At 37.9% G+C, this 72089-nt stretch overlaps 3 protein-coding genes across 4 annotated transcripts; 2 read left to right on the forward strand and 1 right to left on the reverse strand.

The window, feature by feature from the left end:
• Positions 1 to 31332: 31332 nt before the first annotated feature.
• On the forward strand, positions 31333 to 36677 carry LOC110779186 (calcium-dependent protein kinase 28-like). 2 transcript variants are annotated; one of them, XM_021983721.2, is made up of 12 exons: positions 31333 to 32056; positions 32602 to 32732; positions 32918 to 32959; positions 33070 to 33181; positions 33277 to 33355; positions 33552 to 33721; positions 34114 to 34240; positions 34442 to 34557; positions 34649 to 34756; positions 34866 to 34928; positions 35038 to 35211; positions 36042 to 36677. In XM_021983721.2, the coding sequence occupies exons 1-12, from the start codon at positions 31631 to 31633 to the stop codon at positions 36204 to 36206; spliced, it is 1713 nt and encodes a 570-aa protein (XP_021839413.1). In that variant the 5' UTR covers positions 31333 to 31630; the 3' UTR covers positions 36207 to 36677. The 2 variants fall into 2 exon arrangements, with proteins under 2 accessions (XP_021839413.1, XP_021839414.1); XM_021983722.2 differs by having other exon boundaries at positions 31831 to 32051.
• Positions 36678 to 40207: 3530 nt separating this feature from the next.
• Positions 40208 to 43141, reverse strand: LOC110779188 (transcription factor bHLH121). Its single transcript, XM_021983723.2, has 5 exons — positions 42841 to 43141; positions 41784 to 41905; positions 41258 to 41385; positions 40759 to 41187; positions 40208 to 40640 (listed from the first exon to the last, which is right to left on the reverse strand). Exons 1-5 carry the CDS (start codon positions 42885 to 42887, stop codon positions 40509 to 40511), a joined length of 858 nt encoding a protein of 285 aa, XP_021839415.1. The 5' UTR covers positions 42888 to 43141; the 3' UTR covers positions 40208 to 40508.
• A 2623-nt stretch (positions 43142 to 45764) lies between these two features.
• Positions 45765 to 47298, forward strand: LOC130469785 (uncharacterized). The gene is made up of 2 exons (XM_056839258.1): positions 45765 to 46341; positions 46475 to 47298. Exons 1-2 carry the CDS (start codon positions 45765 to 45767, stop codon positions 47296 to 47298), a joined length of 1401 nt encoding a protein of 466 aa, XP_056695236.1.
• The last annotated feature ends 24791 nt before the right edge of the window (positions 47299 to 72089 follow it).

Consider the following 72089-nt stretch of genomic DNA (forward strand, 5'->3'; position numbering starts at 1 on the left):
AGAAGTTAGTGGAGTATTTTTTTAATTGAATGAGAGAGGGTGTGGGGACAAAAAAAAATTAGTGGTAGAGAGAGACAATGTAATAATTGTGGGGTCATTCCTAATTTAGAAGTGTAACAACTAATCTGGAACGGACGAAAAAGGAAAGTGTAACAACTAATCTGAGACGGAGAGAGTAACTCTATATTCATATTTTCCAAAAAAGACACTTGAATTATTTTTATGTGGAGTAACATTTTTATTTAGCTCCAAATTTCAGGTATTCGATATTGGAATCGATATTTACTTACCGGACAAAAAAAATTAAAAACCGAAACCTATAAGTTGGGTTAACGTTTTTGCTCACCCTAGCAGCAGGAGGTGAGTGCCGATGTTGTTGACTATTTCAGCATTTAAGGATGTACTCTTATACGTAGTATCAAGTACGTATTTATAGGAGACCAAGACCTGTAGGCTCTAGTCAACGTTCTTCTATATGCTTAACTTTCTCTTTCTCTCTCTTTTTTTTTCTCTTTTAGTTGACAAACAGTACTACCAGCCAAAAAAAAAATCTTTTATTTATTTTGATACAAGAAGGATCGATTATTTTTGGCGTTCAATCCCAATTATTATGAAGCATTCAAAGAAATTGATCTGAATATTGAGGTGTGTCGCAATAAGCTTAACCTCACACTCTCACAGTCATACTTATATTGATTAATTTCGTAACAGCGGTAACGCATAATCTTTGAAAAAATTAATTAATTCTTCTAGAAATCTAGATAATCGTCAATGTATACTATTTAATGCAAGAGAGATTTTACGAGAAAACCTTCTACGCCCAACTAGAAAGAAAATCTCGACGCACTGGAAATTTCAACTCAAACTCTTTTTACTATAGGGAAACCACTCTGTTACAAACCTATAAGGAACTTGAACCTTACTTGAGTTCCTCTACAAACTCAAGTTCCCAATAGTTGTTCCTTCAAACAACTACGATATCTCTGACTTCTCTAGAAGTCTCTCTTCACTCTTTGGCTTCACTCAAAGTCTCTCTGTTTCTCTCACACTTCACTCACAGTCTACCCAAATACAACAGGAACTCACTCAACTTCTTACCCCAAACTTGAAACAAGAATTCACTCAAACCCTTGACCAATTTTCCATTACAAGAGTTCACTAAGCCCTTGACCAACTCTCAAAATATATTCTATTGTAACATTATTCCACAAGCAACCGTACGTTATGGAATGACACAAACATTTTAGAATGAAGATATAAGCCTCTACTTATAGCATGCACAAGACTTATCACTAATTCCATTATTTTCTCCACTAACAATAAGTTTCCTAACTTCTAGGTACTTACCCATGATTAGTTAGTTGGGGAGAACTTGGGGAGAAAGCAATCAAAGTCTTGGGCGCTACTTATACCACATTTACAGTAAAACCGTTAGAGAAAAAATAAGAAACAAAAAGAAAATAAATACTTGGAGAAAAAACAATGTTTTATCAAAATATAATAATTGAACAAAATATATAATTATTATTCTATTTAATTAAAGAAGGAATAAAAATAGTGGGAAAACTTTTAACTAGAGAGCAACATATGACAGATGTGATTTTAGGGGCTTCTCTTTTAGTATAGTTATAGATAGATTACTTTATATTCATATAAATCAATTTTCTCTTATTTTCCCATTATCACTTGAAAAACTTGATTTTATTTTACTTTTTAATAAAATTAGTGTGGAATGAGAAATAAATATTTGTGCGTCGTACGAGACCTAACCTAGCTTATATACTAAGTGTTAAACATTGATTTTTTTTACCAATACATAAAAATCAAATATTGTTATTTAAAATGTTGTTGAATTAGTTACATGTATATTTTCATAATATAACTTAATTTTTATATTCCATGATTTTTACAAATACGTACAAAATGAGATATATTTAATAATTACATAATGCATTGGTAAATATATAGGTCTAAATGATGCTAAGAAAAAAAAACGGAGGGAGTAAAAGACTGCATTTATTTCGGGGCAGATCAAGCCGGGTTAGCAGACCAAGTCATTCTTCATCAGGTCTGACTCATATTCATTCATAAATGGTCAAAATGGTTTTTCCAACATTATGGGGAGTACTTTTGAATTAATAATGCGTAGTTACCGTGTAACGCACAATTATTACTACTCCGTAAATATTTTTATATAATACTTTTAATAATTTAATAATTATTTACAGAAAAGTTAATAAAATAAAATATATTTCGTAAATGAGTACATCAACACCAATTAATTTAATTTTCCCTAAATAAATAATTAATAAAAATTAAGTTTTTTTCAGACATTTTGACACACAAATAAGTTTATTTCAGTCAAAATAAGCGTTTTTCAGATAAAATAAGTTGAGATAATATAAGTTCAGACAAAATAAGTCGAACAAAAAAAAGCCTTAAGTTAGTTAAATTTATCTAAACTTATATTCTTTGAAATAAGTGTACTCATATTTATTTTCAATATAAGGTAACAATTTGCCAAAAATAAATTATTTTAGTTCTTTATAAAAAGTTTCTCATATTTACTCTTTTCACAATTTTTTCTTTTCCCCTTTTCACCCTTATTCCAGCTTATTTTTTTATTTAAATTATTAATTTCATTACATTTTTTTTGAAGATCCGACACATTCATTTTTCATAAGACAAAAGAATTTTAGTCATTATTAAATTAATATAATACAAAGAAGTTTAAAATATTGTTAAAAAGTTTTGAAAATTATTCTTTTTTAAGTTAATCAATACGGAGTATTTTTTTTTTCAAATAATAATTTAAATAATGAATATAAGAGATATGAACTACAATTAACTTTCTACAATAAGAATTGATAGCTACGGCAAATTATTTTCGCCATTTTTGTAAGTTTTATTAATAAACATTTTAAATTAAAAAAATAAAAAAAGAACCTAAAGACTCACCAGGAGATGACACGTGTCATTTCTGGTGTGTCTTTTAGTATATAGTTATTGATTGATGATTATTGATTATTGATGATTGAGGCTTAATTATGGCAAAATTTTAAGCCTTAATAGACTTCTATGTAATTATTTCCCAATGTAGATTTTTTTTTCCGTATAAATATCCATATCATATATTTTTAATTAAAAAAATACAGGACGCACCAGGAGATGACGTGCATTGGTTTGCGTGTTTTTTTAAAGGGAGTTTTGCATGTCTTTAAGTATATAATAATTGATGGATTGATTGATAGTTATAGTTATTGATCATGCTAGTTAAAAATGTGCCACAAACATTCTCGCAAAGAAGGAACACGTAATATTTTGGTATTATTTAAAATAAAATAGTGTAATTATTTATTGATTGTTCAGAAATGAAATTGTAGAAAATAATATTACGTAGTACAAGAGATGTATGTTGCTATATTAATATATTTTGAAAAGAATATAATATAAAGATATTTATAACATGCATTACAAATAAAAATATCAATTAGATAAGGAATGATTATCTATATTAAAAATAAAAAAAAGGAATGATGAGATTTTTTTAAATATGGTGAAATCTTTTCGGCAAAAAAAAAATTACTTAGGGGCTTTTAACCAGAGAGCGACATGTGTCAGATAGTGTTTGAGGTTCTCTTTTAGTATAGTTATAGATTTTTGAGATTTTATATTTTTGAAGGAGCGCATAATTAATTAACGATATTTAATCAATCAAGTAAGTGACCTGAATTACAAATTAGTACAGTAGTATCCAGACCTGAAATATTTGGGGAGGTATGCTTTGATGATATTTTGGATCGAGTTTTCCTCTTAAATTAGGATTTAGGAGTACGTAGCCCGAAGTAATAGGGTTAGAACCAAGTTATTAATCAAGCCTTAATTACTGTTAAAATATATTATTGATGGGAAAATATAATGTTGTGTTGTATTGTGTTGTCATTATTTGTGGGCATACGCCTCTATTTATAATACAAACTAGGTCTCCTACTTTCCGTAGGTTTCCTAATTCATATAGACCTCTATCTTATAATACAAACTAGAGCTCCTACTCTCCGTAGGTTTCCTAATTCATATAGACCTCTATCTTATATCATATATCTGAGTTATAACATAACTCTACTACATACGATATTCTATCATATAGGATAACTGCGTTATCCTCAATACCCTCCCGCAATCGGAACGACAGTTTCACGAACGTTGCGATTGGAGAAATAAAAAAAAATATGACATATGCTTGTCCTATCGTGTCAAGAAGTCCTGTCGTTACTGTCGTTTCAAGGAGTCATGTCGTTTCGTACAAGGGAAAAAAAATTTGCCTAATTCATATAGACTTCTATCTTATATCATATAGCCTAGTTATAACATAACTCTACTATATTCAATATTCTATCATATAGGATAACTGCGTAATTCTCAATAATTACATACGTAATAGTACGTAGTGTAGAATTGAAGGGATCGAAAGTGAAAGGAAAGGAAAGGAAATTAAGAAAAGTAAGTGCTACTTCAATATGCATGCTTGTGAAATGTGAACTTGTCATTTAATTATCCTTGCATTATATATTGTCCCGTGTTTCGTAGCCAAGTAATACGATCGAGTACGTTTTATCCTTGCATTATTATATATTGTCCCAAATCAAAGGAGACTTGTTCGACATAGCCTCCAATCATTTTGGACTACCAAATTGCCAACCACGTGGAGTATAAATCTTACCCTAAATATAATGCATTAATGCGTATACCTTAACCTACATGTGTTAAGATTGCCATTACTGCGTAAGAGCCTAGAGGGATCAGACTATCAGAGGTTGAGGCGGCGTTGATAAGAAAGCTATGTGTCACGTGGCACTCACACTAATCTCACTTCAATGTTTCATGTCATACACAATTATTTAAAAATGATAAATATGTATGGTACAAGTCTTGAACCCGTGACCTATAATTAGTAAACCAAACAATTAACCACTAATCCAAATCAAATTATATGTCATCTTTTCATAACAAAATATAATAAATGACAATTTAATAATTATGGAGTATTGAATTTATTTAAAATCTGTATCCATGTATTAACCCGGGGCATCACCCGGACCCAAATACTAGTTTATATAGGTTGAATAGAGTACAGTTTTAAAAAAAAATAAAAAATAGATTGAATAGACTACGATGCAATCGTATAGCGCACATGAATTCAGAAAAAAATAAAAAATAGAAATTTGATATTCCCTCCGTTCTTAAATAAGTGTTCATATCGAGAGAATTCACGATGATTAACGAAAATTAAAAGCGTGTAAGAAAAACAATGATTGTGAGTGTTTTTTTTGAAGATAATATAAAGTAGGTAATTGTTTATTGATAAAGTACAAATAAAAATGGATGTGTGGATGGAAAAGTGGAAAAAGTGTAGAATGTGTAAGAAAAATCAATCATGATTTATATATGAAAAAGTGAGAAAAATGTATGTCCAACACTAGAGAGCGGACACTTATTAGGGAACGCCCTATGTAGAACTATGGAAACTTAGGCCCTGTTCTTTTTAGCTTAATTTCAGTTTCAGGACTTATTTCGCAATTCGGTTCAGTTCAGGAGCATTCAGTTTAATTCAATTCAATTCAATTCAATTCAACTTAATAATAATAATAATAATAAATAATAATAATAATAACAATAATAATAATAATAATAATAATAATAATAATCCTTCCGTTCCATAATGTTCCTCATGTTTACTATTCATATGGTCAAAGTTTTAAAACTTTGACCGTAATTAATAGTATAATTAAGAGTAAAAATATTCACTTGTGGGATATCATTGGACTCATTCAATATAAATTTTCTTAATATCGTTTTTTTTTATAATTTTTACTAATGCAAAATTAAAACTATTAGTGGTCGAAGTAGTGCATTGGAGACCGCGCATAATGGAAAAGTGAGAAACATTATGGAACGGAGGGAGAATATAATAGTAATAATAATAATAATAATAATAATAATAATAATAATAATAATAATAATAATAATAATAAAGACGATGAATGGTAAGGCTTACCGACGTGTGTTGTGTTATCGGTTGGGGGGTCCTTTGTTCTCTGTTACGACGCCATGTTCTGCTAACTATAGGGTATTTGCAGGAGATATATTCGGTGACCATGCGGTGTTATGTGCTGGCATTGTGGGTAATTAACATCGGCATAATGTGGTTCGAGATACCCTTGTTGATGTTTGCTATCGGTCTGGGATTTCGGCACGGAAAGAGATCGATATATATTGGTCTATCTGGGGGAACGATGGAGCTCTCCGACCTGCAGACATGTTGCTCTACTCTTGGGATCGGGGTTGTGATGTGCGTGTTGACTTAACGGGATCTTCTCCTTTGACACAATTTGAGTTGTCTGGCTTTGTCCCGGGACGGGTTGTGTCTGATGCGACTATTCGGAAGCGGGTCAAGTACGAAGCACGTTGCCGGAAAATTGGTTACGTCTTTCTTCCGTTCTCTTTCTCTTCTTTGGGGGAGTTAGATAAGGATGTTGTTGCATTGCTGAAGCGGGTTCAGAAGTTCTCTAGGACTCAGGACATTGGGGCTCGTGCTGCTACTCATATTTTCAGCAAGATAAGCTTTTCTATAGCCAGAGGAGTGGGGCCCATATTGTATCTCGGCTTCCCACTAATTATTTGTAAAATGTTTAACTTTGTTAGCATTTGATTTAATAATAATAATAAGAATAATAATAATGATAATAATAATAATAAATAAATATTATTATTATTATTATTATTATTATATTAGTTATTATTTATATTTATATTTATAATAATATTTATATTGTTATTATATATAACTAATTATTTATTATTTATCATTTATTATTATTTTTAGTAATTAATTACGGATTATTAGTTACTAATTATTAAATATTAATTATTTAACTATTAATTATTTAATTATTTATTATTTAGTTATTAATTATACTTTAGTTATTAATTATTAATTATTTAGTTATTAATTAACATTTTATTATTATTATTTTTTAATTAATTAGAGACTACTAATTATTAATATTTAACTATTTATTACTTATTATTTATTATTAATCATATTATTTATTATTATTATTTATTATTTATTATTTATTATTTATTATTCATTATTCATTATTTATTATTTATTTTAGTACTACGTAGTATTCTGTTAAGTTAAGTTAAGTTAAGTTCAAGACCATTCAGTTAAGTTTAGTTCAGTTCAGTTAAGGAGCATTCAGTTCAGTTCAGCTCTAAAGAATAGGGCCTTATTTAAGAACGTAGGGAGTACTACGTAAAAAAATATTGGGTTCTGTCAAAAACGGATTGGGTCGGATTTTAACCCATTACTTTTCGCGATATTTGAGTTCGCATAAAATCGGATTACGTGACAAATTTTGTTTAAAATCCAGTATATACTGTCGACTCGATTTTGGGTCAGGTTTTGATGTCAGGTTAATTTTTGACGAGTCTAGTTAATGGGATGGGATACATACCCCTTACCATTTTAACAACATGTTTCGAAATGGTGAAATTTAACTTCTATAAGGCTCCGTTTGTTTTGACGGAAAACACTTTTTCGGAAAATGATTTTCCCATTTTCCTTTGTTTGTTTTTGTTAAGGATGAAATACAAACTTGCCAAAGGCAAAAAACAAATTTCTTTAGGGGTGTTTCGGGGTTGAAACGATGGTAGGAGCGTCCTTGATATCTTGAGTTTCGGTCACGTACGGTGCCTGCAAGATGAACTCCGGGCCAAGGGGGGTCCCCGAGGCGGAGCCTCCGACGCTCAAGTCAGTACAATTGATGTATAAAATGAGGTGTTTAGGGGAGAGAGAGAGAGTAGGGTGGCTTCTCTAGGGTTAGAGAATGACTCATTTACCTTGCCCTTTGAGGGGTATATATAGTGCCATTGTCGGGCCTTTGAGGCCTTGTAAGTGATATTGGGCTTGAGTGGGTTTTATTGGCTTTTGGGTTAAAATGGTGGGCCCATTTTAACACCCCAACAAATGCCCCCCCAAACCCAATTCTATTTGAAAAATGGGTTGGGTTTTGATTTTGATCACTTGGCAGTGAAAGTAAATTTCAGCTCGGAATTTTAACCTTGGCTCGGATTGTAACATCGGTTCGAGTTGTAATCTCGGCTCGGTTTTTAACCTCGGCTCGGATTGTAACATCGGTTCGAGTTGTAATCTCGGCTCGGTTTTTAACCTCGGCTCGGATTGTAACATCGGTTCGAGTTGTAATCTCGGCTCGGATTTTACCTTCGGATTTCACCTTCGGATTTTACCTTCGGATTTTACCTTCGGATTTGTTTTTGCCCAAGTTCCTTAAAATCCGTAGATTTTTCTAAGAGACTTGTCTTGCTTTGAGTTTCTTCAAATCCGTAGATTTTGCTAAGAGACTCGGTAGCTTTTGGACCTTTAAGGTTTGTAGATTTGTTTAGAGTCTGCTTTTGAGCTCTTCAGATCTGTGGATCTGTTAAGAGGCTGCTTTTGAGCTCTTTAAAGTGTCTGGACATGTTTAGAGTCTGCTTCTGAGCTCTTTAGATCCGTGGATCTGTTAAGAGTCTACTTTTGAGCTCTTTAAAATGTCTGGACGTGTTTAGAGTCTGCTTCTGAGCTCTTCAGATCCGTGGATCTGTCAAGAGTCTACTTTTGAGCTCTTTAACGTCTACTTCCGTTCTTCCGAGTTCTTGTGGTTCGGAAACCTGGGCAAGAAATCGCAAGTCTCTCTTAGTTATGAGCTTCGGGGATCCGTGGATCTGAGCCGAACTCTTTATAACTGCATTCGAGAGACTTTGTTGCGAACGGAATTTTCTAAGTTATGGTGACCCGAAGATCGCTCCATAACTTGCTTGTTTATCCAAGGGACTTGCTTGGTTTCTGTTCTTCCGATTTCTTGTGGTTCGGAAACCTGGGCAAGAAATCACAAGTCTCTCTTAGTTATGAGCTTCGGGGATCCGTGGATCTGAGCCAAACTCTTTATAACTTGATTTGAGCGACTTTTGTTGCGAACAGAATTTTCCAAGACTTTCTCCAAGTTATGGTGACCCGGAGATCGCTCCATAACTTGCTTGTTTATCCAAGTTTCTTGTGATCCGTAGATCTGCTAAGGGACTTGCTTGGTTTCTGTTCTTCCGATTTCTTGTGGTTCGGAAACCTGGGCAAGAAATCGCTAGTCTGACTCTTAGTTATGACTTTGGCGATCCATGGATCTGAGCCGGAGTTTTATAACTTGATTTGAGCGACTTTTGTTGAGAACAGAATTTTCCAAGACTTGCTCCAAGTTGTGGTGACCCGGAGATCGCTCCATAACTTGCTCGCTCCAAGTTCTTCAAATCCGAGGATCTGGGCAAGAGTTTGCTGAATATCCGAGCGGATGAACCTTGGTTAGGTGAGATGCTCTATCACAAAAAGGGAATTTTAACATTAGCCTTTGTTCATTTTGCTGTTATGAAGTTGACTTGCAAATTCGATAGTGTGATACATCAACGGATAAGTAATATGAGTATATGTAGTTTGCATTGTTTGACATATGTTCATGAAACTTGATTTCGTTTCTAAAAGAAATATTAATTTCTTACTCTCCGATACGTATTCTCATCATGCCCCCTACTCATGAGTTGAGTTTTGGTTGACTTATGAGTAGTATTGGATAAGGTAAGTATAATCTATATATAGTGTACTTATGTTTGTCAAACATGAATTTATAATTCGTTTTGAACATGATGAACAATTTGAGGTGTATGCTCTTGCAAAATGACTTATTGTTAGACAATGTCTGTCAAATTAAGTCTCCAAGAATAGTTTGCATTTTACCAAATTAATCAAGTCAAGTACATTATATGTTGACAAAATATAAAGTACAAAGCTTAAATAAATGAAAGACTTAGCTTTGAAGTCGTATGGTGAACTTCGGCTACTGTCGCTTGAGCTTAGTATTTCTGCCTTTGCTACCTTTGACTTACGTGCTTTAATAAGCCATCAATTATTAGCCACAAGTTGCAGCTTTATCTAGCTTTTGACCAAAACCCATTTATTTTGGATAATATATTTATTGCAATAATGCTCGGGAGCTGCTTGTTTCATGAGTTTCAGCAACAAGCTTCGGCCATGCTCTTCGGTACCCACTTCGGTGGTCAACTTCGGATTGGCTAACCTCGAACGGGCTGTCTCGGCTCCATATCGACCACTCAAGATGATGAGGTGAGATATATGTCAGGGCCTTGTAGTTTCATCAAGATGATGATGAGCTTTGTAATTTTATCAAGTAAAATAACTCCATTTTTCTTGCTTGTTGTATTTTGCCGACAATTTGCACCAATAGGTAGAAGCTTCGCTGCTGTGCTCGGCGCTGAGTGTCGACACTGGGCTTCGACATTAAGCTTCAGCAAGAACCTTTTGTTCGGACATTGAATCTCTTTAGTTTGGACCTTGAATCGAACCTCGGAGGTTCAGACCTTGAGTCGAACTTGGGACCCTTGCAGACTTCGGGAACTGAGCTTCGGGGGAGTTCTTCCTTGCTGAACTCGCAGGTAGCAGCAGAATGTGGTATGCTTCTGACACCTCGGGTGCTCGGGAGACTGACCTCGGTACTAACCTTTGGTATGAGCTCGTGAGTTGCTATGCTCTTCTCGGGAGGCTTTGGCTCGGGCCACGAGAGATCAGTTTGCAGTATGCTCAGCTTTGGGAGTTATTAAGCTTCGAGATTGAGCTCCGGCACTGAGCCTCGGCACTTACTTTGGCACTGACTTTTGCACTGAGTTGGCTTTGAGTTCGGCACAGTTATGCTCGGCACAGTCCACCATGCTCGGCTTTGTCGGCCATTTACCATCACTATCCACCAAGATTAGGCTGCAGTGCTCGGGACAGAGCTCGGCTCGGAGCTTTGGCAATTGGCTGGTGTACTCGGCACTTCCCTCCGGCATTGAGTTTGACAGCAAAATCGATTTTGAGTTTTGGGACTTTGCCTTGCTGCTTGGTCACCCTTGGCGATTAGCTTTAATTATTTATGACTGATTATGTCACCAAATAACTCATCACTAGAGTCCAGAGGATGCTCGGCATTGAACTCGATTCTGAGCCATTGAGCTCGGCTCTACACTTCGGTTTTGAGCTCGGCATTTCATAGAAGTATATGAAGGAAATAATGCCCTTGGTCCAAGTATGCATTCTATGTTAAGTCTAATAAATGCGGTTCAGTATTAATTAACAAGTTAATAATTCAGTGAGATCAAGTGAGCTGAATGCCTAGCTAGAGGCCGCTTCAGTTCAAGTGGAATTAATGATATTAATCCACAGCTTACTCTTGACTGAACCCGTAGGGTCACACAAATAGTACGTAAACGGATCAAGTATTTAATGGCATTAAATACTCCATCTATGAATATTCGGAACCGACGGATCTTGGTTTCAGTGGGAGCTAAGATCGTCACAGGCAAGAAATGAATACTCCGGAAACGATGATATTGCCGGAAACGGAAATATGGATCGTATCGGAAATATGAATATTATCCAAGTCGTAGATGTTGCCGGAAACGGAAACATGGTACGTATCGGAAAATATTATTGGAAATGGAAATATTACCAGAATCGGAAATATTGCCGGAAACGGAAATATTGTCAGAATCGGAAATATTGCCGGAATCGGAAAATAATTCCGGAAACGGAAATATTAAATATTTGTTCGAAACGGAAATTAATTCCGGAATCGGAAATATTAAATATTGTTCGTATCGGAAATAGATTCCGGAAATGGAAATTTAATCGGAAGCGTATCGTACGAATTAGCATCGGACGAGGCTTGCCGGACGAAGGCCCAGCACGAAGCCGGGGCCATCGCCCAGCAAGCATGCGCGCCACAAGCCCAGCCAAGGCAGCGCCCAGGCCTACCGCAAGGCAGGCCCAGCGCGCGCCAAGAGGCCACGGCTGCGTGGGCCGTGCTGCGCGGGCTGCTGCTCGCACGCGCATGGGCAGCCCTTGTGGCTGCCGTGTGTGTGTGAGTTTGTGCTCATGCGTGATTCCTGAATCTACAAGAGTCAGTGTATGATTAAATTTCTATTCCTAATTGGATAAATTAATTAAATAGAATTCATGTAGGATTCTAATTCCAATTAATTCGCATCCTACTAGGATTACGATTCCTTTTCCATAACTCTATAAATAAAGGCCTAGGGGTCATAATTTATACACAAGTTTCAAAGTATTCAAAAGTGAGTTTTTTGAGAGAAAATCAAACACACATCTTGCTCAAAAGTGCCGAAATTTTCTAGTACCTTAAGGGCGATTCTAGTTGGTCAATCTTAAGGCGGATCCGGACGTGCTGTGGACTATCTACGGAGGGACGACACTTGGAGTCCTAAAAGACTTGTTCTTGTTCGGTTCGGGCGCAGCTAGGGAGGGCACGCAACAAAGAGTATGCATCTAAATTATGCTATATGATTATGTGTAAATAATATGTTGTCCTGGGTTAATGGTTGTTTCCGCATGATTTATGTAATGTCATATGTATCATAACCTAACAGTGGTATCACGAGCCCCTTATTATTTTCATAATCTAAATTGCATGAACATGGTTAAATATTACAAATTTGCAAGAATTAAAAGGGGTGATTAATTTTCGTAATTGTTAATTAATTGCAAATTGCGTTTATTTAATTATATGTACGCAGTTTTTTCGGCAGTTTCTTCATTACTCATCCGAATTGAGTGATTTTTGTGACAATTCCGCATGTAAAAGGCATTCTAAAATTTTGACAAAAATAGTATTTTTCTGCCGAACCCAGAATTCTCAAATTCGAAGCCTAACTATGACTTTTCGAAGGTTTTAGTTTTTCGAATGCAAAATTTCGTAAATTTAAGATGTTAAATTAAATATTTGCGATTCCTGTTGATAAATCTTGAATTTTTGATTGACCTACTGCATATGTTTAACAAGTTTGAATGCCTAGTCTTGTTAATTATGCAATCTAATTTGTAATTATGATTAATTTGTTGAAAATTAGAATAATTTAGAATTAATTTGATTTTCATAATTAATTGTAATTTAATTAGAAACCTATGATTAAAAACCACCATAAAAATTGTAAATTTACGATAAATTTTAAATTTTTATGACCTAGACTTGAATCCATATCAATCGGAAATCAATTGGATAATAAATTTTCGATTTTTTCGCCCTAAAATTATGAAATTAATAATATTTATTAATTTGTCATTAATTTTAAATATAAAATTTTAAAATTTTATGCGATTCGTTCAATTAACTTGCACGCACGAAGCAATGGACGCTTCGTGTTACCCTTAAGGGGTGTTGTATAATGCGGGCATGCGACGACGAGCAAGGGAGCTCGTCGCCCGTGCGGCACGAATGCAATGAGCAAGGGCGTAGTGCACGAGCACAAGGCAGCAGCCCTGCCTTGTGTCGTGTGCCACGAGCAATGAACGAATGGGCATGGGCGAAGGGCGAGCCAAGGCAGTCGCGTGTGGGCAGCAAGCGAGCTGCGCCACAACGCGCGCTGCCTCGCACAAGTGCGCGCAGCCTCGCGCGCAGCGAGCGCAAGCTCGCGTGCCACGAGCGCTGCGCCCAGCACTGCTCGCGCGCGCAGCGCGCGATGTCGCTCGCCCAGCGAGCGATGTCGCGCACCAGCGAGCGATGGCTCGCGCCAGCGAGCGATGGCTCGCGCGCGCAGTGCGCGATGTCGCTCGCCCAGCGAGCGATGTCGCGCCCCAGCGAGCGATGGCTCGCGCGCACAGCGAGCGAGCCAGCGCGCCCAGCGAGCGATCTCGCGCGCGCACTGCGAGCGATAGCTCGCGTGCGATGGGGCGCTGTGCGGAGGCTTGCGATGAGACAGCAGCAGCTATGCGACGAGCGCATGGGCTGCGCGCACATGGCCAGCAATGGCTGTGTGCGTACGGCCCATGGGCGTGCAACGCGTAGGGTGTTTGCGTTACGATTAGATCGTTTTGAATGTTTAATTTGAAAATTTCAGTTCACGTAATTTTAATTAATTTTAAAATTAATAATTTGAATTAATTTCTTGGATTTTAATTTTGAATATTATAATTATAATAAATGGAATTTATTCTAATTATTTTACTAAAATTAAAATCATGAATTAATTTAAATGCGACTGAAATTAAATTAAATTTTTGGATTCAATTATAAATTGATATGAGCTTTAAATTTTAATTAAATTTGTATGTTTCCGGTTAGACTAGAAATACATTTTTATGTTTAAAATTAGTAAAGCATATGAATTTATTGGTTTGAGTGGGAGCGCTTTTTAGTCATAAACTCTTGATTAGGTCTACAAATCCTTAAGGTTAAAACAACTCGATTAGAATTAATAAGGACTGAATAATTGGTAGATTATTGGTGCCATTGATTAATTGCTGCAAATGTTTACGTGATGCATAATGTGTTTTACTAACCAGCTATGTGGGCCATTCATGATAATGAATGGGTGAATGGTATATATTGTATATGTACTGTTTTGCAGGTTATGGAGTGACTAGTATGGCCCAAATAGGATAGAAAATATGGTCTGCGTACCATTAATTTGAATGTAATTGGTCTAAAGTACCAAAGTTATTTTTCAATTCAAATATGGTCTGCGAACCATCAAATAGTTGTAATTAGTTATAGCTTATCCTATTTGAAGAAAATGGTGCCTCCCACGGAGATTTTCAAGACGGACTTTGAAGTCAAAGCTTCAAGATGAAGTCGGGCCATACTAGATCACAAATATCTTATGCATGTTTTAAGTTATTTATTGCTTTAAATATGTCTTAAAATGCATGAGATCAAAAGCTTGATTATGTTGCATGATTAAGGATTTTAGTTCACTTAAAATCTAACCAACATAGTAAGAGCCTTAAGTTCCAAACTTAAAAATTGAGTTAAAAGGTGCCATGCCAAAATATACACTTGCTTGGATATCCTTTACATCAATCTAGTAATAGTTTTCGCTCAGCGAGGTGTTACTTATTGGTCCTAAAGGGGCAAGGTACACAAATAATTGTGAGTACATGTTAGTTTTGGTGAAACTCAACGATATAAGTAAGGAGTCCTTTTATGTCGTGGCAAATTCGATAGGTTTACCTAATAAGTTCTTAGACGTACCTATCAACCAAGAATAGTTTCTAGACTATTAGCAAAAGGCTTTTGCTTACCTAAGATGTTCTAGGATTAAGTCGACAAACTGTGCTTAGTTCTTCAATGATTTTAGGATCTTGGAATCATTTTATTCACACCTGCCGGAACACATAACTTGAATAAAATGCTTAATAAACATTGAATTATGCATGTATGCTAGAATTTAAGTTTATTAAGAGAAACTGTGAATGGTTATTTATTTGTTTATTCTTTTCAATTGTAGTTTTTAATATGGCAAACAACAATTCATTCAACATTCGATCAATTCTCGAAAAGGAGAAGTTGAACGGGAAAAACTTCCTTGACTGGCAAAGGAACTTGCAAATAGTTCTTATGCAGGAAGAAAAGGAGTATGTCCTAGATGAGGCGATGCCCGAAGCTCCAGGCGACGGGGTCACTCAGGCTGCCCTCAATCGTTGGATTGATGCCAACAAGGATGTGAAATGTCTAATGCTCGCCACCATGAGTGCGGATCTGCAGAAAACGTTCATCAACTCAGATGCTTTCACAATCATGAGTGAGTTGAAGAACATGTTCCAAGATCTGGCTCGAGTCGAAAGATTCGAGACTCATAGGCAAATTCTTGAGACCAAGCTTAAGAAAGGCGAGCCCGTAAGTCCACATGTTCTCAAAATGATTGGACTCATTGAGAATATGAGTCGGCTGGATCAGCAATTTTCTCAGGAAATGGCTATAGACACCATCCTCCATTCTCTTCATAGCGGGTATGATCAGTTCAAACTGAACTACAGTATGAATAGTCTGGACAAAACGCTCACTGAGCTTCACGGTATGCTGAAGACCGCTGAAAAGACGCTCAAAAGTGATAAGCAGGATGTGCTTATGGTGCGTGGGGGCAAGTTCAAGAAATCTGGAAAGAAGAGGAATGCTAAGAAAGGTGGCAACAAGGCCAGCCCAACTAAGCAAACTGGCGCCAAATCTGCAAAGAGGAAGGTCAGTCAACCCACTTCTGAATCCGAATGCTTCTACTGCAAGAAGAAGGGGCATTGGAAGAGAGATTGCTTGAAGCTAAAGGAAGATCAGAAGAACGGAACAGTCGTTCCATCTTCAGGTATTTTCGTTATAGACTGTATACTTGCTAATTCAACTTCTTGGGTATTAGATACTGGTTGTGGCTCACACTTATGTTCCAATCCACAGGGACTAAGAAGAAGTAGAAAGTTAAGCAAGGGAGAAGTCGACCTACGAGTGGGAAATGGAGCACGGATTGCTGCATTAGCCGTAGGAACTTACTATTTGTCGTTGCCCTCCGGGCTAGTTTTGGAACTGGAAGAATGTTTCCATGTTCCAAGTCTTACTAAAAACATCATTTCAGTTTCTTGCTTAGATGCTAAGGGATTTTCCTTTATAATAAAAGACAATAGTTGTTCGTTTTATTTTAAAGAGATGTTTTATGGATCTGCTAGATTAGTCAATGGACTTTATTTATTAGATCACGACAAACAAGTATATAACGTAAATACCAAAAAGGCCAAAAAGGATGATTCAGATCTCACCTATCTGTGGCATTGTCGATTAGGCCATATAAACTTGAAACGCTTAGAAAGACTTCAAAGGGAAGGAATTCTAGAACCATTTGACTTAGAAGATTATGGTAAATGCGAATCATGTTTACTTGGCAAAATGACAAAGCAACCTTTCTCTAAAGTTGGAGAAAGAGCAAATGAACTATTGGGCTTAATCCATACAGATGTATGTGGACCAATGAGTACAAATGCTAGAGGTGGTTTCAGCTACTTTATCACTTTCACTGATGACTTCAGTAGGTATGGTTATGTCTACCTAATGAAGCATAAGTCTGAATCCTTTGACAAATTCAAGGAATTTCAGAGTGAAGTAGAGAATCAATTAGGCAAGAAGATTAAGGCACTGCGGTCTGATAGAGGCGGTGAATATCTGAGCTATGAATTTGATGACCATCTGAAAGAATGTGGAATTCTATCAGAATTGACTCCTCCTGGAACACCACAATGGAACGGTGTGTCAGAACGGAGGAACAGAACCTTGCTAGACATGGTCAGGTCAATGATGGGTCAGGCCGAACTTCCATTAGAATTTTGGGGACATGCACTAAATACAGCTGCACTCACTATAAATAGAGCTCCGTCTAAAGCTGTCGAAAAGACTCCATACGAATTATGGTTTGGAAAACCTCCAAATGTGTCTTTTCTTAAGATTTGGGGATGTGAAGTATACGTCAAACGATTAATTTCAGACAAACTTCATCCAAAATCTGACAAATGTATCCTTGTGGGCTATCCAAAGGAAACAAAGGGGTATTACTTCTACAATACATCTGAGAACAAAGTGTTTGTTGCTCGAGATGGTGTCTTTTTGGAGAAGGATCACATTTCCAAAATGACAAGTGGGAGAAAAGTAGACCTCGAAGAAATTCGAGTCGAACAACAAACTCTAGAGAATGCTCAAGATGACATTCAGGATGAAACTCAGAGATCTTTAGAAGAATCTGGTGAGAATCATGGTCAATCTAGAAATGTTACCCCGCGTAGATCGCAAAGATATAGATCTCAACCGGAGAGGTACTTAGGTATTTTGACGAACGAGAGCTATGACGTTCTATTACTTGAAAGTGATGAACCTGCGACTTACAAGCAAGCTATGACGAGCCCTAGCTCCAAGCAATGGCAAGAAGCCATGCAATCTGAATTAGACTCCATGTCTGAAAACCAAGTATGGGATTTGGTCGATTTGCCAGATGGCTACCAAGCCATTGGAAGCAAATGGGTTTTCAAACTGAAAAAGGACAAGGATGGGAAACTTGAAGTTTTCAAAGCTAGATTGGTTGCAAAAGGTTACAGGCAAGTCCACGGTGTGGATTACGATGAAACCTTTTCACCAGTTGCAATGCTAAAGTCTATTCGAATAATGTTAGCAATCGCTGCATATTACGATTACGAAATATGGCAGATGGATGTCAAAACTGCTTTCTTAAACGGCGTTTTAACAGAAACTGTGTTTATGACACAGCCTGAAGGTTTTGAGGATCCAAAGAATGCTAAAAAGGTATGCAAGCTAAAGAAGTCAATCTACGGATTGAAGCAGGCATCCAGGAGCTGGAATATACGTTTTGATGAAGCAGTCAGTGACTTTGGTTTCATCAAGAACGCAGACGAATCTTGTGTATACAAGAAGGTCAGTGGGAGCAAAATTGCTTTCCTAGTATTATATGTCGACGACATATTGCTTATCGGAAATGACATTCCTATGTTGAACTCTGTCAAGATTTGGCTTGGGAAATGTTTTTCGATGAAGGATCTAGGAGAAGCACAGTACATATTGGGCATCAAGATTTACAGAGATAGATCTAAAAAGATGATTGGACTTAGTCAAAGCACTTATATCAATAAGGTGCTTGATAGGTTCAAGATGGCGGACTCCAAGCGAGGCTTGAAGGAAATAATGCCCTTGGTCCAAGTATGCATTCTATGTTAAGTCTAATAAATGCGGTTCAGTATTAATTAACAAGTTAATAATTCAGTGAGATCAAGTGAGCTGAATGCCTAGCTAGAGGCCGCTTCAGTTCAAGTGGAATTAATGATATTAATCCACAGCTTACTCTTGACTGAACCCGTAGGGTCACACAAATAGTACGTAAACGGATCAAGTATTTAATGGCATTAAATACTCCATCTATGAATATTCGGAACCGACGGATCTTGGTTTCAGTGGGAGCTAAGATCGTCACAGGCAAGAAATGAATACTCCGGAAACGATGATATTGCCGGAAACGGAAATATGGATCGTATCGGAAATATGAATATTATCCAAGTCGTAGATGTTGCCGGAAACGGAAACATGGTACGTATCGGAAAATATTATTGGAAATGGAAATATTACCAGAATCGGAAATATTGCCGGAAACGGAAATATTGTCAGAATCGGAAATATTGCCGGAATCGGAAAATAATTCCGGAAACGGAAATATTAAATATTTGTTCGAAACGGAAATTAATTCCGGAATCGGAAATATTAAATATTGTTCGTATCGGAAATAGATTCCGGAAATGGAAATTTAATCGGAAGCGTATCGTACGAATTAGCATCGGACGAGGCTTGCCGGACGAAGGCCCAGCACGAAGCCGGGGCCATCGCCCAGCAAGCATGCGCGCCACAAGCCCAACCAAGGCAGCGCCCAGGCCTACCGCAAGGCAGGCCCAGCGCGCGCCAAGAGGCCACGGCTGCGTGGGCCGTGCTGCGCGGGCTGCTGCTCGCACGCGCATGGGCAGCCCTTGTGGCTGCCGTGTGTGTGTGAGTTTGTGCTCATGCGTGATTCCTGAATCTACAAGAGTCAGTGTATGATTAAATTTCTATTCCTAATTGGATAAATTAATTAAATAGAATTCATGTAGGATTCTAATTCCAATTAATTCGCATCCTACTAGGATTACGATTCCTTTTCCATAACTCTATAAATAAAGGCCTAGGGGTCATAATTTATACACAAGTTTCAAAGTATTCAAAAGTGAGTTTTTTGAGAGAAAATCAAACACACATCTTGCTCAAAAGTGCCGAAATTTTCTAGTACCTTAAGGGCGATTCTAGTTGGTCAATCTTAAGGCGGATCCGGACGTGCTGTGGACTATCTACGGAGGGACGACACTTGGAGTCCTAAAAGACTTGTTCTTGTTCGGTTCGGGCGCAGCTAGGGAGGGCACGCAACAAAGAGTATGCATCTAAATTATGCTATATGATTATGTGTAAATAATATGTTGTCCTGGGTTAATGGTTGTTTCCGCATGATTTATGTAATGTCATATGTATCATAACCTAACAAGGCTACCTACCCATGTCTCATGGAATGACTCTAAGCAAGACTCAGTGCCCAAAAACACTTGATGAGCGTAGACGAATGAGTGGGATTCCATATGCATCATTGATTGGTTCAATAATGTATGCTATGATATGTACACGCCCGGATGTTGCGTACGCACTCAGTGCTACGAGCAGATACCAGTCAGACCCAGGAGAGGCGCATTGGACTGCTGCCAAGAACATTCTGAAGTACCTGAAAAGGCACAAAGATGACTTCCTGGTCTATGGTGGAGATGATGAATTAATTGTTAAAGGCTATACGGACGCAAGTTTCCAAACCGACAAAGATGATTTCAGATCACAGTCTGGGTTTGTCTTCTGCCTCAACGGAGGAGCAGTAAGCTGGAAAAGTGCTAAGCAAAGCACCATTGCGGATTCTACAACTGAAGCGGAGTACATTGCTGCACATGAAGCAGCAAAGGAAGCTATATGGCTAAGGAAGTTCATAGGAGAACTTGGTGTAGTCCCCTCCATTAAAGGACCAATAGCCCTGTATTGTGATAATAACGGAGCTATTGCACAGGCAAAAGAGCCTAGACACCACCAGAGAGTCAAGCATGTACTTCGTAGATTTCACCTTCTACGAGAGTTCGTTGAAAGAAAAGAAGTCGAGATAAGCAAAATTGGAACTGATGACAACATATCAGATCCATTAACTAAACCTCTGCCGCAAGCGAAGCACAACTCGCACACTGCAGCTATGGGAATCAAGCATATTGGAGAATGGCTTTGATGTCTCTGTTTAATGTTTTAAAGTTTTAGAGTTTAAATCTTTGTAAAACATTATTGGTTAATCATTCACAATAAATGAAAGAAATTCATTTTTCCATTTAATTTGTGGTTTATTAAATGATGAGTCCCTTCAACTTGACGATATATTCAAGATAGACTGTCAGGACCAGTCCTGTGACTAAGAAATGTCTATCAAGTGAACTTGAATGTCAAAGGTTGAAAATGGTCCCTAATCGGAGTTTTCTATAAAATTGGACGCATAGAAAACGTTAGACGATTAGAATGCAAGATGACTAGTAGTTCTGTTTCTTGAACTATGTGGACATGGCAATGTCATAATCATTTGCATAGATACTTACTTTGGGAAGACTAGTATCGGACAAGACCTATGAAACTTTACTGTAAGAGATGAAAGTCTGTCATAAGTAAATTTCATTAAATTATTAGACACTAAATCCTCAATACCTGAGTGATTTGAGATTACTTGTTTGAGAACTGGTTGCTTTGACGTTGACCAACCGTCGCACCGTAAAAGGAGGCTATAAAGGCAACGCTCAGGTAATCACCTATCAAACGAAGTCTAATCTCAAGATCGCAAGATTGGGATTGTCCTCCCATAAATCGGGATGAGATGCTTAAAAGTTGTACAAGGCCACTCGGAGAGCTAGAAACTGTGAAATGCATGGCCGTGCTCGGATGAATCATAGGCTATGATTATCTGTTTATTTGATCAGTTGAACTCTGAAACCGAGAAACACCTCTGGACATAATAAGGATGACAACTCTTACCTTATGTTCAAGAGCAAGCATCGAGCGACAAAGGAATTAGGAAATGCACACTTGTCCCTAAGGACAAGTGGGAGACTGAAGGAAATAATGCCCTTGGTCCAAGTATGCATTCTATGTTAAGTCTAATAAATGCGGTTCAGTATTAATTAACAAGTTAATAATTCAGTGAGATCAAGTGAGCTGAATGCCTAGCTAGAGGCCGCTTCAGTTCAAGTGGAATTAATGATATTAATCCACAGCTTACTCTTGACTGAACCCGTAGGGTCACACAAATAGTACGTAAACGGATCAAGTATTTAATGGCATTAAATACTCCATCTATGAATATTCGGAACCGACGGATCTTGGTTTCAGTGGGAGCTAAGATCGTCACAGGCAAGAAAAGAATACTCCGGAAACGATGATATTGCCGGAAACGGAAATATGGATCGTATCGGAAATATGAATATTATCCAAGTCGTAGATGTTGCCGGAAACGGAAACATGGTACGTATCGGAAAATATTATTGGAAATGGAAATATTACCAGAATCGGAAATATTGCCGGAAACGGAAATATTGTCAGAATCGGAAATATTGCCGGAATCGGAAAATAATTCCGGAAACGGAAATATTAAATATTTGTTCGAAACGGAAATTAATTCCGGAATCGGAAATATTAAATATTGTTCGTATCGGAAATAGATTCCGGAAATGGAAATTTAATCGGAAGCGTATCGTACGAATTAGCATCGGACGAGGCTTGCCGGACGAAGGCCCAGCACGAAGCCGGGGCCATCGCCCAGCAAGCATGCGCGCCACAAGCCCAGCCAAGGCAGCGCCCAGGCCTACCGCAAGGCAGGCCCAGCGCGCGCCAAGAGGCCACGGCTGCGTGGGCCGTGCTGCGCGGGCTGCTGCTCGCACGCGCATGGGCAGCCCTTGTGGCTGCCGTGTGTGTGTGAGTTTGTGCTCATGCGTGATTCCTGAATCTACAAGAGTCAGTGTATGATTAAATTTCTATTCCTAATTGGATAAATTAATTAAATAGAATTCATGTAGGATTCTAATTCCAATTAATTCGCATCCTACTAGGATTACGATTCCTTTTCCATAACTCTATAAATAAAGGCCTAGGGGTCATAATTTATACACAAGTTTCAAAGTATTCAAAAGTGAGTTTTTTGAGAGAAAATCAAACACACATCTTGCTCAAAAGTGCCGAAATTTTCTAGTACCTTAAGGGCGATTCTAGTTGGTCAATCTTAAGGCGGATCCGGACGTGCTGTGGACTATCTACGGAGGGACGACACTTGGAGTCCTAAAAGACTTGTTCTTGTTCGGTTCGGGCGCAGCTAGGGAGGGCACGCAACAAAGAGTATGCATCTAAATTATGCTATATGATTATGTGTAAATAATATGTTGTCCTGGGTTAATGGTTGTTTCCGCATGATTTATGTAATGTCATATGTATCATAACCTAACAAGGCTACCTACCCATGTCTCATGGAATGACTCTAAGCAAGACTCAGTGCCCAAAAACACTTGATGAGCGTAGACGAATGAGTGGGATTCCATATGCATCATTGATTGGTTCAATAATGTATGCTATGATATGTACACGCCCGGATGTTGCGTACGCACTCAGTGCTACGAGCAGATACCAGTCAGACCCAGGAGAGGCGCATTGGACTGCTGCCAAGAACATTCTGAAGTACCTGAAAAGGCACAAAGATGACTTCCTGGTCTATGGTGGAGATGATGAATTAATTGTTAAAGGCTATACGGACGCAAGTTTCCAAACCGACAAAGATGATTTCAGATCACAGTCTGGGTTTGTCTTCTGCCTCAACGGAGGAGCAGTAAGCTGGAAAAGTGCTAAGCAAAGCACCATTGCGGATTCTACAACTGAAGCGGAGTACATTGCTGCACATGAAGCAGCAAAGGAAGCTATATGGCTAAGGAAGTTCATAGGAGAACTTGGTGTAGTCCCCTCCATTAAAGGACCAATAGCCCTGTATTGTGATAATAACGGAGCTATTGCACAGGCAAAAGAGCCTAGACACCACCAGAGAGTCAAGCATGTACTTCGTAGATTTCACCTTCTACGAGAGTTCGTTGAAAGAAAAGAAGTCGAGATAAGCAAAATTGGAACTGATGACAACATATCAGATCCATTAACTAAACCTCTGCCGCAAGCGAAGCACAACTCGCACACTGCAGCTATGGGAATCAAGCATATTGGAGAATGGCTTTGATGTCTCTGTTTAATGTTTTAAAGTTTTAGAGTTTAAATCTTTGTAAAACATTATTGGTTAATCATTCACAATAAATGAAAGAAATTCATTTTTCCATTTAATTTGTGGTTTATTAAATGATGAGTCCCTTCAACTTGACGATATATTCAAGATAGACTGTCAGGACCAGTCCTGTGACTAAGAAATGTCTATCAAGTGAACTTGAATGTCAAAGGTTGAAAATGGTCCCTAATCGGAGTTTTCTATAAAATTGGACGCATAGAAAACGTTAGACGATTAGAATGCAAGATGACTAGTAGTTCTGTTTCTTGAACTATGTGGACATGGCAATGTCATAATCATTTGCATAGATACTTACTTTGGGAAGACTAGTATCGGACAAGACCTATGAAACTTTACTGTAAGAGATGAAAGTCTGTCATAAGTAAATTTCATTAAATTATTAGACACTAAATCCTCAATACCTGAGTGATTTGAGATTACTTGTTTGAGAACTGGTTGCTTTGACGTTGACCAACCGTCGCACCGTAAAAGGAGGCTATAAAGGCAACGCTCAGGTAATCACCTATCAAACGAAGTCTAATCTCAAGATCGCAAGATTGGGATTGTCCTCCCATAAATCGGGATGAGATGCTTAAAAGTTGTACAAGGCCACTCGGAGAGCTAGAAACTGTGAAATGCATGGCCGTGCTCGGATGAATCATAGGCTATGATTATCTGTTTATTTGATCAGTTGAACTCTGAAACCGAGAAACACCTCTGGACATAATAAGGATGACAACTCTTACCTTATGTTCAAGAGCAAGCATCGAGCGACAAAGGAATTAGGAAATGCACACTTGTCCCTAAGGACAAGTGGGAGACTGAAGGAAATAATGCCCTTGGTCCAAGTATGCATTCTATGTTAAGTCTAATAAATGCGGTTCAGTATTAATTAACAAGTTAATAATTCAGTGAGATCAAGTGAGCTGAATGCCTAGCTAGAGGCCGCTTCAGTTCAAGTGGAATTAATGATATTAATCCACAGCTTACTCTTGACTGAACCCGTAGGGTCACACAAATAGTACGTAAACGGATCAAGTATTTAATGGCATTAAATACTCCATCTATGAATATTCGGAACCGACGGATCTTGGTTTCAGTGGGAGCTAAGATCGTCACAGGCAAGAAATGAATACTCCGGAAACGATGATATTGCCGGAAACGGAAATATGGATCGTATCGGAAATATGAATATTATCCAAGTCGTAGATGTTGCCGGAAACGGAAACATGGTACGTATCGGAAAATATTATTGGAAATGGAAATATTACCAGAATCGGAAATATTGCCGGAAACGGAAATATTGTCAGAATCGGAAATATTGCCGGAATCGGAAAATAATTCCGGAAACGGAAATATTAAATATTTGTTCGAAACGGAAATTAATTCCGGAATCGGAAATATTAAATATTGTTCGTATCGGAAATAGATTCCGGAAATGGAAATTTAATCGGAAGCGTATCGTACGAATTAGCATCGGACGAGGCTTGCCGGACGAAGGCCCAGCACGAAGCCGGGGCCATCGCCCAGCAAGCATGCGCGCCACAAGCCCAGCCAAGGCAGCGCCCAGGCCTACCGCAAGGCAGGCCCAGCGCGCGCCAAGAGGCCACGGCTGCGTGGGCCGTGCTGCGCGGGCTGCTGCTCGCACGCGCATGGGCAGCCCTTGTGGCTGCCGTGTGTGTGTGAGTTTGTGCTCATGCGTGATTCCTGAATCTACAAGAGTCAGTGTATGATTAAATTTCTATTCCTAATTGGATAAATTAATTAAATAGAATTCATGTAGGATTCTAATTCCAATTAATTCGCATCCTACTAGGATTACGATTCCTTTTCCATAACTCTATAAATAAAGGCCTAGGGGTCATAATTTATACACAAGTTTCAAAGTATTCAAAAGTGAGTTTTTTGAGAGAAAATCAAACACACATCTTGCTCAAAAGTGCCGAAATTTTCTAGTACCTTAAGGGCGATTCTAGTTGGTCAATCTTAAGGCGGATCCGGACGTGCTGTGGACTATCTACGGAGGGACGACACTTGGAGTCCTAAAAGACTTGTTCTTGTTCGGTTCGGGCGCAGCTAGGGAGGGCACGCAACAAAGAGTATGCATCTAAATTATGCTATATGATTATGTGTAAATAATATGTTGTCCTGGGTTAATGGTTGTTTCCGCATGATTTATGTAATGTCATATGTATCATAACCTAACAGTATAACAACACTTTCTGCCAGCCTCATTGAGGTGCTTGGTCAGACATCCAGTTGGCGACTTTGTCGACAACTTCGGGAGGAAAGTTGATCGTAGCTCACTATATTGCCAGCCAAGTATTGCCTTGATAAACAATCAATATGAATTCATTCAATCAAGCCAAGTGAGTCCCTGCATCATTTACTGTTTACTCCAATAAAGAGTAGTGAGCTTTATGATCATTGACACTCTGATAGAAATGAAGGTGCATTCATAACAAGTAGTTTGTACAAGTCAGATCATCGTCATGAGTTTATGCAAGACAATAAATGACATACTAAGCATTCATTATCTGTTTAGCATTTTGACAAACATTTGGTGGGCACCTTTGCAAATGGCATTAGCATAGCTATATAATGAGTAGTTAATGTCTCCTTTACTCAATTAATAACATAATCTGTTTAGTTATGTCTTGATGCATAGGCAATGCGCAGCAATCAAAATAGATGTAGGTATAATAATTTTTCAAACATCAAAAAATAGATGGTGAAACTTAGCTCTTAGCTTGTGACTGAGGAATGGAGCTCGGCGGGTCAACCTCGGTAGCCCGAAGAGGCTGAGCTCGGGAGCTTCAGCTCAACTGGCTGACCTTGGGAAGCTTCTCCACTTCGGGAGATCGACCTCACCTTCGGCACTGGGCATCGCTGTTTGAGCCTCGGGGTCACTATGCTCGGGAGATGAGCTTCAAGAGTTTAGCTCGGGAGGCTGCTTCGGCAAACTGAGCTTTGGCGCTAGCCTCGGAGCTTCGGCAATGCTTGGGACTACTTTGTTCTACTCCGGGAGATCAGTTATAACCTCTCACTGTAGAATGGTAGCATGAATATGAACCTGACTTCATTGAAGCATTTTATCAAACACGTTGTGGGCACAACTGAATTGATGATGATGGAGTTGCCTTCGTAAGTTGTAGGAGCTGATTTGCTACTTAACTTGGCATAATATTTCCAAACACCTTGTGGGCACCAACTTGATATTTCCAATTGCCTGACCTCGGTGCGGTGCTTTAGACCACTGGTCAAACTCGAGAAGTCCTGGCTCGGGCATTGAGAAGTCAGTTTCAACCATGGGAGATCAACTTCAACCTGGAAAGGTCGGCTTCAATATCGACACTTATCGCCTCTGTTTTGACCCGTTCGGGTGATTTGGGTGTAGCAAGAATCCATTTTCGGGAAGTAGCTTACTGAACTATTATGAAGATGCTCCAACTTCCAGCAATTTGGTTTTTTCGGCACCGAGCTCAATCAAATGCTTGATATTATTATCATCTCAGTGCTTTTGTTCCTTTTCAAAAAGAAAGCATCTTTGCTGTGGTAGCCGAAGAACAAGAGATATCACCCAACATCATCTTTGACTTTTAGCAAAGTAGATCTAATGTTATGGTTTTCTCTTTTGAAGTAAATCGAGCAAATTGATTACTCAACTCGCAGTTGTGCGTATTTTGAGGTCTACTGGGCTAAAGTTTGAGCAAATTAATTACCCGATCATTCAAAAATGTAGCGACCATATTGGCCACTTATTATTTGTTTTGGTAAATCCCAAATGAGCTTGCCACCACTATCGAATTTGATAACCCGATCTGTTCACAAGCAGTAGCTCTTGGTCGGTTATTTCAGATTTCCGCCCATTTTATGGCTGAACACAGTGGTTATGAAAAGTGGATTTTCATGGGTTATTGTACTCGATCCCCACAGACGGCGCCAAATTGTTTCGGGGTTGAAACGATGGTAGGAGCGTCCTTGATATCTTGAGTTTCGGTCACGTACGGTGCCTGCAAGATGAACTCCGGGCCAAGGGGGGTCCCCGAGGCGGAGCCTCCGACGCTCAAGTCAGTACAATTGATGTATAAAATGAGGTGTTTAGGGGAGAGAGAGAGAGTAGGGTGGCTTCTCTAGGGTTAGAGAATGACCCATTTACCTTGCCCTTTGAGGGGTATATATAGTGCCATTGTTGGGCCTTTGAGGCCTTGTAAATGATATTGGGCTTGAGTGGGTTTTATTGGCTTTTGGGTTAAAATGGTGGGCCCATTTTAACACCCCAACAAGAGAAAACCAACATTTCTTTGAAAAGAAGGGATACCACATTTTCCATCGTAATCCCTTACATTTCTTTTTCTCTCCTCTAATACATTCCCACTTTTATGTTTTTTTCTTTATATGGAGTAACATTTTTGTAGGCAAACACACGAAGGAAAACTATTTTCCTTTGAAAATAGCTTTTAAAATACTTTCCGTTGAAAAAACAAAACAAAATTCCTATGCGTTATTTGGAAGAATGAAATTGGAGCTGTATACGGTATTACGGTATTAATCAATGATTTGGTCAGCCTAGTAAAGGACAGAAAAGTTTGTTCTGGTTTTCTTTTGTTTGATACTGAAAAATCTGAGTATACTCCGTAGCTGTTAGTGGTTATCAGTCATGCTATCTAGAAACAAATTAAAATTAAAATCAAAATTAGTTGCAATAACTCGTCACTGAGTTGATAACGCACACGGCACTCAGTGATGTTGGGCAAAGTCGTCGACAAGTAATTTACAAATACTAGCTGTACTGTACTACAAACTTAATTGGCTCCTTTGTTTTGGGAAAATATTTCACCTAATTTTTTTTTTTTGGTTTTTGATTATGAGAGATTTGGATAAAAAGAGTTTTCGAAGTGCATTAAAGGTTTGACACTTTAATCTTTAGAAAAAGTTAATTGGAACTTGGAAGTGTTTGGTTAGGAAAGATTTGGAATAGAGCTTTGGAGTGAAAAAAAGATAATTTATAAAAGGCTCAGCACTTTTGCAATTAGAGGTTTGAGAAAGTGAATGTAAAATTACTATTTTTTTTTTCTTCCTCTTATTGCCTAAAACTACAACCACTAGTCCACTACCATTCTACCAACCTTGGTACGGAGTACCTTGCATTATTTCCCTCTAAAAACATCATTCAAGCTTACTTCTTCATTTCAACCTATTTACTAGATTCTTTTTTATTATAATAAATTTTAAATTAGTATTTTGAAACACATGAAATCTATTTCAATCATGCTTGTAATATCATTAGTAATGTTTCTCTATTTGCAAATATAAAATTTATATTTATTAATTTTTTTAAATTAAAAATAAATTTTTTCTAAAAAAAAAATTTGATTTATTTAATCAATGTTTATTAAAAAAAATAAAGAGAAAATAAATAGCACAATAAACTATTTGTCTAATATTAATAAGAAATAAAATAATCAATAACAAAGTATGTCGATGTCATTAATGATCATTTTACATACTAAACAGCTAACATCTACTCCCTCCGTCTCTTTTTGTTCTTTACGTTTTCCTTCTGGGAGTCCAAAAATGTTATTTACAGTTCTTTTTATATTATCAATAAATGCTTTAATATTCTATCAAAATTTGTGTCAAATTATTATTTTAACCAATTAAATATATTGAGCCATTTAATCTCTCACCCTTTTCCTTTGGGATATTAAAATTTTCTCAATTTTCAATATCATATTTTTGATAAAAGTAAAAACATTATAAATAAACGTAATTTGCGTTGTTTAAATAAAAAAAAATGGAGGAATCTCAATGCACATTAATTAGTCGTTATAAAGCGTGCAAAATACCAAACATAAAGAACAAAAAGAGATCGAGGGACTAACATCTAATTTACCAAACACTTTTACATAAGCATCTAGTTCAACCAGCTAATACAAATTGCTAACCGCTAACAGTTAGTCAAACCAGCTAACATCTAATTAACAACTCCTAACCAAACAGGGCCTTTATATATACTCGTTTGTCTTTTTAAGGGTGAGTTAGATAAAGAAATATCAGACCACACCAAATAAAATAGATCATATCATATCAAATCAAATCGGATCATTTAAACAAAATTTTGACGATATACTAGAAAATCAAATCAAAACTAAACTAAAAAAACAAAATGCAAATCAGATCCGATTAGAAAAATTCAAAATAGACCAGACCGGAATAATTTAGAGCAGATCTAACAAGAAAGTAGTAAATTCAGATCATATAAGAGTATTAATTTGGGGTTAGGTTTTCACTTTTGAGGACTCTCTTGGCTTCTTGCATTGCATATTTGCATGCCAGAGTTAGTGGAGTAGTAGGTTGGACATTTTTTTGTTTTGGGAGTCGAGAAGTAGGTTTAAGTGTTTAACACTCTACTAATGGCAGATGCATGAATCTATTATGATGATCCTCTTTTGTTGCTCCAGGTGAAAATAATAATAATACAAGTACAAGTAAACACACATCGAGGTTTCCAAAAACTAGTCGATGGTTTGAACCATTATACAAGTTTACTAAAGGAGTACGGAGTCATAAATAGCGTGATCTTATATTTCTCCACGTAATTAGATAATACACCAATGACTCGTTTAATAGCCGTCTAAAAATGTGTTAATGAAAATGAATTTGTATGTAAATTTATAAGGAAAATTAATATTCATTCTTATGATAATGCCTAGTTCACTTAAAATTATCTCTTTTTCTTCATAAATTTTCATTACCATCCTTTTACCATTCGGTGAGTGAAATTAGGTCATAATGCAAATTTATGAAGGAAAATACCAAGTTTGAGACAAACTTTCATCACCATGGATATCATGATGTTATCTTTTTGTCAAATTCGGAGTAACACTTAGATTTATTCTCATTCTCATCATTTATTACTGGCTATCAAACGGACCGCAAGTACAACTGTATGTAATATTTATTTCAGGGTCCAAAATAAATTTAAAACTTAGTACTAGTAGTTTGATCTAATAAGCTCGATCAAATATGGAGTATATAATAATTGGGAAGATACAAAAAGGAGGATATTTTTAGAAGATAAAATTGAATTATGATCTTTATATATACGAAATATATAAATAGATTAGACATATTAGGAAATTAATTGGTACTCGTATGAAATAAGGAATGAATGACAAAATCACGTGTTAATTGAAGTTATTAATGTTTAATACTTTGTATTTTCACTTATCTTTTTTCTATACCGAATTTTGAAAGTACTCATATTTATATACTTCGTACAATAGTACACTAATACATCCGAACAAAATTTACCAAAAACTCTAACCTCATTTCATCCTCTAATCATAAAATCCCCCGTCGATCTCAACAGAGGAAAATCGGGGATTTGAAGGTATTTCCAATAAATCAAAATTACCAAAAATAATTAGAAACACAAACTTATTTTTTTTGTGTGTGTTTAAATATAATGTTTTTGTTTTTTGATGGAATTAAATGTAAATCTTTTCTTTAAGCCAAAATGTAAAATGTCAAAGAAAAAAAGTTCCTGTGAAGTCTCTCCTCCTTTCAAAGTCTCCCGTTTGACCACCATTTCCCAATCAGCAGCAACACCACCTCCCCCCACCACCCTCCTCAACCCCCTCTTTCTTCCTTTCTTCCTCCCTCTTTCCTTCCCTTTTTCTCTCTCCTCCCCCTTTTTAATATAAATTCATCCATTATTCCCCAATTTTAATTTTGTGGCTCTTTTTTGCCCAAATTAATTCAGCAAATCTAATTGAGAAGAAACTTAAATAAGATGGGTTCTTGTTTCTCATCATCCAAAGTGAATGGATCAAACAGCAACACTACCTCGAACACCACCGCAACCACCACCACCGCTGGAACCGCCACATTAACGTCCAAGAATCATAAGAAAGAACCCGCAAAATCCGTCGCGAAAACGGCGAAAAGCGACGGTTCTCACCAGAAACAGAACAAAACAGAGGGCCCCCCAAAACAGAGGAGTACTGTACCCATGGTTAAACTTAGAGAGAGAACAGGTTCACGGCGTCAAAGCTCCGTTCCTTGTGGTAAACGCACAGATTTTGGGTATGAAAAAGATTTTGATCAGAAATACACAATTGGGAAATTATTAGGGCATGGCCAATTTGGGTATACTTATGTTGCCACTGATAAATCTAATTCCGATCGTGTTGCTGTCAAGAAGATTGATAAGAGTAAGGTACTATTTTCATTTTTCTTTTATCTGGGTTTCCATTTTTTTTAAATTGATTTGATTGGTTTTTCCTTTATCGGAAAGAGGGGTTGTTGTAATGTGCAACTTATTTTTTTTTTTTTTTGAATTGGTTAATAGTGAAATTTGGATTGCTTGGCTCTTTGTGCTGTTGCTGTATATTAAATGATGAATATATCATCCCTCCCAAAAAAAAAAAAAAAATGATGAATCATCATAGTGATTTTGATTTTAGAAGGTGAAGGTTATAACAGGAATTGCTTAATTAAGCAATGAATAGTTGCATACTTGTATGAAACAAAAACCAAATAGTTCCAGATTGGCCAGAAGCATTTGGTAGTTGGGTTATCTAGGCTATTGCTGTTTTAGTTATTCAATTGATTTTCACCAAATCTGTAGTAGTTGAAATCCATTAGTTAGGGCGATAATACCGAACACGCTGAGAAAATGCTGATGGATGCTTGTATTGATGTATTGAGTTCCTCAATGACTGTAGTGTGATGTATATAACAAATTCATGCTTTTCTTTGCAGATGGTTCTTCCTATAGCCGTGGAGGATGTTAAGCGAGAAGTCAGGATATTGAAAGCCCTCACTGGTCATGAGAATGTAGTTCAGTTCTATAATGCATTTGAGGATGAAAATTATGTGTACATAGTGATGGAGTAAGTTTTATCCAAGCTATGTGAGAGTCCTTTTAAAAGATTATCTTGATAAGACCAAGTTGTTTGCTATGAGCCGGGGGTTGGGGGGTGTTAAGGGTGTGAAAATGGAATTACTTCTCTCATGCGTGATTCAATTTCTTTTCCCTGTTATTGATTATATGGTGCTAATTATCACTTATCATCAGGTTGTGTGAAGGTGGGGAGTTGCTAGATCGAATATTATCTAAGTAAGCAATGTTCTATTCTTCCTCCTTTTCATCATGTTATTCCCATAAGTGTTAATGTGAAACTTTGTTACATAATGTTCTAATATTAATTGCTTGTGTTATTCAATCAGAAAGGATAGCCGGTATTCAGAGAAAGACGCAGCAGTGGTGGTGCGTCAGATGTTGAAAGTCGCTGCTCAGTGTCACTTACATGGTTTGGTTCACCGTGATATGAAACCCGAGGTAGATTTTCATCTACATATTTGAACCTTAAAGTCCAACTTGATTGAACTATGACTAGTATTAATGTTTAATTCCAATGTGTTTCTTGTCTGCAGAATTTTCTTTTCAAGTCGCCTAAAGAGGATTCATCTTTAAAGGCCACAGATTTTGGACTATCAGATTTCATAAAACCTGGTAAGTAGAAAAATCAACATTAATTTTGGATACTTAGTTCTCTTAAGCATAGTTCTGGAGGATCCTATGGTTCATCCTCTATGAGTAGTATCCATTTAAAGGTGTAAGAACCAGGGAACTACTGATTTTTGTTATGACTGCCATATGATTTGCTTCAAAGTTCTGATGCTTCTGGGCAAACAATTTCTTCTTGCAGGGAGAAAATTCACAGATATTGTTGGTAGTGCCTACTATGTGGCTCCAGAAGTACTAAAACGAAAATCAGGTCCAGAGTCTGATGTTTGGAGTATTGGTGTCATCACCTATATATTGCTTTGTGGGAGACGCCCATTTTGGGATAAAACTGAAGGTGGTGTATTTAAGGAGGTACGTTAAATGTGTATCCTTATAAAATATTGACTTATTTCTTTCTACATACATACAACTAGCTAGTTTGCTAAAAATTTGGAGAAGAGAATTATTGAATCCCAACGGCTCCCTTCCTCCCTCAAGCAAAGTTAAAGTTATTTGCTTCAACGCATTCTCAACAATTTGCGTTCTATAAGTTTGGATAGCTATAGTTCTTATTTGACAACTTTACAATTTGCTGGAGGACTATCTGACAGTCTGGCACAGTGCTCTTGAAATTCATGTAGTACTTGAATATCTGTTACATGTATTGCCAGGACTGGCATTAAAAATCTGGCTCGACTCCATCCCAACTTATCATACATTGAACATTTTTATGTCTTGCTCATAAAAAACTTTTTTTGTTCCAGGTTTTACGGAACAAGCCTGATTTTAGGCGTAAACCATGGCCTACTATAAGTCATGGTGCCAAGGACTTTGTGAAGAAACTACTAGTGAAGGATCCCCGTACTCGACTTACTGCTTCCCAGGCACTCTGTACGTATCTGGTCTTTTCTTGTTTTCACCTAATGAAAGGAACTCATCTGTTAATTACTCCGTACATTCTATATAGTTGTTTTTGGTCTTGAATGATTTTTGTCTATAGTTTCAGCTGTTTAATTTACCTCTTTAAATAAAATCTTTTGCCACTTTCTAATTATATTTTGGCTGGTCTTTCTGCTTTTCTTTAATTTCTAGCACACCCCTGGGTCAGAGAAGGTGGAAATGCATCGGATATTCCCATAGACATATCAGTCCTACGCAACATGCGGCAATTTGTCAAGTACAGCCGAATGAAGCAGTTTGCCTTGAGGGTAATTTTTCTTAATGTTGCTTAGAAATTTGGTTGTTTTGTTTCTATTTTCTCCCCATTGTAATCTCTTCGATCTTTTTGTCACCCCTTAGGCATTGGCAAGTACACTTGATGAAGAAGAGCTGGCTGATCTGCGAGATCAGTTTGATGCTATTGACATTGATAAAAGTGGAACCATCAGTCTTGAAGAGATGAGACAGGTGTGTTCTGGTTTACTCTAAACTAAATTTGGACTATACCTAAATTCTAAATTCCATTTGTTTTGCTTTTGAAAGAAAAGCTTTTTCTTACATGACTGGTCTTTTGCAGGCGCTTGCTAAGGACCTTCCTTGGAAGCTAAAAGATTCCCGTGTTACAGAGATTGTTGAAGCGGTAATTCTTTGTTATGTTTTCCTAACAATTTTTCTGTTACAAGTTTAGTTGCCAACTCCAGTAGCTTGTTTAAAATTCCTGATTGTGTTATGCTTTTGTTTTGAGGCAGATTGACAGCAACACCGATGGACTTGTGGATTTTACTGAGTTTGTCGCAGCAACTTTACACATACATCAATTGCACGAGCTTGACAATGACAAGTGGCAACAACTTTCACAAGCAGCCTTCGAAAAGTTTGATGTGGATAAAGATGGATTTATAACCCCTGAAGAACTCAGACTGGTAAGTATAGCTGGCATTAAGAGTTTGAACACTTAAATCTCAGATCTAGATCTGTCTATAACAGTGTGATAACATTATTGGCATGTTCTCTCTTGTGAATCTGTGATCCACTGGAATTTATGACACAACCGTACTCTTCTATAACTGTTCTTGTCTTGCTTCCTAGGATCTTTCTGGTGTGGGACCATGAGGAGTCTCAGCTCTCAAGTGGGTTGGCGAATAGCCTTTATTTACCTCGAACTTATTGTAATTATTTTTTGTTTGAAAGCTTAATATAGAAAGGTACCTAGGTTATGGTGAATATAAAAATTGGTCCTGGATAGTTGGGATACGATTGAGTAATAAATCACTCTCCGGGATTGGGAAACAAATCTTAACTGGGCTGTTTTTGTACTTGGGGAGTACTAAGGGGCATTCTGGGTTTTTTCTTTCAACAGGGGAGCAAATTTAGAACAAAACACCTGTGATTGGATCAAATGATCAATTTTTGGAGTATGGTCAAGCATGTCTCTCATATCAAGTGTATACAGTGGTTGGTTTCAAGAGTATCTCTTATATCAGGTGTACCCCGTCAAGCCGAATATTTTCTACAATATCCAGAGTGTCTCGAGCCTAATAGCTAGAATATGCTCTTTCCTAGTTTTGGAAAATGGTAAAGAATTTGAGGAACAGGAAAATCACTCTTTTCCATTGTTCCGTTTCAATAACTTGGCATTGATATTGTATTGTATTGATTTGATGTTGGCACTTTTGTACTGAAATTGTTCATTTAGTCTCTGTTCATACTACACATCTATGCTTTTCTGACATTCATTTTTTATTTCCTACAGCATACTGGATTGAAGGGGTCAGTGGATCCGCTTTTAGAGGAGGCTGACATTGATAAAGACGGGAGAATAAGCCTTGCAGAATTCCGAAGGCTTCTGAGATCAGCAAGCATCAGTTCACGAAAAATGGCTAGCCCAACCTGCAGAAAGAACTCTAGGAGACTTTGACATATTACAGCTCTGAAACATGCATAGTGCATGCTTGTGGGTATGAGCTTGGCATCTCCTGTTCACATCATAAGGAGAGTAGAGGGCACTAGCAGGAAGAAGTCGTGGAACCTTCAAATTACACTGATCGTGTCAACTTGTTTGGGGGAGAGTGGGGAGAAGGAGGAAAAGGAAAGGCAAGTACAGAAAGGACTATGCCGATGTTTGTTGGTAGCTGATATTTGATATTGATCATGGTGATCTACTCAACGGGTGGTTCCCCCAAAGGGAAGGGCTAAATTTGGTGTGTATCCTCTATATTTTTTTCTGGTGGATATCCAGGGTCTTTGTTTTTGAGTTTTATCCTTGGAGGATTGAACAAAATCTGTTGGGATATGGTAATTTAGGGATGTAAAAACTTTACCTTGTCGTATATATGTCAACAATTACACAGAGAAAAAAAATTAAGGCATGAAAATATTTTTGGGTTCATTCTTGTGCATTACAGGCTTTACAACATTAGTTCTACTAAATATGATTCATACATTCTATCTCAAGTACTAAACAATTTTGTGGATGTACTCTAATATTGTGCATTTCGAAGGTATAAATGTAGTTTACTTATATAACTCTATAATAACACCCGAACTATAACCACTTATTATGTTAAACAAAGTCTAACCAACTCGTGGCTGAAACCTACTCCTACGGTCCTACCTGTACTCCACTTCCCGTACGCATTGAATCTAATCTCTGGTAGATTTCATATTAGATAGGGAAGAAAGGAGGGATAATGAGGAGAGAGTAGAGCAAGAAGTGGAGCCGAACAAACAATTGTTATCAGGCGAGTATTGATGAGCAACATTTATGCCGCATTTGGCTCTTGTTTTCTCATTCTTTTTATTTAGTTTTATTCTGAATTCTTGCTTCAAATTCTGATTTTAGTTCTAATTTTAGTTATTAGATTCAATCGTCATAATTTTTACTGTCGAGCCTTTTATCTTAGTTTGAAAAACAAATATAGGTAAGGCATTCAATGCGCCCGCATCATCACATAATCACAATTACAAAACATTTTGTTTGTAGGCAAATTCGATGTTCCAGAGTTGTGCGCCCGCACGAGGAAGCCGTGCGCCCGCACGGTTCCCCTTGGGCTAATTTCAGATTCAACCAAAGCATGGTCGTGCGCCCACACACCTTTTGCCAGTCCGCCACCAACGCCTCTGCACCTCAGAGGCGCGCGCCCGCACGCCTTTCCGTGCGCACGCACGATTGCTTTGAAAGAATTCTGTGTTTTTTCTCACATTCATCCATGCGCCCACACATACTTATGTGTGCCCTTGCCTACCCACTTATGTGCGCTCGCACCAACAACCGTGTACCCGCAAGGTTCTCCCGAAGGCCTTTATTTTAGTTTTATTTTTTCCTTTTCAGGAAACACTATATATAGTTTTTATTTCCCATCTTTTAGGGGATTCCAATTTTCAATTTTTTTTTGAGGTTTTAGAGAGAGAAACACTAATTTAGCTTTATTTTACTCCTTGATTCAAGGATTCAAAATATTTAAAGCTTCTTAGTAAATTACTTCTTCCTTATCTTTTTCTTCCTTATTTCTCTACTTCCCTCTTCTATTTTGTTTGTCCTACTTAGTTTTGTTTATATTCATAATATTGAGAAAAATCCAAAAACATGTTTGATTGATTTTGATTTCGTTTTTGATTCATTAGCATGATTCAACCTCACTTTTATAGACATTATGCAATTGCTCACTTTAGTTTCTTTGTTACTTCCTTGGCTAGTGAAGATAGATTTGGTGGATTTCATTCTAGTTTTGTTGAATGTTTTGATGTATAGCTTTGATTCAAATCTCTTAGTTGTTGATATTACTTTTGATTACATTGATAAAGCAATTTGGGAAATGATTTATGGTTGTGATTTGTGAAGCCCTAGATATGGCTAGTGAGTAGTTTATTACTAGGGGGTAGGAGTGTAGATTTGGGCTAGTAATTGGGGAAAATAGATGGGGAAACATGCTAATTATGTGATTAAATAATTTGATGGATTGAATTTCATGTCTTGTTAGGTTAGTAGTTGCAAATGCTAAGCTAGTTGGTTAATTGGAGTGCTTGTTGCTAGTTTGTCAAGATATTGAGGATTAGTTAAAGCAATTGGGGTTAGCTTGTTGTTCCTTTGAGCCTCTCCTATCTTGTGGTGAAGTGAAAGCTTGCTAATGAGATTAGAGGGATTATGCTTCTAGCCGAAAGGTGTTGAACGTTATTTGTGTGGTTTGGCCCCTCTTGTGTCAAGTCTTTGCATTATCAAGCATGTGTATCCTTCGTCCTTTCCCAATGAATCCATGTCAAACCCCAATCCCTTAGTTCCTTCTTTCTTGATCATCTTTGTTTTAGTTTGTTAGCTCGTTAATGAAACTATTCTCCTTTCTCTTCTAAGCTAGCTCGTATCATTTGTTTGTTAAGCTCGATCCTCCATTCTCTTGGGACGATCCCGAATCTTACCATTATAATCAATATAGTGTGTAGGGTAGGTATTCTAAACGGATTTTTCATGAAATGCCCCTGAGGTTTGACTTAATGCACCAAATACCCCTAAACTTTCCAGAATGCACCAAATACCCCCGAGGTTTGAAAAAATAACACAAAATACCCTTAATGAGCATTTCCCGTCCATTCCGTTATGTCTCCGTTAACATTAAATTTTAACCCTTAATTAAAGCAATTAACCCCCCAAAAAAAAAATCAATTAACCCCAAAATAAATCAATTATCCCCAAAAAAATAAAATCAATTAACCCTTCTTCTTCCCTTCTATTCGCCACCTTCACAATTCCAACACCCGCAATTCGCCAAGAAACTCAACTTCTACTCCCCTCCAAAAATGAATGATTAGTGGAGAAGTATATAATTAATCCAACACCCAAAACCTACATAAGTTCATATGGAAAATTGGACCCATTAATGGAGGTGTACCTTTCTATTTTGTTGTTCAAACACCTGCCGACTTCCCAGATATTAAGCGTTAATTTCTCGAATTTGGAAGTTTTCATCGCTAATTGACGGAAATGTATACGATCTGTTTGTTTCTTTGACAAAATTCGTGCTTGCTTTATCGATTTTGTGTGATTGTTGATAATTTTGTGTGTTTTTTGGATTTTTGGGTCTTTTTCTGGGTGAATTTTTTCTGGGTTTTGGGAGAAAGAGGAGAGACAAGGAAGGGCAATGGCGTTGTTTTGGTAGCTGGGCGGCGATTTCCATGGCAGAGGGAAGAAGGAACATGGACGGTGGTAGCTGGGTGTTCTTTTCTCTCTCCTCTCAGGCTCCCAGCCAAGCTCCACCGCCACTACCCTCTCTCCTCTCAGCCATGTTTTTCGTCGTACGTATGCAGTCCACCCATAGCCACCACCGCCCAACAATCGCGGTGGCTATGGGTGGATTGTTTCCCGGTGGTGCACCAAGGAAGGAGATCGAGAGGTGGGCTTCGTTCCAGGCAGAAAGGGGGGAGCAATGTTGGCTTCCAAATCATCATCTTAGCCTACAACGAAGCAATTAATGGTGGCGGAAGAGAAGAAAAAGAAGATGATAATGATGATGAATTGATGATTGATGGCGTGAAAGAAGAGAGTAGTATAAGTGAAAGAAAGCCCAAAGTTTTGATTTTTTTAAAAAATAATAGTTAATTAAATTTTTTTAGTTTTAATTGATATAATTAAGTGTTAATATTAGGATTAGTAGAGAAAATGGTTGAGAAAGGGCAAAAAAGTAAATTCACGCTAACGGAGACTTAACGGAATGGACGGAAAATGCTCATTAAGGGTATTTTGTGTTATTTTTTAAAACCTCGGGGGTATTTGGTGCATTCTGGAAAGTTTAGGGGTATTTGGTGCATTAAGGCAAACCTCGGGGGCATTTCATGAAAAATCCGTATTCTAAAAGTATTGTTTGATTAAGAGGTCTTGTTAACGACACAAAAATCGCTTATCAAGTATATAGGCACGCATTCCCACGATGAATCATGAAAACTACGTATGTATTAAATTTGAAATTTACATTAACAAGATGCTGGTTAAGGGCCCTATTTCACATTTACAGACGAAGTAATGGTGAGCCATCATTTCTGTCAAACAAGCCTTGACACAGCACCAGATTGATCTAAGTCAGGAGTTTCAGGACCTAACTATGATAACACATGTACGTGCAACAGGAAGTACATGTTTACTTGCCTGTTGTTCTATCCCTAGCTTGTTTATACATAATTGAATGTTGCGTAGCTAATAAAGAGAAAGGGATATCTGCAACTGCTTCACTTGTCATATTTTTGGAATGTGACTTACACTATTGGAAGAACTCTCTTGAGGTCCTTGACAGGAGGAAACTTTGCTTGAAGAATCTCCATCTGCAGCACTTTTTTCCTTCTTTTTTGATTGCTTGCACAATGAATTCTGCATAAACATGAAAAATCCATTCAGGCATTATTCTTTTTGAGTTTTTGGTAACTAGTCATGCATTTTCCCATACAACTTAAACAGTGGGGCAAACCTAAGCACTGATTCAACTAACCTGCTGTCGCCCACAACCGGGTGTCTTCAGTTCCAGCTCTGTTGCTACATCACTGGAATCGTCGGTTCTCTCAAGATGTCTGGCTTTTTTTCCGCTGTCTAAACCTTTGCTTCGAGAATCTGGTTTGCTCATTACATAAGTGGTTGCAGGCTGAATGGGTTGTTGTTCAACATTTGGATTTGGGGTTGTCGGGTATGGCATAAAAGCTGGATGAGAGCTAGGAATTGTACTAGCATTTTGGCTTCCAAAGAAAGGGTAAGGCATTGGAAGCGGATATGAGTAAGGTGGGCCCATAACAACGGAAGGTTCAACAGATGCACCCCAAGGGTAAACAACCCTGAGTCTCTGTTGATACTGAGCATTGAGATTCTCAATGTCTGATTTTAGGGATGACTTCTCTTCTCTGAGCTCATTTTTCTCCTGGGTCAGCTGTTGCAATCAACCCTATCAGAAATGCACTTGGATGATCTCACAGTCTTTAAAGTAGAAAGAATGTCACCTCATGTGATTCCTCTGAGAGTGTATTGGATTCAGCTTTCAGTTTGTTGACCTCAGCAGTCAAATCTCTTAATATTTGGATCGTATCTGTCAGGATTGTTGCCTTATCATTCTTAGGCCGATCTGGATCTGGATATATATGGGAGAAATTTGGGTTCAACAACAATATTTCTTAAAAGCTTGCTTAACAAAACTAACGACTGTAGATGTGATCTAGATGCTGGCGATGTGATCTAAGCGAAGTTTCAACCTCAAACATCTACATGAAACTGCTACTTCAACAAACCCTACTTTTCATCAATCGCAGAGTTTTAATTCGCTTTCAGCTATTTGAAAATCTAGTATGCACTTCTTAGTCATATGATATTTTACTGTATCACGCAGACTTATCAATCATCATCAGACAAAATCCACAAGTTGTGCAAGAAACAGACTATCTAATACCATAAAGATGATGGCTGGAGGCAACACATGCAGCGCGCAAGGAATTAGAGAAGTGTGCACAAAAGGATATATAGATGGTTTACCTATAGCACTTCCAAGCTCTTGAAAGTGGTCATTTAACCGATCCCTCCTCAATTTTTCCCGATCTGCCTTCTGAACCTTTCGTACAGCGACGGGGTCATTCACTTCTGCTTCTGGCCTTTGTCTATGAAACAAAAAGGCAAAATGAAGAACATAAACCATTTCTTTTCTTTGCTAATCTAAGGCCCCCTTTAGTTTGGCGCAAAACGTTTCCAGAGAAAAATGATTTTCCATGGAAATTTTTTTTTCAAGGAAAAATACGATTCCAAACTAACTTTCCTTTGTTTGGTTCCTTACAAGAAAATTAATAGAGAAAAAAAATGAGAGAATATGCGTGAAGATTGATGGGAAGAAGGAAGATGGAACTAAGGAGCTAAGGAGGAAAGGGAAAAGTGGTTTCCCTTCTTCTCAAATGGAAAATATTTTTTCAACTTTGAGGGAGTTATGGAAAATGGTTTTCCATCCCTTGCTAACCCAAACAACTTAAAACGATTGAAAAAGCAAAAATCGTTTTCCATGAAAACATTTTACACCCTATCAAATATAGCCATAAGTTTCACTTTGGTTGGATTGGGAATTCAATCTCCCTCTCATCCCCCCTAATCCCAATAGGCCAATATCTGAACTTAACTGAACTTATTTTGTCTGAAATAAGTCAAAATAAATCGAACAGAACATAGCCTAAATGACAACTTCCTCCTCTCCTGCAAATGTTTTCAACCTTATGAATGATAAAATGTGTCAATCACTCAATATATGATAGAACAACATATGATCATGCCACTCACTATTACAGTTCTTCAACAACTTTACACTTTCTCCAAAAATTTCCATACTTCTTCACTTTATAGCTCAACTAAACCACAGTTTCCACAACTTCAATGCAGTTCTTTAAACTAAGTCATAACAATCAAAACAACCCTATTTTCAGATTCATCAAAATCAAGATAACAAAAAGAAATACAAACAAATTGTGACCCAAATCTCAAATTCCGCAGATAAGCAAATAAAAAGCATCAATCTTTATATAAAAACTGTAAGAAATAGAAAGTAACAAACCTGGAATCAAGCTGTGAGCTTTGGGATCGATCAAGAGTTTGATCCATAATTTAGTAGTGACAAATTCCTAATTATTCTGCTTCAAACTAAACCAAATTAGGGTTTATGATATTTGGGTATTTGATTACAGCAGGATTTAGCGAAATAAGTGAGAAAATACATAAAATTGTATAGGTGTTTGTTGTTGTCTGCTTATGGGAAGATGAACTGAACCCATAAAAGAAAAAGGGGGATGATCAGTGTGCTTGTGCTTTCCACGAGCTTAAACTTAAGGAAGGGAGCAATTGTAATTGTGGCGTGCACACGCTCCGTTTTTTCCATAAATTGGTCCAAACAAGTAAACAAAGCTGAATGTTTATCGCAAATTCTTATTTACAATGGGAGTACAATAAATATTGTACACCGGATTAAAAGTTAACTCAAAATGCGTAGGGGCGTTTGGTTGGGGGGTTTCAACAAAGAGAAAGGCAATCAACTACCTTGATTCCCTTTGTTGTTGTTTAATATACCAATTCAATCATTCCCTTTACCCTTGTGATTCCCCCATTTCCCTCTACTCTGATTCTTCACCCTACCCCAAGGAATCATGCTAACCCCTAAACTCTTCTTCATCCAACCAACTTAACTAACACGTTGACCATCTTTGACCAACACCTCCACCAAAACACCACCTGTAATACCCCGAAATTTTTAAATTCGATTTATTAAAATTGAAAATATTTATTAACTTAATTTCGTTTTAATTAAATTACGAATAATCGAATTTCGTTATTTTAATCGTTTTTACGAATTATTTTAAACGATAAATTTATAAACTGAAATTATTTATTTTCGTTAACGATAATTTATTTATTTTTAAGGAATTATTTTAATTAAACATTTTATTACAAATTCTGAATTTTTGCCAAATATTGTGAATTTATTATAAAAAAAAAAAAAAAAAATTGAAAATGTCAGCTTTATTTTCTTGCTCCCCACGCACAAACCAGGAAGACAAATCTTCCTTCCTTCCCTCAATTCAGTCAAAATTCAACCCTTGGACCCCAAGTATACCTACTTACAAATTCAGAAATTAAGGAGAAATTTCAACAACAAACAAAACACAATTTCAATTTCAATCTCAAAAAAACCAAATTCAATTTCAATTCTTCTCCTCTTTTTGTTCCCTGATTCGGACCAACCACCACCACCACCACCTCCGGCAGCCACCGCGCACCACCATCCTCACCACCACTCCACCACCCCGCACCTCCCGACCACCCAGAACCACCGAACACCACCACGCCACCACCACAACTCCCTCCCCTGCTCTCTCCTCCTCTCGCGTCCCCTGCCTCCTTCTTTCTTTCTCCTCTTTCGCCCCACGCCACCACCACAACCACCACACCACCAACACCACTCTACTCCTCCGACCACCATCAACAACCTCATCCACCAAATCACCGCCCAGAACCACCCTGCGTCTCCCCCTCTCCCTCGCACCTTCCCCTCCCCTGTTTCGCAAATTACCACCCCCCCCATCCCCTTAACTGCTCCGCCGCCGCTAAACCACCTCCACCATTGCCGTCGAAATCCCCGGCAAAGCCCAGCCCAGCCAGCCTCCACGCCCTCTTCCTCTCTTCCTCCCTCCTCCTCTCCTCTCTTCCTTCTCTGTTTTTCTTTGCTCGTGCCTCAACCAAAACCAAACAAAATAAAAATCAGATTCTTTGGCCTTGTTTTATTTTCCTCAAACCCCTATTAAATTGGGCCAACTAACCATTTGGGCCTTTGGTAAGACCAATCTGAATTTTCAGATTTTAAATTTAGCAATATTTATGTTTTAATAGTTTTTATGATATAATTATTTACTAATAAATTGATTTTATTTTCAGGTTTAATTATCAAATATCGATTTTACTAAAATAAATTACTTAGCCTGAATTAACAAAAACGGAATTTTTAATATTATTTACTTGAAAATCAATTATAAAATATATATGTATTTCGATTGAAAATTCGATTAATAATAACATTTTCGTTAAATTCCGAAAGTATAATTTTATTTAAAATCCGTTATTTATATTAAAACTCGTTATTTATAAAATTCATTACTTATAAAATTTATGATTTTATAAAATATTGATTTTAAATTATATTATCGATTTAACTAAAATAAGTTATGTTTCTTATTTTTGAAATGTATGAGGATAGTTAGAAACCTTTTCTTTCTCCCCAAGCTTTCTCTCGGTGCACGATAGCCTTATCGTGCTCCGTTGCCATGGCACGAAAAACTGGGGGCAAAGGGCAAGGTAGCAAGCATAATTCTCATGGAAATGTGACGACGAAGCCTCGTGGACCTTCATCGGATTCGCATGCTCTCAGAACGCGTCCGATTGAGGAACTATTAGGCGTGGAGGCACTGGATTTTGGAATGGAGAATGAAATTCTCACTCCGAAATCAAGTGTGCAACATCTTCAACTGAGATCAGAGGTGCGACACTCATTCAATGAGTGGATGCAGCAGATTCACCATTCTTCTGAGTTGGTGCGTCAAAACAGAGCAAACATGGATGTAGGTACAATTTCTGTCCCTATTTTGCAGCAATTGGATGAGATATCTGTGCATAATAATGATGAAGTTGGTAGCATATCTGATAAATCAGTTTCGAATAAATCGGTTGAAAATCTAGACCCTATTCAGATTGATTTGGATGACATTCAGGAAGAAATAGAATTCTGGAATTCTGCTATTTTGTGCTATGTTGTTGGTGCTAATCCACCTGCTCATGTTATGGAGGGTTTTGTTAGACGAATATGGAAGAATCACAAGCTTGATAAGGTAGTCATGGTGAAAAAAAGGGATGTTCCTAGTTCGATTTCACACCATGGACATGAGGGATAAGGTGTTAACAGGACACTTTTTCTTTGATGGTAAACCATTGATCATGAAGCCATGGAGTGTAGATATGGACATGGAGAAGGAGGAGATTAGGTCTGTTCCTATATGGATCCAATTAAAACTTAATATCAAATATTGGGGGGAAAAGGCACTCTTCAAAATTGTGAATCAAATAGGGAAACCTGTGAAAAGAGATTCTGCCACTACTAATAGGGATAAGTTTCACTTTGCTAGGGTTTTAGTGGACATGCCTATTACTCACAGTTTGCCTGATCAAGTTTCTTTCATGGATGAACATGGTGAATTGATTAAGGTAGACATAAAGTATGAATGGAAACCTAGTCAGTGTGGGGTGTGTAAGATGGTGGGACACCAAGATGCTGAATGTAGGCAAGGTAATAGGAAAGTTTGGGTGCAGAAACACTCAATGCAGCCAGTGAAACCAATGGTGCAAGCTCCTGCAGTTGATCAAGAGGGTTTTCAACAAGCTCTTAGGCCTATCAGGGTGAGAAACTCAATTGCAGCACCAACACACTTGAAAAACACTTTTCATTTGTTAAATGAAGAGGAAATTGGTGAAGTTGAACATGTAGTAGTGGAGTTGGACATTGAAGATGGGGCAGGTGAGCTAGGAGGAGGGAACTCCTCCCACTCTTATGGATAGAATTGTAACTTGGAATGTCAGGAGTCTTAATTTAGCTCATAAGCAAGGTGTAGTGAAGCAATTCATTCACAAACACTATGTGGGGCTAGTAGGACTTCTGGAGCATAAGGTGAAGGTTCCTAATCTTGGGAATCTTTACCAAAAAGTATTTTTGAATTGGTGTTTCACTAGTAATAGCAGTTATCATGATGGGGGTAGGATTGTGCTTGCTTGGAATCCTAGCAGTTTTGTTGTGACTATTCTACAAGTTACAAGCCAGCTTATTCACTGTCTGGTTAAGCCAGTGGGTGGTTCTTCTAGTTTTTATTGTACTTTCATCTATGCCTTCAATGAAAGTCATAAGAGATTGGATCTTTGGAGTGATCTCAAAGCTTTATACACTCAGGATGCTTGGATTATGTGTGGTGATTTTAATTGTGTAATGACCACTGAAGAGAAGATCGGGGCTCCTGTTAGGAATGCTGAGATTGTGGATATATGTCAATGTATGCATTTCTGTGGAATGGAAGATATTAAGAGTGTGGGGAATTATTACACTTGGAACAATAAACAGCAAGGTGCTGCCAGAGTATTTTCAAAGCTTGACAGAATTATGGCAAATTCTAATTGGCAAACTCAATTTCCCACAGCTGAGGTTTGTTTTATGAATGAGGGCACTTTTGATCATTCCCCTGGTTTGCTTACTGTTTATCCTAGAACTGGAGGGGGAAAGAAGCCTTTTAAATATTTCACTATGTGGAAGAGTTCTCCTGATTTTCTCTCTATCATTCAGCATCAATGGAACAAGCAATTTCATGGCACAAAGATGTATGTGGTTGTTAACAAATTGAAGCAAGTTAAGGGTGCTTTGAAGGATCTGAATAGAGTGGGTTTCTCTGATATTCAGGCTGCAGATATTAAGGCATTTAAGATATGAATGCAGCTCAACAGGCTATGCATCTGAATCCTTCTGATGTAACTTTGGCTGATCTGGAACTACAGGCTATCAGTGAATATAGATTAAAACATCAGGCATATTTGGATTTTTTGAGACAAAAAGCAAAGATGGACTGGCTCAAAGCAGGTGATGAAAACACTGCTCTTTTTCACCAGAGCATCAGACAGAGAAGAACTCTGAATCAGATTTATAGTATTCATGATATGCATGGCAATTGGAAAGAAGATTCTACTGAGGTGTCTATGGCTTTCTTGGAGTATTATACTTCCTTATTGGGTACTACTCAGACCAATAGGAAAGCAGTTCTCAGTCAAGTGGTCCAGCTAGGTCCTCTCATAAATGATCAACATAGAGCAATTCTGAATGGTCCATACACTGCAGATGAAGTAAGGAAGGCTTTGTTCTCTATTCCTGGGGTTAAAGCTCCAGGTCCAGATGGTTTTGGTACCTTTTTCTTTAAAGATTCCTGGAGTATTGTTGGTGATGAAGTGGTGGCTGCTGTTTTAGATGTTCTACAGCAAAGGAAGCTTTTGAAAGAGCTTAATCACACAGTGATCACTCTTATTCCTAAGATTAAATGTCCTAATACAGTGAGTGATTTTAGACCCATTTCTTGCTGTAACACACTGTATAAGTGTGTTACTAAGGTGATGTGTAATAGGCTTAGACAAATCTTACCTGATTTGATCATGGAAAATCAGGGTGGTTTTGTTCATGGAAGGCACATTGTCCATAACATTATGGTGGTGCAGGACTTAGTGAAGCATTATGGTAGGAAGGATGTCAAACCTAGTTTCTTAATGAAGATTGACTTACAAAAAGCCTATGATACTGTGGATTGGAATTTCTTACAGGAGATGTTGGAGCAATTGGGTTTCCCTGAACATTTTGTGCATCTTGTGATGGAGTGTGTCACCACTCCTATGTTCTCCTTGATGATCAATGGCACTATGCATGGGTTCTTTAAATCTCAGAGAGGGCTAAGACAAGGTGATCCCATGTCTCCTTTGCTCTTTGTCATTTGCATGGAATATTTGTCCAGAGTTCTGCACAGCATGAGCTTGCTGCCTTTGTTCCAGTATCATCCAAGGTGTAAAGCTGTAAAGCTCACTCATCTCTGCTTTGCAGATGATCTGATCTTGTGCTGCAAAGGTGATTTTGCTTCTATCTATCTGTTACTACAGGCTTTCAAGCTATTCTCTGATACTTCTGGTTTACAGCCTAACAAACAGAAATCTTCTATATATTGTTATGGGATGTGTGATTCTGATATTAATAGGGTAGAATTGGTTTCTGGTTTTACCAGAAGTGTTTTGCCTTTCAAGTACTTGGGGGTACCAATTTGTTCTAAGAAAATCACCACAGCTCAGTGTGATATGTTGGTGGACAAGATGATTGCAAGAATTAAAGTTTGGAGCTCCAGGAATCTCTCCTACTCAGCTAGAATGCAACTGATCAATTCAGTCTTATTGAGTTTGCATATGTATTGGGCCCAGGTGTATGTGCTCCCTAAGCAAGTTTTATATGAGATTAATAAGATATGCAGGTCTTTTCTTTGGAGTGGCAAAGCTTACAACACAAAACCAAGTAATATCTCTTGGGCACAGTCTTGCTGTCACAAGAAAGAGGGTGGTTTAGGCTTCATAGATGTTGTTAAGTGGAACATTGCACTGATGGGCAAATATGTGTGGGTTGTTGCTTCCAAACAGGATAATGTTTGGATTAAGTGGGTCAATGCTGTATATGTTAAAGATGGGGTTTGGTGGGATTACCAGCCTAATGCTTTAGCCAGCTGGTATTGGAGGAAAGTTTGTGAAACTAAGGAGATTTTAAAGCAATATTACTCTCAGAATGAGTTTAGTACTATTGCTCAGTACTCAGTTAAAGTGGTATATGAGAAATTAATTGAGGCTAGACCTTTGGTCACCTGGGACAGGTTAGTTTGGAATAGGCTAAATGTTCCAAGACATAGATTTATTTGCTGGATGGCTGTTCAAGCTAGGCTTCAAACCACAGCAAAGCTTGCTAGAATTGGTGTTAGTGTGTCCCCACTGTGTTTATTGTGTGGACAACAGGATGAGGATCATAATCATTTGTTCTTCTCTTGCTCCTACAGTCAGCAATGCCTTAATGATATTAGAAGCTGGATGAGTATCCCTGGTGTTTCTTCTGATCTTCAGCAGATCACAAGGGGGATTGATCATAGCAGGCATTCTCATTTCAAGAAGCAAGTCTGGTATGCAGGCCTTGCAGCAATTGTCTATGTAGTTTGGCAGTGCAGAAATTGTAGCTTTTGGGATAAGTATGTTCCTACAGTGCAGAATTCTGTAAAGAGCATTAAGCATGCTGTGAGAGATAGAATCAAAGTTGTAATGCCTAAGAAGGTTAGTAGAAGGGATTGTACTTGGTTTTTGGCTCTGTGAGCTTGTATAGGTGTTTCTGTTTGCTTGCTTCTTGGTGGTAAGGTCCAACCTAGTTGGTTCGTGCCTCTTGAAGTTAAGCTTAGGTTGTAATTTGGTTTTTGTGCTTAATATTATCATTACTTGCCTAGCAAAAAAAAAAAAAAAAAAAACTAAAATAAGTTACTAAATGGATTTATCAAGGACAAAATTTAAATAAGATTTTCGTGTAAATTAATTAAGGAAAATATATATTTCGATTGAAATTTCAATTAATTATATTCATCACTAAAATTGGCGTTTAATTATATTTTCATTAAAACTATGAAAAAATATTTTTTTTTTAACATTATTATTAGGAAATTGGTTAATTATAAAGTTTCGAAATTATTAAGTTAAATTATTTATCAATTTGGTACTAATTCAATTATTTAATATTTTTAAAGAAATTGGACTCGGAGCTCAGGACGAACGAGCCAACGAAAACCCTTAGCAAATCGCGGAAGTGAGGTAACGGCTATTGCTAGTACCCGCAATCCCTTTATAAATGTATTACGAAATTATGACGTTATGATTGGATTTATGAATTAAATGTTTTGACATGTTTTATGGATTGTGGGAATGAATTATGATTTGTTTGAATTATTCTTTATAATATGATTTGATTGAGTTTTCTCATAAAATGATGTTTATATGATGCGTTGAATGAAATGATGTTTTATGGATCCCAGGATCTAAATGATGTTTTTATGATATAAAATGAGTTATGTTATTTCGAATTGAAATACAAGCCAAGGCTTGGTAAAATTACATACAACATGATAAATGAAAGTGAAAGAACTGGTTTGTCTGGCGGTATATAAACTACCATCTTCCTATCTATCGGTCATGCATGCACCACGGACACCTGTCCACCCATGGATTACGAGCCCAGGCTCCCATGGTTTATGAGCCCAGGCTCAGGGGCCCAGGCCCCATGTTACGATGAGCCCAGGCTCTTATGGGCCCAGGCCCAGTGGAGAATTCCTTCACGGTTCGTACTTGCCGACAACTAGCATGTTAAACTGCAAAGTTTATGAATGAATTAAATGTGATGTTTTGTTAAATGTTTTAACCATTCTACTCTCCCTGTGTTATTAAATAAAATGAATTGAAATGAATTTACGCTGCTAGGATAGTTCGTTACTGAGTCTTCGGCTCACCGTTTTGTTTTCCGTTTTAGGTACTGCGGGGGATGATGGACACGAGTAGTGGCGAGGAGTTTCACTTTAATATTATCCACCTAGTTTATGTTTACGGTTCTGATAGTTTTAATAGTTTTAATTAAAGACTTTTAGTAAGTTATGCACTTTTATTTTGATAATATAAAGGATTATATATATATTTTGGAGTATTTAAAGGCTTATGATTGATGGTTGCCTTGTAATTTCCGAAAAGGAAGTTACGGCAGGTAATGTCCCGACCAATTAGGTTAATTCCGCTGCTAATTATGTGTTAATTATTGAATTAGAGGTCGGGGCGTTACAGTTTGGTATCAAGAGCAAAGGTTCTGGACCATAAGTGCTAAACCTTACGGGTTTTGGCACGAATAGAATTCATTAGGCTTTAAGTGAAGAATTTTAAGGAATGAGTTAAAAAGAATGTTCTAAAATCTTGCTAAGTTAAAATGAATATGAGTGTGAGTGTAGGAACGGGATCAAAGGGTTTATTTTATATTATTATTCGCTTCAATCTGATAAGATATGTTATGCAGAATGTCGACCATTGATGCTATCAACGATGTTAGTAACGGAGCTCGCAACGAGCATCATGTTCACGATGATAACGACATTACTCACGAGGAGTATTTCCATGTTAATGGCCATGAGGAAAGGATGGAACGATTGGAAAATGTGAGTGCAATGTTGGCCGAATTAGTCCATGATTCTCGGAAAAAGAAAGATGTTAGTGGGAGCGAGAGCGCAACGATGTTCAAGAACTTTTCGTCGCTTAACCCACCGCCTATGATGGCAAGCCCGATCCAGTTGAGTTCGAGGATTGGATAAGTCGCATTGATCAGTTGTTTGAAACCCTGCAATGCCCTGAGAAATGGAGAGTTGATTTCGCAGTGTTCTACTTGACGGGTCAAGCAGGATTATGGTGGAAAGTTAACAAGGAACGAAAGAATGGGCCTGGATTTGGTTGGAACGAGCTACAAAAGTTAATGAGAGACAAGTTTTATCCACCATCCCTGAGGAAACAAAAAGAAGATGAATTTCTACACTTGCAACAAGGAACAATGAGCGTGTTGGAATACGCAAATAAGTTCATGGAGTTGTCAAGGTTTGTACCAGACCTGGTGTCGACAGAGCAGTCCAAGATGAACCGTTTCGAGCGAGGTCTGCACCTTAAGTACCAGGATAGGTTGTCCACTCAGAGGTTTACTTCATACCAGGATATGGTTGATATTGCAGCTAATGTAGAGAGAGTGGTACTGCTTTGAGAAGCGAAGAATGTTGGGTATAAAAGGAGAAATGAAAACCAGAGTCAAGGAGGAGCAAAGAAGCCTAACCAAGGCTATCAGGGAAACCAAAGGAGGAACGATGTTGGAAACAAAGGACAAGGTTATCGTGGAAACCAGAATAATAGGGCGCAAGAATGTGCCAAGTGTGGGAGAAGAGGCCACATCGAGAGTGAATGCCGTGTAGGATCGAACACTTGTTTTCGATGTGGGAGCCATGATCATTACATCAGAGATTGTCCGAAGCAGGTAACCCCAACCACGAGAGGACCAGTTTCAACTAACAACGATCGTGGTCGGAACAACAACAACACAGGAGGTTCAAACCGCAACCCACCCCGACCACCGCCAGCTGGAAGAGTTTTTGTGATGAGACAGGATGAGGCAGATGAGAATGATAATGTTATCACCGGTACCTTCTCTATCCATTCTTTACCAGCTCATGTTCTTTTTGATTCTGGAGCTTCACATTCCTTTATTTCTCCATTGTTTGCAAAATATTTAAATTTGAAACCATGTTGTGACTTTCATGCTATGAGTGTTTCCCTTCCTAGTGGAGAAATTGTGAAATGTAGAACCATGTATAAGGATTGCCCTATTATAATAAAGAAAGTTGAGTTTCGAGCAAACTTAATAGCTTTTGACCTATCTGAATTTGATGTAATCTTGGGAATGAATTGGTTGACTAAGTATGAAGCTAACCTTAATTTTTCGAGGCAAAGTGTGACCCTTATAACGCCAGATGGAGATAGAGTTTCATTCCATAAGTTAGTAAGAAAACCAACGATTCAAATTGTCCATGCTTTGAGAGCACATAAAATGATTGAGAGTGGTTTATCTGGTTATCTGTGTAGTGTTATTGACTTAAATACCTCTGGACCTTCCATTACCGACATACCTGTTGTTTGTGAGTACCCACATGTTTTTCCAGAAGAAATACCTAGTATGCCCCCACCAAGAGAATTAGATTTCAGCATTGAATTAATTCCAGGATCCACCCCTATTTCTAAGGCACCATATAGAATGGCACCAGCTGAGTTACAAGAATTAAAGAAACAATTAGATGAGTTACTTGAAAAAGGATATATTCGACCTAGTGTTTCACCTTGGGGAGCCCCTGTCTTGTTTGTGAAGAAAAAGGACGGAACTATGAGGCTATGCATAGATTATCGAGAGTTAAACAAGATTACCATTAAGAATAAGTATCCTTTACCCCGTATTGATGATTTGTTTGATCAACTTCGAGGTGCAAAAGTGTTTTCTAAGATTGATTTGAGGTCAGGTTACCATCAACTTCGAATTAAACACGAGGATATCCCAAAGACAGCCTTTAGAACTAGATATGGTCACTATGAGTTTGTTGTGATGCCTTTTGGGTTAACCAATGCGCCAGCTGTATTCATGGATTTGATGAACCGTATTTTTAAACCATACCTGGATAAGTTTGTAGTTGTTTTCATTGATGATATTTTGGTATATTCTAAGAGTAATGAGGAACACGAGGAGCATCTGAGAAAAGTGTTAGATATGTTGATTAAAAACCAGTTATATGCTAAGTTGTCGAAATGTGAATTCTGGCTTAAGGAAATATCATTTCTAGGACATATTATCTTTGAGAAAGGTGTATCTGTTGATCCTGAGAAAATAAAAGCAATTGTGGAATGGTCTAGACCAACTAATGTACCAGAAGTACGGAGTTTTATGGGTTTAGCTGGATACTATCGAAGATTCGTTCAAGATTTTTCTAAGGTTGCCTTGCCCATAACCCGATTAGTTAGAAAGAATACCAAATTTGTGTGGAATGATGATTGTGAATGTGCATTTCAAGAACTTAAGAAACGTCTCACCACTGCCCCTATTCTTACCCTTCCATCTGGAACTGACGGATTTGTAATCTATAGTGATGCTTCCAAGAATGGGTTAGGATGTGTCTTGATGCAAAACGGAAAAGTTATAGCTTATGCTTCACGCCAACTCAAAGTTCATGAACAAAATTACCCTACCCATGACCTCGAACTTGCAGCTGTTGTTTTCGCCCTTAAGATTTGGAGACATTATTTGTATGGAGCTTCGTGTCAAATTTTCACCGACCATAAGAGTCTTTAGTATATTTTCACCCAAAAAGAACTCAATATGAGGCAACGTAGGTGGTTAGAACTTCTTAAAGATTATGACCTTGATATTCAATACCATCCCGGAATGGCTAACGTTGTTGCAGATGCATTAAGTCGGAAGTCTCACCTAAATTCTATCCTAACTTTTTCCCGAGTCAACCGGGATGATCTACAAAAGATGGAAATTAAGTTTATCAAAGGAGATGCTTGCTTGAATGTGTTAGTAATGAAACCAACTTTGATTGATGAGATTAAGGAAGCGCAATGTAAGGACTTGCAATTAGAAAGAATAAGGAGTGAAGTGGAAAACGGGAAGTCACCTAGTTTTGTCATCCAAGAAGATGGCACGTTAAGGTTTCAGGGAAGATTATGTGTGCCTAATGATGAGAAGTTGAAAAAGAGAATTTTAGAAGAAGCTCATAGTTCACCATACTCGATTCACCCTGGAGGAAATAAGATGTATAAGGATTTAAGGCAAGTGTATTGGTGGAGCAACATGAAGCAAGAAGTGGCAGAGTATGTGGCTAAATGTTTGACATGTCAGAGAATCAAGATCGAGCATCAAAGACCAGCAGGTTTGTTGCAACCTCTGGATGTGCCAGAATGGAAATGGGATTCAGTTTCAATGGATTTTATCATAGGATTACCAAGATCAACCAAGGGAATGAATGCTATTTGGGTCATTGTTGATCGATTAACAAAGTCAGCGCATTTCTTAGCAATGAAGAGCAATTCGAGTTTAGATCAACTTGCTGAACTATATGTGAACACTATTGTGCGATTGCATGGAGTGCCTAGTTCGATCGTTTCTGATCGTGATACGAGGTATCAATCAACCTATTGGAAAGGATTGCAGAAAGCTCTTGGGACGAAACTTAACTTCAGTACCGCATTTCACCCAACGACTGATGGACAAACAGAACGTACCAATCAAATTGTCGAGGATATGTTGAGAGCATGTATTTTGGATTTTCAAGAAACCTGGGAGAAGTTTCTACCTATGGTTGAATTTTCGTACAACAACAGTTATCAGGCCACTATTGGTATGGCACCTTACGAAGCACTTTATGGAAGGAAATGTCGAACACCATTATGTTGGAGTGATATCGATGAGGCACGTGTTATAGGACCGGAATTGATTCAAGAAACTACTGACAAGATTCGTTTAATCCAATCAAGAATGATGGCAGTGCAAAGTAGGCAAAAGAGTTATGCGGACCAACGAAGAAGACCACTAGAGTTTGAGGTTGGAGATCACGTGTTCTTGAAAATTTCGCCAACGAAAGGAATAATGAGATTTGGTCAAACGGGAAAGTTGAGCCCAAGATACATCGGGCCATATGAGATATTAGAAAGAGTAGGTGCAGTAGCATATCGACTAGCTTTACCAACCGACTTGGAAAAGGTGCATAATGTGTTCCACGTGTCGATGTTAAGAAAATACGTTCCTGATCTTAGCCATGTGATTACGCACGAACCCTTGTTATTGCGAAACGATTTGACTTACGAGGAGAAACCAATTGAAATTCTAGAACGAAGAGAGAAACGACTTAGAAGCAAAGTAATTCCAATGGTTAAAGTCTTGTGGGCCAATCACTTGACATCTGAAGCTACATGGGAAGTCGAAGCGCAAATGAGATCGAAATATCCCCAGTTATTCGTTTAGAAACGATAAGATGTATGAATTTTAATATGCTACTTGAATGATTATGTTATTCCGCCATGTTTGTATAACGAATAAAACGATTAAGTATGAATTATATGACTCTATGAATGGCTAGTTCGACTGAGCTCCAGTTTCGAGGACGAAACTTTTTCTAAGGGGGTAAGAATGTAATACCCCGAAATTTTTAAATTCGATTTATTAAAATTGAAAATATTTATTAACTTAATTTCGTTTTAATTAAATTACGAATAATCGAATTTCGTTATTTTAATCGTTTTTACGAATTATTTTAAACTATAAATTTATAAACTGAAATTATTTATTTTCGTTAACGATAATTTTTTTATTTTTAAGGAATTATTTTAATTAAACATTTTATTACAAATTCTGAATTTTTGCCAAATATTGTGAATTTATTATAAAAAAAAATAAAAAAAAATAAAAAAAATAAAAAAGAAAAGAAAATGTCAGCTTTATTTTCTTGCTCCCCACGCACAAACCAGGAAGACAAATCTTCCTTCCTTCCCTCAATTCAGTCAAAATTCAACCCTTGGACCCCAAGTATACCTACTTACAAATTCAGAAATTAAGGAGAAATTTCAACAACAAACAAAACACAATTTCAATTTCAATCTCAAAAAAACCAAATTCAATTTCAATTCTTCTCCTCTTTTTGTTCCCTGATTCGGACCAACCACCACCACCTCCGGCAGCCACCGCGCACCACCGTCCTCACCACCACTCCACCACCCCGCACCTCCCGACCACCCAGAACCACCGAACACCACCACGCCACCACCACAACTCCCTCCCCTGCTCTCTCCTCCTCTCGCGTCCCCTGCCTCCTTCTTTCTTTCTCCTCTTTCGCCCCACGCCACCACCACAACCACCACACCACCAACACCACTCTACTCCTCCGACCACCATCAACAACCTCATCCACCAAATCACCGCCCAGAACCACCCTGCGTCTCCCCCTCTCCCTCGCACCTTCCCCTCCCCTGTTTCGCAAATCACCACCCCCCCCCATCCCCTTAACTGCTCCGCCGCCGCTAAACCACCTCCACCATTGTCGTCGAAATCCCCGGCAAAGCCCAGCCCAGCCAGCCTCCACGCCCTCTTCCTCTCTTCCTCCCTCCTCCTCTCCTCTCTTCCTTCTCTGTTTTTCTTTGCTCGTGCCTCAACCAAAACCAAACAAAATAAAAATCAGATTCTTTGGCCTTGTTTTATTTGAAGGAAATAATGCCCTTGGTCCAAGTATGCATTCTATGTTAAGTCTAATAAATGCGGTTCAGTATTAATTAACAAGTTAATAATTCAGTGAGATCAAGTGAGCTGAATGCCTAGCTAGAGGCCGCTTCAGTTCAAGTGGAATTAATGATATTAATCCACAGCTTACTCTTGACTGAACCCGTAGGGTCACACAAATAGTACGTAAACGGATCAAGTATTTAATGGCATTAAATACTCCATCTATGAATATTCGGAACCGACGGATCTTGGTTTCAGTGGGAGCTAAGATCGTCACAGGCAAGAAATGAATACTCCGGAAACGATGATATTGCCGGAAACGGAAATATGGATCGTATCGGAAATATGAATATTATCCAAGTCGTAGATGTTACCGGAAACGGAAACATGGTACGTATCGGAAAATATTATTGGAAATGGAAATATTACCAGAATCGGAAATATTGCCGGAAACGGAAATATTGTCAGAATCGGAAATATTGCCGGAATCGGAAAATAAATCCGAAAACGGAAATATTAAATATTTGTTCGAAACGGAAATTAATTCCGGAATCGGAAATATTAAATATTGTTCGTATCGGAAATAGATTCCGGAAATGGAAATTTAATCGGAAGCGTATCGTACGAATTAGCATCGGACGAGGCCTGCCGGACGAAGGCCCAGCACGAAGCCAGGCCGTCGCCCAGCAAGCACGCACGCCACAAGCCCAGCGCGCGCCAAGGCCACGGATGCGTGGGCCTTGCTGCGTGGGCTGCAGCTCGCACGCATGGGCAGTCCTTGTGGCTGCCGTGTGTGTGTGAGTTTGCGCTCATGCATGATTCCTGAATCAGCAAGAGTCAGTGTATGATTAAATGTCTATTCCTAATTGGATAAATTAATTAAATAGAATTCATGTAGGATTCTAATTCCAATTAATTCGCATCCTACTAGGATTACGATTCCTTTTCCATAACTCTATAAATAAAGGCCTAGGGGTCATAATTTATACACAAGTTTCAAAGTATTCAAAAGTGAGTTTTTTGAGAGAAAATTAAAACACATCTTGCTCATAAAAGTGCCGAATTTTCTAGTACCTTAAGGGCGATTCTAGTTGGTCAATCTTAAGGCGGATCCGGACGTGCTGTGGACTATCTACGGAGGGACGACACTTGGAGTCCTAAAAGACTTGTTCTTGTTCGGTTCGGGCGCAGCTAGGGAGGGCACGCAACAAAGAGTATGCATCTAATTATGCTATATGATTATGTGTAAATAATATGATTCCTGGGTTAATGGTTATTTCCGCATGATTTATGTAAATGTCATATGTATCATAACCTAACAGTGGTATCACGAGCCCCTTATTATTTTCATAATCTAAATTGCATGAACATGGTTAAATATTACAAATTTGCAAGAATTAAAAGGGGTGATTAATTTTCGTAATTGTTAATTAATTGCAAATTGCGTTTATTTAATTATATGTACGCAGTTTTTCGGCAGTTTCTTCATTACTCATCCGAATTGAGTGATTTTTGTGTCAATTCCGTATGTAAAAGGCATTCTAAAATTTTGACAAAAATAATATTTTTCTGCCGAACCCAGAATTCTCAAATTCGAAGCCTAACTATGACTTTTCGAAGGTTTTAGTTTTTCGGATGCAAAATTTCGTAAATTTAAGATGTTAAATTAAATATTTGCGATTCCTGTTGATAAATCTTGAATTTTTGATTGACCTACTGCATATGTTTAACAAGTTTGAATGCTTAGTCTTGTTAATTATGCAATCTAATTTGTAATTATGATTAATTTGTTGAAAATTAGAATAATTTAGAATTAATTTGATTTTCATAATTAATTGTAATTTAATTAGAAACCTATGATTAAAAACCACCATAAAAATTGTAAATTTACGATAAATTTTAAATTTTTATGACCTAGACTTGAATCCATATCAATCGGAAATCAATTGGATAATAAATTTTCGATTTTTTCGCCCTAAAATTATGAAATTAATAATATTTATTAATTTGTCATTAATTTTAAATATAAATTTTAAATTTTTATGCGATTCGTTCAAATAACTTGCACGCACGAAGCAATGGACGCTTCGTGTTACCCTTAAGGGGTGTTGTATAATGCGGGCATGCGACGACGAGCAAGGGAGCTCGTCGCCCGTGCGGCACGAATGCAATGAGCAAGGGCGTAGTGCACGAGCGCAAGGCAGCAGCCCTGCCTTGTGTCGTGTGCCACGAGCAATGAACGTATGGGCATGGGCGAGGGGCGAGCCAAGGCAGTCGCGTGTGGGCAGCAAGCGAGCTGCGCCACAACGCGCGCTGCCTCGCACAAGTGCGCGCAGCCTCGCGCGCAGCGAGCGCAAGCTCGCGTGCCACGAGCGCTGCGCCCAGCACTGCTCGCGCGCGCAGCGCGCGATGTCGCCCGCCCAGCGAGCGATGTCGCGCACCAGCGAGCGATGGCTCGCGCGCGCGCAGCGAGCGATCTCGCGCGCCAGCGAGCGATCTCGCGCGCCAGCGAGCGATCTCGCGCGCCAGCGAGCGAGCCAGCGCGCCCAGCGAGCGATCTCGCGCGCGCACTGCGAGCGATAGCTCGCGTGCGATGGGGCGCTGTGCGGAGGCTTGCGTTGGGACAGCAGCAGCTATGCTACGAGCGCATGGGCTGCGCGCACATGGCCAGCAATGGCTGTGTGCGTACGGCCCATGGGCGTGCAACGCGTAGGGTGTTTGCGTTTCGATTAGATCGTTTTGAATGTTTAATTTGAAAATTTCAGTTCACGTAATTTTAATTAATTTTAAAATTAATAATTTGAATTAATTTCTTGGATTTTAATTTTGAATATTATAATTATAATAAATGGAATTTATTCTAATTATTTTACTAAAATTAAAATCATGAATTAATTTAAATGCGACTGAAATTAAATTAAATTTTTGGATTCAATTATAAATTTATATGAGCTTTAAATTTTAATTAAATTTGTATGTTTCCGGTTAGACTAGAAATACAATTTTATGTTTAAAATTAGTAAAGCATATGAATTTATTGGTTTGAGTGGGAGCGCTTTTTAGTCATAAACTCTTGATTAGGTCTACAAATCCTTAAGGTTAAAACAACTCGATTAGAATTAATAAGGACTGAATAATTGGTAGATTATTGGTGACCTTGATTAATTGCTGCAAATGTTTACGTGATGCATAATGTGTTTTACTAACCAGCTATGTGGGCCATTCATGATAATGAATGGGTGAATGGTATATATTGTATATGTACTGTTTTGCAGGTTATGAAGTGACTAGTATGGCCCAAATAGGATAGAAAATATGGTCTGCGTACCATTAATTTGAATGTAATTGGTCTAAAGTACCAAAGTTATTTTTCAATTCAAATATGGTCTGCGTACCATCAAATAGTTGTAATTAGTTATAGCTTATCCTATTTGAAGAAAATGGTGCCTCCCACGGAGATTTTCAAGACGGACTTTGAAGTCAAAGCTTCAAGATGAAGTCGGGCCATACTAGATCACAAATATCTTATGCATGTTTTAAGTTATTTATTGCTTTAAATATGTCTTAAAATGCATGAGATCAAAAGCTTGATTATGTTGCATGATTAAGGATTTTAGTTCACTTAAAATCTAACCAACATAGTAAGAGCCTTAAGTTCCAAACTTAAAAATTGAGTTAAAAGGTGCCATGCCAAAATATACACTTGCTTGGATATCCTTTACATCAATCTAGTAATAGTTTTCGCTCAGCGAGGTGTTACTTATTGGTCCTAAAGGGGCAAGGTACACAAATAATTGTGAGTACATGTTAGTTTTGGTGAAACTCAACGATATAAGTAAGGAGTCCTTTTATGTCGTGGCAAATTCGATAGGTTTACCTAATAAGTTCTTAGACGTACCTATCAACCAAGAATAGTTTCTAGACTATTAGCAAAAGGCTTTTGCTTACCTAAGATGTTCTAGGATTAAGTCGACAAACTGTGCTTAGTTCTTCAATGATTTTAGGATCTTGGAATCATTTTATTCACACCTGCCGGAACACATAATTTGAATAAAATGCTTAATAAACATTGAATTATGCATGTATGCTAGAATTTAAGTTTATTAAGAGAAACTGTGAATGGTTATTTATTTGTTTATTCTTTTCAATTGTAGTTTTAATATGGCAAACAACAATCAAAACATCATCATGGGTTCTGAGCTTATGGTCAAGCTGAACCTGACAAATTTTCTTGAATGGGAAGCTAAGCTACTTGAAATAGTCAAACTCAATGGACTTGAGTATGTACTATCACATCCCATGCCAAGCTACTATGCCAGAGACATGACCCCTGAGAGATTTTACGCCTGGGATGCGGATCTCAAAAAGGTTATGAGTCTCATGCTGAACAATATCCCTGATGATTGGGCTAGAAGGTTTGTAGCCTATGAACCTTTTACGCTCATCAAGAATCTGAGGGATATCTGTCGTGGAAGTACGGAGGACAGGGACCTGAACGTCCATGAGTTGATTGAATCAATGTCTGGGCTAAAGGTTAGTTCTCCCAACAGGTGTTATAGGATGGAGGTCCAAGAAACACATGTTCAGCTCCTTCGCACTAAACAGAGGGTAGGCGTCCCACTGAGGTTCCATGTGGATCTTATGTGTTCATATTTTGATCGCCTAAGTCTACTAGGAACACCAATAAGCGAAAGGATGGCAGTCTCTGTCTTGCTCAATTCACTACACAGTGGGTTTGGTCGCTTCAAGCAACTATACCTAAGTGAACCAAGAGAAGAAACAGTTGCAGAATTTATTCACCTTGTCAGAAAGGCTGAAATAGTACTGGACTGTGAAGCCAAAGATTTACTCAAGGCTAGAAAGAGACCATTCAAGAAAGGTGGAAAGTCCAAGGGCAATGCTAAATCAAAGCAGGACAAGTCCACATCAAGCTGTCTTTATTGTGATGGAATAGGCCATTACAAAAGAGAATGTCCAAAGCTAAAGGAAGATCAGAAGAACGGAACAGTCGTTCCATCTTCAGGTATTTTCGTTATAGACTGTATACTTGCTAATTCAACTTCTTGGGTATTAGATACAGGTTGTGGCTCACACTTATGTTCCAATCCACAGGGACTAAGAAGAAGTAGAAAGTTAAGCAAGGGTGAAGTCGACCTACGAGTGGGAAATGGAGCACGGATTGCTGCATTAGCTGTAGGAACTTACTATTTGTCGATGCCCTCCGGGCTAGTTTTGGAACTGGAAGAATGTTTCCATGTTCCAAGTCTTACTAAAAACATCATTTCAGTTTCTTGCTTAGATGCTAAGGGATTTTCCTTTATAATAAAAGACAATAGTTGTTCGTTTTATTTTAAAGAGATGTTTTATGGATCTGCTAGATTAGTCAATGGACTTTATTTATTAGATCACGACAAACAAGTATATAACATAAATACCAAAAAGGCCAAAAAGGATGATTCAGATCTCACCTATCTGTGGCATTGTCGATTAGGCCATATAAACTTGAAACGCTTAGAAAGACTTCAAAGGGAAGGAATTCTAGAACCATTTGACTTAGAGGATTATGGTAAATGCGAATCATGTTTACTTGGCAAAATGACAAAGCAACCTTTCTCTAAAGTTGGAGAAAGAGCAAATGAACTATTGGGTTTAATCCATACAGATGTATGTGGACCAATGAGTACAAATGCTAGAGGTGGTTTCAGCTACTTTATCACTTTCACTGATGACTTCAGTAGGTATGGTTATGTCTACCTAATGAAGCATAAGTCTGAATCCTTTGACAAATTCAAGGAATTTCAGAGTGAAGTAGAGAATCAATTAGGCAAGAAGATTAAGGCACTGCGGTCTGATAGAGGCGGTGAATATCTGAGCTATGAATTTGATGACCATCTGAAAGAATGTGGAATTCTATCAGAATTGACTCCTCCTGGAACGCCACAATGGAACGGTGTGTCAGAACGGAGGAATAGAACCTTGCTAGACATGGTCAGGTCAATGATGGGTCAGGCCGAACTTCCATTAGAATTTTGGGGACATGCACTAAATACAGCTGCACTCACTATAAATAGAGCTCCGTCTAAAGCTGTCGAAAAGACTCCATACGAATTATGGTTTGGAAAGCCTCCAAATGTGTCTTTTCTTAAGATTTGGGGATGTGAAGTATACGTCAAACGATTAATTTCAGACAAACTTCATCCAAAATCTGACAAATGTATCCTTGTGGGCTATCCAAAGGAAACAAAGGGGTATTACTTCTACAATACATCTGAGAACAAAGTGTTTGTTGCTCGAGATGGTGTCTTTTTGGAGAAGGATCACATTTCCAAAATGACAAGTGGGAGAAAAGTAGACCTCGAAGAAATTCGAGTCGAACAACAAACTCTAGAGAATGCTCAAGATGACATTCAGGATGAAACTCAGAGATCTTTAGAAGAATCTGGTGAGAATCATGGTCAATCTAGAAATGTTACCCCGCGTAGATCGCAAAGATATAGATCTCAACCGGAAAGGTACTTAGGTATTTTGACGAACGAGAGCTATGACGTTCTATTACTTGAAAGTGATGAACCTGCGACTTACAAGCAAGCTATGACGAGCCCTAGCTCCAAGCAATGGCAAGAAGCCATGCAATCTGAATTAGACTCCATGTCTGAAAACCAAGTATGGGATTTGGTCGATTTGCCAGATGGCTACCAAGCCATTGGAAGCAAATGGGTTTTCAAACTGAAAAAGGACAAGGATGGGAAACTTGAAGTTTTCAAAGCTAGATTGGTTGCAAAAGGTTACAGGCAAGTCCACGGTGTGGATTACGATGAAACCTTTTCACCAGTTGCAATGCTAAAGTCTATTCGAATAATGTTAGCAATCGCTGCATATTACGATTACGAAATATGGCAGATGGATGTCAAAACTGCTTTCTTAAACGGCGTTTTAACAGAAACTGTGTTTATGACACAGCCTGAAGGTTTTGAGGATCCAAAGAATGCTAAAAAGGTATGCAAGCTAAAGAAATCAATCTACGGATTGAAGCAGGCATCCAGGAGCTGGAATATACGTTTTGATGAAGCAGTCAGTGACTTTGGTTTCATCAAGAACGCAGACGAATCTTGTGTATACAAGAAGGTCAGTGGGAGCAAAATTGCTTTCCTAGTATTATATGTCGACGACATATTGCTTATCGGAAATGACATTCCTATGTTGAACTCTGTCAAGATTTGGCTTGGGAAATGTTTTTCGATGAAGGATCTAGGAGAAGCACAGTACATATTGGGCATCAAGATTTACAGAGATAGATCTAAAAGGATGATTGGACTTAGTCAAAGCACTTATATCAATAAGGTGCTTGATAGGTTCAAGATGGCAGACTCCAAGCGAGGCTACCTACCCATGTCTCATGGAATGACTCTAAGCAAAACTCAGTGCCCAAAAACACTTGATGAGCGTAGACGAATGAATGGGATTCCATATGCATCATTGATTGGTTCAATAATGTATGCTATGATATGTACACGCCCGGATGTTGCGTACGCACTCAGTGCTACGAGCAGATACCAGTCAGACCCAGGAGAGGCGCATTGGACTGCTGCCAAGAACATTCTGAAGTACCTGAAAAGGCACAAAGATGACTTCCTGGTCTATGGTGGAGATGATGAATTAATTGTTAAAGGCTATACGGACGCAAGTTTCCAAACCGACAAAGATGATTTCAGATCACAGTCTGGGTTTGTCTTCTGCCTCAACGGAGGAGCAGTAAGCTGGAAAAGTGCTAAGCAAAGCACCATTGCGGATTCTACAACTGAAGCGGAGTACATTGCTGCACATGAAGCAGCAAAGGAAGCTATATGGCTAAGGAAGTTCATAGGAGAACTTGGTGTAGTCCCCTCCATTAAAGGACCAATAGCCCTGTATTGTGATAATAACGGAGCTATTGCACAGGCTAAAGAGCCTAGACACCACCAGAGAGTCAAGCATGTACTTCGTAGATTTCACCTTCTACGAGAGTTCGTTGAAAGAAAAGAAGTCGAGATAAGCAAAATTGGAACTGATGACAACATATCAGATCCATTAACTAAACCTCTGCCGCAAGTGAAGCACAACTCGCACACTGCAGCTATGGGAATCAAGCATATTGGAGAATGGCTTTGATGTCTCTGTTTAATGTTTTAAAGTTTTAGAGTTTAAATCTTTGTAGAACATTATTGGTTAATCATTCACAATAAATGAAAGGAATTCATTTTTTCCATTTAATTTGTGGTTTATTAAATGATGAGTCCCTTCAACTTGACGATGTATTCAAGATAGACTGTCAGGACCAGTCCTGTGACTAAGAAATGTCTATCAAGTGAACTTGAATGTCAAAGGTTGAAAATGGTCCCTAATCGGAGTTTTCTATAAAATTGGACGCATAGAAAACGTTAGACGATTAGAATGCAAGATGACTAGTAGTTCTGTTTCTTGAACTATGTGGACATGGCAATGTCATAATCATTTGCATAGATACTTACTTTGGGAAGACTAGTATCGGACAAGACCTATGAAACTTTACTGTAAGAGATGAAAGTCTGTCATAAGTAAATTTCATTAAATTATTAGACACTAAATCCTCAATACCTGAGTGATTTGAGATTACTTATTTGAGAACTGGTTGCTTTGACGTTGACCAACCGTCGCACCGTAAAAGGAGGCTATAAAGGCAACGCTCAGGTAATCACCTATCAAACGAAGTCTAATCTCAAGATCGCAAGATTGGGATTGTCCTCCCATAAATCGGGATGAGATGCTTAAAAGTTGTACAAGGCCACTCGGAGAGCTAGAAACTGTGAAATGCATGGCCGTGCTCGGATGAATCATAGGCTATGATTATCTGTTTATTTGATCAGTTGAACTCTGAAACCGAGGAACACCTCTGGACATAATAAGGATGACAACTCTTACCTTATGTTCAAGAGCAAGCATCGAGCGACAAAGGAATTAGGAAATGCACACTTGTCCCTAAGGACAAGTGGGAGACTGAAGGAAATAATGCCCTTGGTCCAAGTATGCATTCTATGTTAAGTCTAATAAATGCGGTTCAGTATTAATTAACAAGTTAATAATTCAGTGAGATCAAGTGAGCTGAATGCCTAGCTAGAGGCCGCTTCAGTTCAAGTGGAATTAATGATATTAATCCACAGCTTACTCTTGACTGAACCCGTAGGGTCACACAAATAGTACGTAAACGGATCAAGTATTTAATGGCATTAAATACTCCATCTATGAATATTCGGAACCGACGGATCTTGGTTTCAGTGGGAGCTAAGATCGTCACAGGCAAGAAATGAATACTCCGGAAACGATGATATTGCCGGAAACGGAAATATGGATCGTATCGGAAATATGAATATTATCCAAGTCGTAGATGTTACCGGAAACGGAAACATGGTACGTATCGGAAAATATTATTGGAAATGGAAATATTACCAGAATCGGAAATATTGCCGGAAACGGAAATATTGTCAGAATCGGAAATATTGCCGGAATCGGAAAATAAATCCGAAAACGGAAATATTAAATATTTGTTCGAAACGGAAATTAATTCCGGAATCGGAAATATTAAATATTGTTCGTATCGGAAATAGATTCCGGAAATGGAAATTTAATCGGAAGCGTATCGTACGAATTAGCATCGGACGAGGCCTGCCGGACGAAGGCCCAGCACGAAGCCAGGCCGTCGCCCAGCAAGCACGCACGCCACAAGCCCAGCGCGCGCCAAGGCCACGGATGCGTGGGCCTTGCTGCGTGGGCTGCAGCTCGCACGCATGGGCAGTCCTTGTGGCTGCCGTGTGTGTGTGAGTTTGCGCTCATGCATGATTCCTGAATCAGCAAGAGTCAGTGTATGATTAAATGTCTATTCCTAATTGGATAAATTAATTAAATAGAATTCATGTAGGATTCTAATTCCAATTAATTCGCATCCTACTAGGATTACGATTCCTTTTCCATAACTCTATAAATAAAGGCCTAGGGGTCATAATTTATACACAAGTTTCAAAGTATTCAAAAGTGAGTTTTTTGAGAGAAAATTAAAACACATCTTGCTCATAAAAGTGCCGAATTTTCTAGTACCTTAAGGGCGATTCTAGTTGGTCAATCTTAAGGCGGATCCGGACGTGCTGTGGACTATCTACGGAGGGACGACACTTGGAGTCCTAAAAGACTTGTTCTTGTTCGGTTCGGGCGCAGCTAGGGAGGGCACGCAACAAAGAGTATGCATCTAATTATGCTATATGATTATGTGTAAATAATATGATTCCTGGGTTAATGGTTGTTTCCGCATGATTTATGTAAATGTCATATGTATCATAACCTAACATTATTTTCCTCAAACCCCTATTAAATTGGGCCAACTAACCATTTGGGCCTTTGGTAAGACCAATCTGAATTTTCAGATTTTAAATTTAGCAATATTTATGTTTTAATAGTTTTTATGATATAATTATTTACTAACAAATTGATTTTATTTTCAGGTTTAATTATCAAATATCGATTTTACTAAAATAAATTACTTAGCCTGAATTAACAAAAACGGAATTTTTAATATTATTTACTTGAAAATCAATTATAAAATATATATGTATTTCGATTGAAAATTCGATTAATAATAACATTTTCGTTAAATTCCGAAAGTATAATTTTATTAAAAATCCGTTATTTATATTAAAACTCGTTATTTATAAAATTCATTACTGATAAAATTTATGATTTTATAAAATATTGATTTTAAATTATATTATCGATTTAACTAAAATAAGTTACTAAATGGATTTATCAAGGACCAAATTTAAATAAGATTTTCGTGTAAATTAATTAAGGAAAATATATATTTCGATTGAAATTTCAATTAATTATATTCATCACTAAAATTGACGTTTAATTATATTTTCATTAAAACTATGAAAATATATATATTTTTTTTAACATTATTATTAGGAAATTGGTTAATTATAAAGTTTCGAAATTATTAAGTTAAATTATTTATCAATTTGGTACTAATTCAATTATTTAATATTTTTAAAGAAATTGGACTCGGAGCTCAGGACGAACGAGCCAACGAAAACCCTTAGCAAATCGCGGAAGTGAGGTAACGGCTATTGCTAGTACCCGCAATCCCTTTATAAATGTATTACGAAATTATGACGTTATGATTGGATTTATGAATTAAATGTTTTGACATGTTTTATGGATTGTGGGAATGAATTATGATTTGTTTGAATTATTCTTTATAATATGATTTGATTGAGTTTTCTCATAAAATGATGTTTATATGATGCGTTGAATGAAATGATGTTTTATGGATCCCAGGATCTAAATGATGTTTTTATGATATAAAATGAGTTATGTTATTTCGAATTGAAATACAAGCCAAGGCTTGGTAAAATTACATACAACATGATAAATGAAAGTGAAAGAACTGGTTTGTCTGGCGGTATATAAACTACCATCTTCCTATCTATCGGTCATGCATGCACCACGGACACCTGTCCACCCATGGATTACGAGCCCAGGCTCCCATGGTTTATGAGCCCAGGCTCAGGGGCCCAGGCCCCATGTTACGATGAGCCCAGGCTCTTATGGGCCCAGGCCCAGTGGAGAATTCCTTCACGGTTCGTACTTGCCGACAACTAGCATGTTAAACTGCAAAGTTTATGAATGAATTAAATGTGATGTTTTGTTAAATGTTTTAACCATTCTACTCTCCCTGTGTTATTAAATAAAATGAATTGAAATGAATTTACGCTGCTAGGATAGTTCGTTACTGAGTCTTCGGCTCACCGTTTTGTTTTCCGTTTTAGGTACTGCGGGGGATGATGGACACGAGTAGTGGCGAGGAGTTTCACTTTAATATTATCCACCTAGTTTATGTTTACGGTTCTGATAGTTTTAATAGTTTTAATTAAAGACTTTTAGTAAGTTATGCACTTTTATTTTGATAATATAAAGGATTATATATATATTTTGGAGTATTTAAAGGCTTATGATTGATGGTTGCCTTGTAATTTCCGAAAAGGAAGTTACGGCAGGTAATGTCCCGACCAATTAGGTTAATTCCGCTGCTAATTATGTGTTAATTATTGAATTAGAGGTCGGGGCGTTACACCACCAGACCCACCGCTGCAACCACCTACGCCGCCCCCAACAAACCTACTCAACCACACCAAGCCCACCTAACCACCACCAAAACCACCATACTTCCCGCCGGAATCACCCAACCACCACCGAAACCACCCTACTCCCCGCCGAAATCATCAAACCACCACCGAAACCACCTTACCAGCCACGAAAACAACCACCCTACCCCCGAAATTCACCCCAACCACCCCAAAAATCAAGCACTAAACTCGTCGGAATTCATCCAAGTCACCCAAAAAACAATTCTAACCACTTGAAATCACATAACTACCCAAAATATAGCCTCAATCATCAAGAAAATCCAATAAAATAACTAGATCTAAAAACAAAATAAATAGATCTGATGAAGCCGCAGCAGCGACGTCGGAGGGGAGAGGAAGTGGTGCCGCGGTGAAGGCCGATGGCCGCGACAGGGGGAGGAAAGTAGTCAAAGGTAGAGGTGGTGGTGGTTATTGTAGATTGGAGGTGGTTGTTGTATATTGAAGAAATGGATGGTTGGTGGTGGACTGGTGGTTGAGATTTGAGAATTCAGAATTGGAATGATTCCCTTATTGTGTCAAAACAAACAACATAGGATATTTGAGGGTTTTCCTTTCTTTTCCCTCCCAAACCCTTTCTTGATTCCATTCCCTTTACCCCCTTTGAACCAAACGCCCCCTAAAAGTTATGCATATATATGTAAAAGTTATCTATTTTTCAGTGATAAATTTTTTCATTTTAGTAAAACTTATTTCTTCAAAATAACTAATAATGTATAAAATTAATCATTTAACCCTTTAAAATATTTATCTATCAATTTTTTTTACTAGTATAAAAGTTAATCAAAACTAGGTTAAAGTTACAAAAAAAGTGTTAAAGTTATCTTAGTGTACAATAAATTTATTGTACACCTTGTGCGCGCAAGACCTTTTAAATGTTTATTGTTATCTGGATTTTGGATAGGTTTTTGGGGATGGATTATGTTTTATTTTTACTAATAAAAATAACACTCCGTACTAGTTGACTTTATTTTCATACTCTTGGAGTCTTAGTCGGTTGAAATAATGGATGGTTAAACGAGAGAGAAGGATTGGAATCGTCATTTTAGTGGCGTTGTTTTCTCCCATCTTACATCCGAACACTCCTCATTCTGGATTAATCGGATGTTAATTGTACCTTTGAGAGTGATGGATGGCTGGAGGAATGTGTTTGTTGTATTTACGAAGTATTGTATATGAAACGTTGAAACATTACATGTGTATATATTAAATCATATTTTTGAAAATATCATCGGGTGCATATAAGACTAGTATCACATATTGCACCGTAACAATATACTCCGTAGTTAGTGTTATTCAAATTCGTGCTTTTCTCTTCGTCCAGTTTTCCTTTCGAACAAGAGCGAATATTGAGTATACCCCTTAGTAGTAGGATGCCAAGTGATTGCATATGTTGGGACCTAGAAAACCATGGTGAGTATTCAGTACGGTCAGTATATAAAGCTCTCTCTGATGACGAATGGCGAGAGATAGAGGTGGCGACTTCAGACCCTAAAACGCTGTGGAATAAGGTATGGAAGGTTCGTGTTCTACCTAGAGTGAAGATCTTTATTTGGAGAGCATGTCAAAATGCTCTTCCCACGAGAAAGGGACTCAGCAGCAGGCTACCTGAGTTTGATGTGTTAGGAATAATTTATGGGATGAAGAATAGGGCCGTGATAATCACTTTCCTTAAAGTAATATTAGCCCCCACTATTAAGTTTAACTAGTAATATTAATAGCCTACCACAAGCACTCCCAAGCCCAAAGCACACACTAGCCCAACTAGTAGGCCCACTTCTATTCATACATAAGAGGTGGTCTACTAATATAAACAACTCTTTACATCTCCATTCTATCAATGTGGGACAATTTCCAACAACAAAAACTCACCATACTTAAATACTACTCCAACATGATGCACAGTGTGGGGTTTGTAGGGCGGAGGAAGAGACGTGCCTGCATGCTCTAAAGGAGTGCCCATTGGCTCAGAGTGTCTCATGCGAGTCGAGGTGGGAGCTGGTGTCTCAGTGGAAGTGTAGGAGTGTGCTTGATTGGTTTGATAAGTGCTTCGATGAACTTGAACAGGAGGAGGTGGAGGAAGTATTCACACTATGTTGGGCTATATGGAGTGCGCGAAATAAGTTTGTCATTGAAAAACTCATCCCTGAACCGGAGAGAATAATGCAGTATGCTAGTAAAATTTGTAGCGATGTTCGCGAAGAAGCACATAATATTGTTAAGGGTTCGAGCTTGCAGAGTGCGGCCCATCCAGTAGCATGGAAGTGCCCCAATGCAGATTGGTCGAAGGTGAACGTGGATGCAGGGGTCCTAGGGGAGATTGGTTCAGGAATTGGTTTGGAGGTTCGTGACAGCGCGCTATGGGGTTGTGCAGCACATCAGTTTGTGGAGAGGTGGGAGCCAAACATAGCCGAAGCTAAGGCGATTTTCTGGGGGCTGAAAGTAAGCATGGAACTGGGGTTGCAGAAGGTGGAAATGGAGTGCGATTGTCTGCAGATTATACAAGCAATTCGGACTAATGCAAAGGGCAGCAGCAACATGTTTTTAATTATAGATGATATTGTTGACTTATGTAGAAATTTTATTGAGGTTAGATGGTCTTTTGTTAAACGTAGTGGAAATAAGGTAGCC

This window comes from Spinacia oleracea, chromosome 3, assembly GCF_020520425.1.
Source record: "Spinacia oleracea cultivar Varoflay chromosome 3, BTI_SOV_V1, whole genome shotgun sequence".
NCBI classification, from domain to species: domain Eukaryota; kingdom Viridiplantae; phylum Streptophyta; class Magnoliopsida; order Caryophyllales; family Amaranthaceae; genus Spinacia; species Spinacia oleracea.

Bases quoted from the DNA above. Each gene is read 5' to 3' on its own strand.
- LOC110779188 (XM_021983723.2), bottom strand. From the start codon at position 42,887: ATGGATCAAACTCTTGATCGATCCCAAAGCTCACAGCTTGATTCCAG. The intron at 41,386-41,783 runs GTAAACCATCTA...ATATATATCCAG, and splicing joins AGAGCTTGGAAGTGCTATAG to ATCCAGATCGGCCTAAGAAT. The intron at 40,641-40,758 runs GTTAGTTGAATC...ATGTTTATGCAG, and splicing joins CCGGTTGTGGGCGACAGCAG to AATTCATTGTGCAAGCAATC.
- LOC110779186 (XM_021983721.2), top strand. From the start codon at position 31,631: ATGGGTTCTTGTTTCTCATCATCCAAAGTGAATGGATCAAACAGCAAC. The intron at 33,722-34,113 runs GTACGTTAAATG...TTTTTGTTCCAG, and splicing joins AAGGTGGTGTATTTAAGGAG to GTTTTACGGAACAAGCCTGA. The intron at 34,757-34,865 runs GTGTGTTCTGGT...GGTCTTTTGCAG, and splicing joins GTCTTGAAGAGATGAGACAG to GCGCTTGCTAAGGACCTTCC.
- LOC130469785 (XM_056839258.1), top strand. From the start codon at position 45,765: ATGAAGCCATGGAGTGTAGATATGGACATGGAGAAGGAGGAGATTAGG. The intron at 46,342-46,474 runs GTGAGCTAGGAG...TGGGGCTAGTAG, and splicing joins GGACATTGAAGATGGGGCAG to GACTTCTGGAGCATAAGGTG.